This window comes from Triticum aestivum, chromosome 6D, assembly GCF_018294505.1.
Source record: "Triticum aestivum cultivar Chinese Spring chromosome 6D, IWGSC CS RefSeq v2.1, whole genome shotgun sequence".
Lineage (NCBI taxonomy): Eukaryota > Viridiplantae > Streptophyta > Magnoliopsida > Poales > Poaceae > Triticum > Triticum aestivum.
The window spans coordinates 51473110-51545198 of record NC_057811.1 but is presented as its reverse complement, the minus strand read 5'-3'; the positions used below and the strand labels follow the sequence as shown (position 1 = coordinate 51545198).

General features: G+C 47.6%; 2 protein-coding genes across 2 annotated transcripts; both read left to right on the top strand.

The window, feature by feature from the left end:
* The first annotated feature begins 31149 nt into the window (after positions 1 to 31149).
* On the top strand, positions 31150 to 34215 carry LOC123142416 (zinc finger MYM-type protein 1-like). The gene is made up of 3 exons (XM_044561341.1): positions 31150 to 31431; positions 31634 to 32616; positions 32766 to 34215. Exons 2-3 carry the CDS (start codon positions 31643 to 31645, stop codon positions 34024 to 34026), a joined length of 2235 nt encoding a protein of 744 aa, XP_044417276.1. The 5' UTR covers positions 31150 to 31431; positions 31634 to 31642; the 3' UTR covers positions 34027 to 34215.
* Positions 34216 to 35085: 870 nt separating this feature from the next.
* On the top strand, positions 35086 to 35941 carry LOC123142415 (uncharacterized). The gene is made up of 3 exons (XM_044561340.1): positions 35086 to 35503; positions 35559 to 35682; positions 35921 to 35941. The coding sequence occupies exons 1-3, from the start codon at positions 35136 to 35138 to the stop codon at positions 35939 to 35941; spliced, it is 513 nt and encodes a 170-aa protein (XP_044417275.1). The 5' UTR covers positions 35086 to 35135.
* Positions 35942 to 72089: the final 36148 nt, after the last annotated feature.

The window sequence follows — 72089 nt, the reverse complement described above, 5'->3', positions numbered from 1 at the left end:
CTCAACAATTCATGGTGGTTCTCATCATCATTCTCAACATTTGAAGACCGAAGAAGAATTTCTCCTAAATCTTAGTCGTTCTCTTGAAGATTCATAGTTCCAGCTTATGCCATCCTCTCATAATTATTTTTTGATTGTGAAAATTCTTTTCATACCCATCCGGAGCATTTCATGAGTTGTTTTAGTTTCTTGATCATCCAAAGGCCATCATTTCAGAAGATTTCTTCCTTCTAAGTTTTCAGCCTCGTTCTCCCATTATTCTAAATTGATGTCTCTTCGTTCATCTCCATATTCTTCCGGTGCATCGTTCAAGTATTCTCTAATCAGCTCGTGATCTCTTCGTTCACGAGTATCTAAATTCTCTCAAGTTTCTTCGTTCATTTTCTAATTCTACCTGGTGTTTCTTTATCTTCTCATCGTTCATTTTCAATTCTTACGGTGGTTCGTTCAAGAGTTCTCTTCCTTCGTTATCATATAGATTCATTCGTTCTTTCCAATCCTACCAGTGGTTCATTGAAGACCTTCCCAAGTTTGCGCCATATCTATCTTAATCCTTTCTACGAGAATAAGTAGTATGCCAAATCCATTGCTTGTCATCAATTTAATTGGTGAAGGATGAGCATAATGTAATTCTTATTCTTGTTTCATCAAGTAAGTTCAATTCCTTATTCCGGAGGTTCATCAAAATTCTTGATTTCATTTATTCGTTTTTCTTTCCGGAGTTCCAAGTTTTCTCCTATCGTCTTGGGGAAAGAAGTTTTTCATCGCCTTGGTGCTCTCACTCAAATCAATGGCTTCCTTTAGTGGCCGTTTGTCACCTCATAATGTTGAAATGTTTCCATAAGTCCACTACAAGCTTATTCTTTTCGTTGTTGGTTTTCCAACAACTCCATTCAATCCTTCTTTTTAAGGAGGCTCTTTCAAATTCAGTTGTGATAGAAGTTGTTGTTCTCTTCTCTGTTCTCTTGATTCCACTCTTTCATTTGTCCCGAAGGCATTGTGATGTTTTCTTCGACCCATCGTCTCATTTTGGAGATCATGTTCTTTTCCTTGCTTATCCATTTAACCGGAGTGTCGTGTTTTCATTCGAGCTCTCTCATCTTATCAAGTTTTGCTTCCTTCCTCAACCAGAGTGCGGTCTGAAATCTTGTGCCATTTTTTCAATAGTTCTGGAGGCAGTGTGTTGTTGATTTCATCAAGTATCATCCCATCTTCCCAAGTTCATGTTAATTCCTTCCATTTTCAGTCGGAGTGCTGTCCAAATTATATCGTTTTTAATCCTACTCTATCTTGTTTTAACCGGAGTGGCTTCAAAATCTATCTTGTCCCCTAAGCTCTTGGTTCTCATCAGTATCTTTGTTCTTCTTTGCTAACGCAGTGTTTGCAATCTCGTTCACCTCCATTGTATTTGTTCTTTCGATTTCTTCAACCTCTCAAGGTTCGTGGTTTCATTCGTTTGTCAAAGAAGCAACTTTGTTTTACCTCTTCCTCTTCCGTTGCTCTCTGGTGCCATCCCTAGATCTCGGGACGAGATCCTCTTGTAGTGGTGGAGTGTTGTAACGCCCGGAGACCGACGCTCCAGACGCCTTCCATATATTTTCGTGTTCGCCGTGTGTTTTATTTTATTTGTTGCATTCATCATTGCATCATCCGCATTGCATCCGCATGTTTTCTTAAAACTCCTAGTTCGTTCGTAGTTGCCGCGTCTCTCTGTTGTCCGTTCCGAGACCAACCGGGTTTTTCGAGTCCCTCTTGTTTGGCCACTTAATCTCTTTGCTCAGTGCTCAAACACCTCGCGTGCACGTCCAAAACTTCTCCAAACCCGACCCGAGCTGTCGTTACCGATGGGTCCGGATCATCCCCCAACATCCCTAAAATATCTCCATTTTGTTATTTGGACTCCCTACCTATTTATTCTCGATCATCCGATTGCGATCGGAGGGACGAGGTAGCCCCTAACCTAATCCATGATGTATATATTTGTCCACCCCTAGTCCATTTTGGCAAACCCTAAAAATCCTCTCCCTTGTCCCGTCGCGCCGCCGCCACTAGCTCCACTCAGTCGCCTCCCTCCTCGGGATCCTCCCGATTCAACCGCAGCCAACCAGCGCCAGCCACTTCTCGCCAGCATCCACCTTGCTTCTGTCGCCAACCAACCAGCGCCCGAGCCTCCACCTCCCGATCCATCCTTCCACCAACCCTCGCGCAGCCAGCCAGAGTTCGATCCTCGATGGATCGAGGTACTGCCTCCTCCCGCACCCCCTGCTCGCTCGCCCCCGAGCAGCTCACCCCGCAGCCGCGCCTCCACCTTCGCCCACAGCCGGTGAGCAGAGCCGCCGGAGTACGACCAGGACCAGCCTCGTCCCGCTCCTCTCCTCCCCTGTCTCTCTCCTTCCTTCGGTCCCCTCATCTCATCTCTCTCTGATTTGTGTTGCAACGCAGCCGTTTCTGCAGAGCCACTGCCGCCACGGAGCTCCAACTCCGGCCACCTCGTCTCCGCGGTGATTTGACGCCTCAGGTTCTGTCCGACCGCCGGCGTCCCGTCCTCGCCTCTGCTTCGAACACATGGGCGCGCCTGCCTCCCTCGTCTTGCAAGCCTCATCGCGGGTCAACCGCGCCCGCCGCCATGGGCTTCCTCATGGAGCACCACCACGGCACCTCCTCGGATCCGTCGGGTCCCGACCATCCCCGTCGCCGGGAGCTCGGGCCAAGTCCGCCGCCGTCTTCTGCTTCGCCCGCACGATCCCGCTGCTGCCTGCTTTGCTCCATCGAGCAGTGCCACCGCCGGAGTTCCTCGTCGCCGGGAACCGCCTCCCCGACCCTCGGACTGCCCGGATCCGCCGCGCCCGCGGTCCCCTGCCTCTGCATCGCGCCTCTACCCGTCTTCTGCAACGCCATGTTCTGCTGCTGCTTCTGTTGGTAACGAGCAGCGCCAGCTCGCCCGTTCGCCCGCGCCTTGCGTTGACCGCGACCACCTCCACGCGCCTGGGCCATCTCCGCTTCGCCCGTTGACCGGTCCACCTCTCCACCGACAGGGCCTTGGCCCATGGTGAGCAGACCCCCAACGCCGCCTCCTCTGTTCCTACTTGGGCTTGGCCCGATTCTGCTACTGCTGATGTCCTGCGCCAGTAGTTTCGGCCCGTGTCATGTTTTTTCCAGTTCTGCGAATATAGCATTATCCCAGGTTTTACTGTTTTACAGAAAAACCCTCATGATCATGCATTTAATAACACCACAACCGTGCATCGGATTAAAATGAATTATATATGTGAAATGCTTACAATTTTATCTAGTTTCATAATATGCTGCTTGCATCCACGTTTAAAATGTTTAAAATGCTGTTTGCATTTAATTTGCTAAATGCCATGTTAAAATGTTTTATTTCATAACTAATTAACCGTAGCTTCGAATTTAACAAACTTTATATGTAAATGGGGTGGAAAAATGCATAGATTAACATGGTAGCACTACTTTGCATGTTTAACAACTGTAAGATATGCTTTAGGACAGAACAGTACCAAATCTAAAATATGGACATGAGGATTTTCCGGAATTATTGTTTGTTGTTCCGGCCTCATTTAAACTTGCCTAAATAGTTAGTTTACTTATGCTTCACCCCTTGCCATGTTTAATAACAGTTAATATTGTTGGGTACATAACCGAGAGAGAACTAAATAATTGATGTGGTGTCTCGTCAATACGCAACTCGTTGCATATTGAGCTTCACTTAATTTGTAGTATTGTTTGTGCACTTTGCCATGCCATGCCTCATTAAATCGGACATGCATCATACTTGATTGTGCATCATGCCATGTTTATGTGATGGTTGTTTACTATGTTGTTTGCTTCTTTTCGGTTTGCTTCTCTCGTTAGCTTCGGTTTCGTTCCGGAGTTGTGAGGATTCGTTCGACTACGTCCGTTTGTCTTCTTCATGGACTCGTTCTTCTTCCTTGCGGGATCTCAGGCAAGATGACCATACCCTCGAAATCACTTCTATCTTTACTTGCTAGTTGTTCGCTCTATTGCTATGCCGCGCTACCTACCACTTGCTATATCATGCCTCCCATATTGCCATGTCAAGCCTCTAACCCACCTTTCCTAGCAAACCGTTGTTTGGCTAAGTTACCGCTTTTGCTCGGCCCTTCTTATAGCGTTGCTAGTTGCAGGTGAAGTTGAAGTTGGTTCCATGTTGGAACATGGATATTTTGGCATATCACAATATCTCTTACTTAATTAGTGCATATATATATACTTGGTAAAGGGTGGAAGGCTCGGCCTTATGCCTGGTGTTTTGTTCCACTCTTGCCGCCCTAGTTTCCGTCATACCGGTGTTATATTCCTTGATTTTGTGTTCCTTACACGGTTGGGTGATTTATGGGACCCCCTTGACAGTTCGCTTTGAATAAAACTCCTCCAGCAAGGCCCAACCTTGGTTTTACATTTACCTACCTAAGCCTTTTCCCTTGGGTTTTCGCGAGCCCGAGGGTCATCTTATTTTTACCCCCCGGGCCAGTGCTCCTCCGAGTGTTGGTCCAAACTAGAGCACCGTGCGGGACCATCCCTTGGCAGCTTGGGTTATGTTGGTACCTGTACGCTTAGCTTATCCGGTGTGCCCTGAGAACGAGATATGTGCAGCTCCTATCGGGATTTGTCAGCACAGCGGGTGGTCTTGCTGGTCTTGTTTTACCATTGTCGAAATGTCTTGTTAACCGGGATTCCGAGACTGATCGGGTCTTCCCGGGAGAAGGAATATCCTTCGTTGACCATGAGAGCTTGTGATGGGCTAAGTTGGGACACCCCTGCAGGGTATTATCTTTCGAAAGCCGTGTCCGCGGTTATGTGGCAGATGGGAATTTGTTAATGTCCGGTTGTAGAGAACTTGACACCTGACTTAATTAAAATGCATCAACCGCGAGTGTAGCCATGATGGTCTCTTTTCGGCGGAGCCCGGGAAGTGAACACGGTTTGGGTTATGTATGAACGTAAGCAGTTTCAGGATCACTTCTTGATCACTTCTAGCTTTGCGACCGTTGCGTTGCTCCTCTTCTCGCTCTTATTTGCGTATGTTAGCACCATATATGCTTAGTGCTTGCTGCAGCTCCACCTCATTACCTCATCCTTCCTATAAGCTTAAATAGTCTTGATCTCGCGGGTGTGAGATTGCTGAGTCCTCGTGACTCACGGATTCTACCAAAACAGTTGCAGGTGCCGACGATCCCAGTGCAGGTGACGCAACCGAGCTCAAGTGGGAGTTTGACGAGGAACTTGGTCGTTACTATGTTTCATTTCCTGATGATCAGTAGTGGAGCCCAGTTGGGACGATCGGGGATCTAGCATTTGGGGTTGTCTTCTTTCATTTTGGTTCCGTAGTCGGACCTTGATTGTACTCTGAATGATGTATGTTTAATTTATGTATTGTGTGAAGTGGCGACTGTAAGCCAACTCTTTATCCCATTCTTGTTCATTACATGGGATGGTGTGAAGATGACCCTACTTGCGACAAAACCACCATGCGGTTATGCCTCCAAGTCGTGCCTCGACACGTGGGAGATATAGCCGCATCGTGGGCGTTACACCTTTCCCCCGGCGGACGGGATGCGGCCGGATCAGTGACCAATGGTGAGAGAGAGAGAGGCCACCGCAGCCTTGTGTGAGATACTCTGAAGAGCGACAAACCAGGAAGGCAGGCTCCATTGTATATAGTGAGCGGACTACCTTTTTCTCCATAAAAATCGTTTTATATTCTGTGTACGTGCCATTGAGCGCAATAACTTTATTTAAGAAAATAACGCGGCAACGCGTGAAGTCGAACTTTATTTCGTGCACGCGTGGTACACAACCTCCCTAGGTAAACAACCGCTACAGGCGTTCAAATTAGCACGTGGGCTGCCATTTCGTAAAGAAATGAGCTCCACCGTGTACCCGCGCGGGTGTGGCTGGGCACGAAGCGTGAGTACGTGCACGGTGCACCTATTCTCTTCTTGTATACGTACACCACCTACGTGGGGTTGTGTGAGAGAGATACAAACCTAGAGAGATATAGTGTGTGGGTTCTTGAGAGTTTTTTTTGGGGGGGGGGTCAATCAAAAATGTAACATATGCAATGTGTGTGAAATAGAGTCCTGGATATAACATAATATAGAGGGGGTGATCCACGAGAAGAGAGTGGAGGTATCATTGGCTTGAGGTGTCCATAGAATCGAAGAGAGGGATGATGTGTGTGTGTGCGCGCGTGCGATCAATAAAGAGTGCCATCGAATTTGTGTGTGCCCACGTCAAAGATATAGAGTGGCTGGCCTACTGGAACGTGAGATGGGACATGTGCAGTTTGTCTCTGTGGCATGGATACCTACCTGCAGCGCTCGACTATCACTGTGTGGTGGGGGAAGAGGGAGGCCCAATTAACTATAGAGGTACAATGGCTGGTATATGTGTGGAGGAGGAGAGAGGCCTACCTCATGTATTAAGGAGATCGATCTGCCTCATGTATTAAGGGAGATCGATCGGCATCCATGCATATGTGCAGGAGAGGAATAAGGTTGGGAGAGAGACAGAGCTAGAGTGTTGGAGGGGGTGGTAGTGGAGTTGCTTCTAACAAATGGTGGGATAGGCTTGCTAGACAAACGGAGGGCACGCCCGCAATATAAATAAGAGAGGAGATGGCTGCTTGTTGTCTGTGCACGTGCGTGTGAGAGACGGGTCAGGAGGCATGCACGAATGATGAGGGGGGACGATGTGGCTGTGGTAAGCAGACATAACTACATAGGAAGATCAATCGCCCTTTGTTAGAGAAAGGAGTGACATAACTTGTGAGGTACGTCGATCGATGGGGGGGTAGTTAAAGTCGATCTAGGTATATGTTGGGAGATCGATCGGTATACATGCATGTGTGTGTTAGAAGCAAATGAGGCACGAGGAGAAGGATAGAGAGAGAGGGATGCATGTAGGAGGTGGTACGAGAGGCATACTATATCGAGGAGGGAGGAGTGTGCGAGTACGAGAACGATGAAAAGAGTGGTGGGAGTGAGGCATGGACGGTGACAAGAGAAGAGGGGAAGCTTGTGTTTGTGCTAGGCACACCTGGCTAGAGAGGCATATCGATCGATGTGTGCCGTAAAGAAGGAGTTGGGGGGCCTACACACACCGTGGGTGAACGACCTAAAGTGAAAAGACGAATTTGCGCGATGGAGCTAGAGAATGCTCAGGGAGGGTGAGAGGGATGCGGGCGTGTGCATGCACAAGAGAAAGTTAGCGCTAGCTACAAAGATAAGAGGGTTGTGTGGGTGTAAAAGACGAATAGAGATCATATATACTTCATTATAAAAAGCGAATTCGGATATTTGAAGAATTTATCATAGTGTTTCAAACCGACGCATGTGTGAATATATATAACGGTGATACACATGGTGTGGTTATGAACATGTTATACTACATTTAATATATTTTATCTCTACTCTTATAAAAAAACGGAGTTGTTAATGATGGTGTGCCTGTTGGGTTATGGGTAGCAGAATTTTAAAATTTTCTACGCATCACCAAGATCCATCTATGGAGTCTACTAGCAACGAGGGAAAGGAGTGCATCTACATACCCTTGTAGATCGCGAGCGGAAGCGTTCAAGTGAACGGAGTTGATGGAGTCGTACTCGTCGTGATCCAAATCACCGATGACCGAGTGCCGAACGGACGGCACCTCCGCGTTAAACACACGTACGGAGCAGCGATGTCTCCTCCTTCTTGATCCAACAAGGGGGAAGGAGAGGTTGATGGAGCTCCAGCAGCACGACGGCGTGGTGGTGGATGTAGCGGGATCCCGACAGGGCTTCGCCAAGCACAAGCGGGAGGGACAGGTGTTGCAGAGGGAGAGGGAGGCGCCAGGGGCTGTCATGCTGCTGCCCTCCCTCCCCCCCCCCCACTATATATAGGCCCCCTGGGAGGGGGGCGCCGGCCCTGGATCCCATCTACAAGGGGGGGCAGCGGCCAAGGGGGAAGCTTGCCCCCCAAGGCAAGTGGGGCGCCCCCCACCCCTTAGGGTTTCCAACCCTAGGCGCAGAGGGAGGCCCAAGGGGGGGCGCCCCAGCCCACTAAGGGCTGGTTCCCTTACCACTTAAGCCCATGGGGCCCTCCGGGATAGGTGGCCCCACCCGGTGGACCCCCGGGACCCTTCCGGTGGTCCCGGTACAATACCGATAACCCCCGAAACTTTCCCAGTGGCCGAAACTGGACTTCCTATATATAATTCTTCACCTCCGGACCATTCCGGAACTCCTCGTGACGTCCGGGATCTCATCCGGGACTCCGAAAAACTTTCGGGTTTCCGCATACTCATATCTCTACAACCCTAGCGTCACCGAACCTTAAGTGTGTAGACCCTACGGGTTCGGGAGACATGCAGACATGACCGAGACGCCTCTCCGGTCAATAACCAACAGCGGGATCTGGATACCCATGTTGGCTCCCATATGTTCCACGATGATCTCATCGGATGAACCACGATGTCGAGGATTCAATCAATCCCGTATACAATTCCCTTTGTCAATCGGTACGTTACTTGCCCGAGATTCGATCGTCGGTATCCCAATACCTTGTTCAATCTCGTTACCGGCAAGTCACTTTACTTGTACTGTAATGCATGATCCCGTGGCTAACTCCTTAGTCACATTGAGCTCATTATGATGATGCATTACCGAGTGGGCCCAGAGATACCTCTCCGTCATACGGAGTGACAAATCCGAGTCTCGATCCATGTCAACCCAACAGACACTTTCAGAGATACCTGTAGTGTACCTTTATAGTCACCCAGTTACGTTGTGACGTTTGGCACACCCAAAGCACTCCTATGGCATTCGGGAGTTACACGATCTCATGGTCTAAGGAAAAGATACTTGACATTGGAAAAGCTCTAGCAAACGAACTACACGATCTTTGAGCTATGCTTAGGATTGGGTCTTGTCCATCACATCATTCTCCTAATGATGTGATCTCGTTATCAATGACATCCAATGTCCATAGTTAGGAAACCATGACTATCTGTTGATCAACGAGCTAGTCAACTAGAGGCTTACTAGGGACACGTTGTGGTCTATGTATTCACACATGTATTACGATTTCCGGATAACACAATTATAGCATGAACAATAGACAATTATCATGAACAAAGAAATATAATAATAACCATTTTATTATTGCCTCTAGGGCATATTTCCAACAATCTTCCACTTGCACTAGAGTCAATAATCTAGTTACATTGTGATGAATCGAACACCCATAGAGTTCTGGTGTTGATCATGTTTTGCCCTAGGGAGAGGTTTAGTCAACGGATCTGCTACATTCAGGTCCGTATGTACTTTACAAATATCTATTTCTCCATTCTGAACACTTTCACGAATGGAGTTGAAGCGACGCTTGATATGCCTGGTCTTCCTGTGAAACCTGGGCTTTGGCAAGGGCAATAGCTCCTGTGTTGTCACAGAAGAGAGTCATCGGGCCCGACGCATTGGGAATCACCCCTAGGTCGGTAATGAACTCCTTCATCCAGATTGCTTCTTGCGCTGCCTCTGAGGCTGCCATGTACTCCGCTTCACATGTAGATCCCGCCACGACGCTTTGCTTGCAACTGCACTAGCTTACTGCCCCTCCATTCAAAATATACACGTATCCAGTTTGTGACTTCGAGTCATCCAGATCTGTGTCGAAGCTAGCGTCGACGTAACCCTTTACGACGAGCTCTTCGTCACCTCCATAAACGAGAAACATATCCTTAGTCCTCTTCAGGTACTTCAGGATATTCTTGACCGCTGTCCAGTGTTCCATGCCGGGATTACTTTGGTACCTTCCTACCAAACTCACGGCAAGGTTTATATCAGGTCTGGTACACAGCATGGCATACATAATAGACCCTATGGCCGAGGCATAGGGGATGACACTCATCTTTTCTCTATCTTCTGCCGTGGTCGGGCATTGAGCCGTGCTCAATTGCACACCTTGCAATACAGGCAAGAACCCCTTCTTGGACTGATCCATATTGAACTTCTTCAATATCTTGTCAAGGTACGTACTCTGTGAAAGACCAATGAGGCGTCTTGATCTATCTCTATAGATCTTGATGCCTAATATATAAGCAGCTTCTCCAAGGTCCTTCATTGAAAAACACTTATTCAAGTAGGCCTTTATACTTTCCAAGAATTCTATATCATTTCCCATCAATAGTATGTCATCCACATATAATAAGAGAAATGCTACAGAGCTCCCACTCACTTTCTTGTAAACACAGGCTTCTCCATAAGTCTGTGTAAACCCAAACGCTTTGATCATCTCATCAAAACGAATGTTCCAACTCCGAGATGCTTGCACCAGCCCATAGATGGAGCGCTGGAGCTTGCATACCTTGTTAGCATTCTTAGGATCGACAAAACCTTCCGGCTGCATCATATACAATTCTTCCTTAAGAAAGCCGTTAAGGAATGCCGTTTTGACGTCCATTTGCCATATCTCATAATCATAGAATGCGGCAATTGCTAACATGATTCGGACTGACTTCAGCTTCGCTACGGGTGAGAAAGTCTCATCGTAGTCAACCCCTTGAACTTGTCGATAACCCTTAGCGACAAGTCGAGCCTTATAGATGGTCACATTACCATCCGCGTCTATCTTCTTCTTAAAGATCCATTTATTTTCTATGGCTCGCCGATCATCGGGCAAGTCAGTCAAAGTCCATACTTCGTTTTCATACATGGATCCTATCTCGGATTTCATGGCTTCTAGCCATTTGTCGGAATCCGGGACCGCCATCGCTTCTTCATAGTTCGAAGGTTCACCGTTGTCTAACAACAAGATTTCCAGGACAGGGTTGCCGTACCACTCTGGTGCGGAACGTGTCCTTGTGGACCTTCGAAGTTCAGCAGTAACTTGATCCGAAGCTTCATGATCATCATCATTAACTTCCTCCCCAGTCGTTGTAGGCACCACAGGAACATCTTCCCGCGCTGCGCTACTTTCCGGTTCGGAAGGGGCGACTATCACCTCATCAAGTTCCACTTTCCTCCCACTTAATTCTTTCGAGAGAAACTCTTTCTCCAGAAAGGACCCGTTCTTGGCAACAAAGATCTTGCCTTCGGATCTGAGGTAGAAGGTATACCCAATGGTTTCCTTAGGGTATCCTATGAAGACGCATTTTTCCGACTTGGGTTCGAGCTTTTCAGGTTGAAGTTTCTTGACATAAGCATCGCATCCCCAAACTTTTAGAAATGACAGCTTAGGTTTCTTCCCAAACCATAATTCATACGGTGTCGTCTCAACGAATTTCGACGGAGCCCTATTTAAAGTGAATGCGGCAGTCTCTAAAGCATAGCCCCAAAATGAGAGCGGTAGATCGGTAAGAGACATCATAGATCGCACCATATCCAATAGAGTGCGATTACGATGTTCGGACACACCATTTCGCTGTGGTGTTCCAGGCGCCGTGAGTTGTGAAACGATTCCACATTTCCTTAAGTGTGTGCCAAATTCATGACTTAAATATTCCCCTCCATGATCTGATCGCAGGAACTTTATTTTCCTGTCATGTTGATTCTCAACCTCACTCTGAAATTCCTTGAACCTTTCAAAGGTTTCAGACTTGTGTTTCATTAGGTAGACATACCCATATCTACTTAAATCATCACTGAGAGTGAGAACAAAACGATAGCCACCGCGAGCCTCAACACTCATTGGACCGCACACATCAGTATGTATGATTTCCAGTAAGTTGGTTGCTCGCTCTATTGTTTCGGAGAACGGAGTCTTGGTCATCTTACCCATGAGGCATGCTTCGCACGTGTCAAATGATTCGTAATCAAGAGACTCCAAACATCCATCTGCATGGAGCTTCTTCATGCGTTTGACACCAATGTGACCATGGCGGCAGTGCCACAAGTATGTGGGACTATTGTTATCAACTTTACATCTTTTGGTATTCACACTATGAGTGTGTGTAACATCACGTTCGAGATTCATCAAGAATAAACCATTGACCAGCGGGGCATGACCATAAAACATATCTCTCATATAAATAGAACAACCATTATTCTCGGATTTAAATGAGTAGCCATCTTGAATTAAACGAGATCCAGATACAATGTTCATGCTCAAAGCTGGCACTAAATAACAATTATTGAGGTTTAAAACTAATCCCGTAGGTAAATGCAGAGGTAGCGTGCCGACGGCGATCACATCGACCTTGGAACCATTCCCGACGCACATCGTCACCTCGTCCTTCGCCAGTCTCCGCTTATTCCGCAGCTCCTGTTTTGAGTTACAAATATGAGCAACCACACCAGTATCAAATACCCAGGAGCTACTACGAGTACTGGTAAGGTACATATCAATTACATGTATATCACATATACCTTTGGTGTTGTCGGCCTTCTTGTCTGCTAAGTATTTGGGGCAGTTCCGCTTCCAGTGACCACTTTCCTTACAATAAAAGTACTCAGTCTCAGGCTTGGGTCCATTCTTTGACTTCTTCCCGGCAACTGGCTTACCGGGCGCGGCAACTCCCTTGCTGTCCTTCTTGAAGTTCTTCTTACCCTTTCCTTTCTTGAACTTAGTTGTTTTATTCACCATCAACACTTAATGTTCCTTTTTGATCTCTACCTCCGCTGATTTCAGCATTGAACATACCTCGGGGATGGTCTTTTCCATCCCCTGCATATTGAAGTTCATCACAAGGCTCTTGTAGCTTGGTGGAAGCGACTGAAGGATTCTGTCAATGACCGCGTCATCCGGGAGATTAACTCCCAGCTGAGACAAGCGGTTGTGTAACCCAGACATTCTGAGTATGTGCTCACTAACAGAACTATTTTCCTCCATTTTACAACTGAAGAACTTGTCGGAGACTTCATATCTCTCGACCCGGGCATGAGCTTGAAAAACCATTTTCAGCTCTTCGAACATCTCATATGCTCCATGTTTCTCAAAACGCTTTTGGAGCCCCGGTTCTAAGCTGTAAAGCATGCCGCACTGAACGAGGGAGTAATCATCAGCACGTGATTGCCAAGCGTTCATAACGTCTTGGTTCTCTGGGATGGGTGCATCACCTAGCGGTGCTTCTAGGACATAATCTTTCTTGGCAGCTATGAGGATGATCCTCAGGTTCCGGACCCAGTCCGTATAGTTGCTGCCATCATCTTTTAGCTTGGTTTTCTCTAGGAACGCGTTGAAGTTGAGGACAACGTGGGCCATTTGATCTACAAGACATATTGTAAAGATTTTAGACTAAGTTCATGATAATTAAGTTCATCTAATCAAATTATTCAATGAACTCCCACTCAGATAGGCATCCCTCTAGTCATCTAAGTGAAACATGATCCGAGTTAACTAGGCCGTGTCCGATCATCACGTGAGACGGACTAGTCAAGATCGGTGAACATCTCTATGTTGATCGCATCTTCTATACGACTCATGCTCGACCTTTCGGTCTTCCGTGTTCCGAGGCCATGTCTGTACATGCTAGGCTCGTCAAGTCAACCTAAGTGTATTGCGTGTGTTCCGAGGGCATGTCTGTACATGCTAGGCTCGTCAACACCCGTTGTATGCGAACGTTAGAATCTATCACACCCAATCATCACGTGGTGCTTCGAAACAACGAACCTTCGCAACGGTGCACAGTTAGGGGGGACACTTTCTTGAAATTATTATAAGGGATCATCTTACTTACTACCGTCGTTCTAAGCAAATAAGATGCAAAACATGATAAACATCACCTGTAATCAAATAGTGACATGATATGGCCAATATCATTTTGCTCCTTTGATCTCCATCTTCGGGGCGCCATGATCATCTTCGTCACCGGCATGACACCATGATCTCCATCATCATGATCTCCATCATCGTGTCTCCATGAATTTGTCACACCAACGATTACTTCTACTTCTATGGCTAACGCGTTTAGCAATAAAGTAAAGTAATTTACATGGCGTTATTCAATGACACGCAGGTCATACAAAAAATAAAGACAACTCCTATGGCTCCTGCCGGTTGTCATACTCATCGACATGCAAGTCGTGATTCCTATTACAAGAATATGATCAATCTCATACATCACATATATCATTCATCACATCTTCTGGCCATATCACATCACAAGGCACATGCTGCAAAAACAAGTTAGACGTCCTCTAATTGTTGTTGCAAGTTTTTACGTGGCTTCTATAGGTTTCTAGCAAGAACGTTTCTTACCTACGTAAAACCACAACGTGATATGCCAATTACTATTTACCCTTCATAAGGACCCTTTTCATCGAATCCGATCCGACTAAAGTGGGAGAGACAGACACCCGCTAGCCACCTTATGCAACTAGTGCATGTCAGTCGGTGGAACCTGTCTCACGTAAGCGTACGTGTAAGGTCGGTCCGGGCCGCTTCATCCCACAATGCCGCCGAATGTGTTCTACTCGTGCATAGTAACTACGCATAGGCCTGGCTCATGATGCCACTGTTGGGTTATGGGTAGCAGAATTTTAAAATTTTCTACGCATCACCAAGATCCATCTATGGAGTCTACTAGCAACGAGGGAAAGGAGTGCATCTACATACCCTTGTAGATCGCGAGCGGAAGCGTTCAAGTGAACGGAGTTGATGGAGTCGTACTCGTCGTGATCCAAATCACCGATGACCGAGTGCCGAACGGACGGCACCTCCGCGTTCAACACACGTACGGAGCAGCGACGTCTCCTCCTTCTTGATCCAACAAGGGGGAAGGAGAGGTTGATGGAGATCCAGCAGCACAACGGCGTGGTGGTGGATGTAGCGGGATCCCGGCAGGGCTTCGCCAAGCACAAGCGGGAGGGAGAGGTGTTGCAGGAGGAGAGGGAGGTGCCAGGGGCTGTCATGCTGCTGCCCTCCCTCCCCCCACTATATATAGGCCCCCTGGGAGGGGGGGCGCCGGCCCTGGATCCCATCTACAAGGGGGGCGGCCAGGGGGGAAGCTTGCCCCCCAAGGCAAGTGGGGCGCCCCCCACCCCTTAGGGTTTCCAACCCTAGGCGCAGGGGGAGGCCCAAGGGGGGCGCCCCAGCCCACTAAGGGCTGGTTCCCTTCCCACTTCAGCCCATGGGGCCCTCCGGGATAGGTGGCCCCATCCGGTGGACCCCCGGGACCCTTCCGGTGGTCCCGGTACAATACCGATAACCCCCAAAACTTTCCCGGTGGCCGAAACTGGACTTCCTATATATAATTCTTCACCTCCGGACCATTCCGGAACTCCTCGTGACGTCCGGGATCTCATCCGGGACTCCGAACAACTTTCGGGTTTCCGCATACTCATATCTCTACAACCCTAGCGTCATCGAACCTTAAGTGTGTAGACCCTACGGGTTCGGGAGACATGCAGACATGACCGAGACGCCCCTCCGGTCAATAACCAACAGCGGGATCTGGATACCCATGTTGGCTCCCATATGTTCCACGATGATCTCATCGGATGAACCACGATGTCGAGTATTCAATCAATCCCGTATACAATTCCCTTTGTCAATCGGTACGTTACTTGCCCGAGATTCGATCGTCGGTATCCCAATACCTTGTTCAATCTCGTTACCGGCAAGTCACTTTACTCGTACTGTAATGCATGATCCCGTGGCTAACTCCTTAGTCACATTGAGCTCATTATGATGATGCATTACCGAGTGGGCCCAGAGATACCTCTCCGTCATACGGAGTGACAAATCGCGGTCTCGATCCGTGTCAACCCAACAGACACTTTCAAAGATACCTGTAGTGTACCTTTATAGTCACCCAGTTACGTTGTGACGTTTGGCACACCCAAAGCACTCATACGGCATCCGGGAGTTACACGATCTCATGGTCTAAGGAAAAGATACTTGACATTGGAAAAGCTCTAGCAAACGAACTACACGATCTTTGAGCTATGCTTAGAATTGGGTCTTGTCCATCACATCATTCTCCTAATGATGTGATCCCGTTATCAATGACATCCAATGTCCATAGTCAGGAAACCATGACTATCTGTTGATCAACGAGCTAGTCAACTAGAGGCTTACTAGGGACACGTTGTGGTCTATGTATTCACACATGTATTACGATTTCCGGATAACACAATTATAGCATGAACAATACACAATTATCATGAACAAAGAAATATAATAATAACCATTTTATTATTGCCTCTAGGGCATATTTCCAACAGTGCCTGCCATCCTGCATTTTAGGCCGTCCAATTTATATCTGGCGGATAGCAAGGAAACTATGATGGTTGAAGTTGGCAACAATCATGATTGTAGATTCTTATTGAAATAGAGAAACGAATTCAAATTTAGTTCGAATTGCAGCGGTAGTATAGACATTTGGAATGCACTAAAATGCTGGTATGAGTAGGTCACATGCATTATACAGCAAGCAAAAAAATTTAATCGGACATAACATGGATTCATACTCCCTCCTTCCATCTATATAGGGCGTAATGAGATTTTTAAGACCGCCTTTGACTATTGACAAGATTAATAGTACATGACATGCACAATGTGAAAATTATATCATTGAAAGAACCTTTCACAGACGAATTTAACGGTGTGCTTTGTGTAAGTTGCATGTCATATGTCATTGCTCTAATATTTGGTTAAAGTTAGCATCAAAAACGTATTAGGCCCTATATAGATGGAAGGAGGGAGTAGCTTTGAATAGCATTTTTATAGTAAAACGGGGCAAGACTCTCTCTTTGTGTGGTGTGAATAGTTTTATTTTTTTCGTTTTCTTTTTGGTTGAGGGAAGTACGAATTGATTTGGTACGTACAAGTACAATATTACTACACGTTAGGCTTGTCCCTAAAATTCAACCCGCGTCTTGTTATATCCCGAAAATTCAGATATCGTGCTCCCAAAACTGGCGCCTTCACAACCCGCGCCTTGCTATCCCGAAATTACAACGCGCGCGAAAACTCCCTCCAGCTGCCAAATCCCGACACGCCACCGCCGCGCTCTGTTCGAAGTTGTTCACTACTACTCCCTCCGTTCACGACGAGTAATTTGGAACGGATGGAGTACCTTGATGCCGTTGCCTCCACCCACCCGCGCGCTGCTAGAAGTTGTTTAAGTGTCAAACTGTCAATACGGCGCTACTACATGCAGCTCTACCCTGTCGTTGGGCACCACTTCTTAACTGCCTGTTCCGAAGCTCTCCAGTCTCGTAACTCCACTCTGTGCGAGGAGCTGGGTTCAGGCCGCTCCCTGCAATTGTGCTAGTGCTCCCTTCGCTCCGGGAGCTGCAGTTGGGGAGCAGAGAGGATCCGAATAGGGCATAAGTCTTAACACCCGCCGTCGCCCCATGTTCGACGTCGTTCTGCACTGCCCCATCCATGCTGAGGTGCTCTGCTGCGGCACACACTTCGTCGACACCCGCCGCACTTGTTGTCGTGACGCCGCACACAGACGCACGCGCAGGCGCACGCGACTCTTGCCGCTCGCTATGCCGTGGCATGCTGTCACACGCCGCTCGTCCGCACCCGCCGACCTGCCAAGCGGCTGTGCCGGCCGGGCACAGTTGGTTAACTAAATTAACTGTGGCAAAAAGTATGCAGTGTGTACTCGTTCATTCACATGTAACTGTGGCTGAAAATGTTCCCTTTTTTTCGCTGCAGAGCCAATCCACCACGGGATGAAACCATTCTGCTGCCACCAGCGTAGCCCCAAGTTCTGGACTGGAATACGCCTTTGAGATTCAGACGCTTGTGAAGTTGTGGGGTTAATATGGAGCTCAAATACTGCTGAGTCGTCTTCATCTTGTATAAATTAAGTTTACCATGAAAGCAAGATTTGCTTAATTGTTGATTTATCCTTGTCTCTGCCGGTTCAAATGCGTAACGTAGTGGTTATGTAACCGCCAAGAAAGTAAAAGAATTGTGCGGTCCAGAAACTGAGTGTGTGATCACTGCATCGTTATTAACATGCTATTTGCTTTGCTCGCTGCAGATTTGCTTAATTAATCTGCTGTATTTGGATTTTGGAGACGTATGCCCTTATTGCGAGCTTCTGGAGTTGTGGTTGTTGTGACCGGAGCCGATGACGGCAACGCATGCGGGGGGCGCTAACCTCCTTGGAGGTGCCGTCCTTCAAGAGCCTATGCCCTCTTCTCTCGGATTGTTTCCCTCGCTCAAATTCCTCGAACAAACAATGGCGGAGATCTTATATTCTGGTTTTTTTTTTTAAAGGAGGATGATCTCCGGCCTCTGCATCTGGGCGATGCATACGGCCACTTTATTAATTATTCTTACAAGCCCTTACAAAGTCATATAACAGTAAGACTAAAGCCGCCGTCTAAGCAACAAAATGTCGCTACACCTATCCCGTTGATGAAGGGGCGCAGATTGCCTGGGCCTAATACCAAACAGACATCGCAGCCAAGCCTAACATCTAAGACCTAAGACCCCAACCTAGCCACTTGCCGGGTTTGGGGCACACACTGGTCCGGCGTGCTCTCAGAGGCCGCCGCCGCCAACTGCCACCGCTCCATCTTCAGAACTGTACTGATGCATCAACCTTGCTCGGTCTAGCTATCGTCGACGCCACCACGGCGCCCAACGCCACCACGGCAAACAGCTGAGCACGTCACGGTCGCCACTGATACACCTCAGCGCCATGCTGCCAAGTACCATCAGCCGACACAGCTTGAAGTCCTTGGAAGATCTGTCGTGCGTAGCACCTGCCGACCAGGCATGACAAAGCGTAACACCTGTCGGTCAGGCATGACTTGACATCTCCACCGAAGCTCCGTGCAAGACGAAGCCGCTCCACCTCCTGCGTCTGACTTCCAGCGCTGCTCCACAAACGATGCTCCCAAGAGAGAAACGACACCGCAGTGCCGCCATCGTCCGATCTGGAACACCAGATCCTAGGGTTTCCCCCGGAGCAGCACGAGTGCGACAGTAGTTACACGACGATGCCTCCATCAAGGTAACGGCGAGAACGCCGCCATCGCCTGTCGTCGGCTCGGTTTTCACCGGCAACCATGTCTCCCCTACTCGCAGCTGGGACTAGATGATGGATCTCGAGATCTGATCACCAAGCCTCTGGCCGGCCATCTCTGGAAGAAGATGACCACCACGTCCACCAGCGTCACCATGCCGGGCACGCGTCGCCGCCGGCACCCCCATGGTGCCTAGCGGCCGACAAGCCCCGACGAACACCACGCCTCGCCAGCCGCCATGGCCCAGGCCCAAGCACCACCAGATCCAGATCGGATCGGGGTCAAGGGCCCCAACCCGCAGCCGCCGCGGAGGCAGCACCACTGGACGGTGCCCTGCCCTCCATCCCGCCGTAGGACCGAGTCATCGCCGGAGCTCCACCGCGCCACGCCGCCAAGCCGCCGCCGGAAGAACTCGCGCCGCCGCCAGGGGAGAGAGAGAGACGCGCCAGGGAGAGGCCCCGTCGCCGCCGGCACTGCCTGGGCTTTGCCCGGCTGTGTCCCTCGGCGGCGGCGAGGGGAGAGGGAGGGTGGAGGAGGGCCGGCGATGGAGGGAGCTAGGGTTCCCCCGAGTCGCCTCAGAGACGGACGCGGGGGACGGGGGGATATAACTTAATGTCATTCTGGTCCTTTCTAAATGCATCGTCTTGGTGTTTGCCTTGCGAGTTCGATTGCTGGTTGTTGTGGGGATGCCAGGGCGGCGGCCATGGGATTGTTGGCGTGGTCTCTTGTTTGGCAACGATACTGGCTTTTGGTGGAGCTGGGTTGTAACTTGGGTTTGGTAGTCGGTATCTTCGGGTGTGTTTGAGTAGCCCTTGCGCCTCACCGTGTCCCTGAGGAGTTGGATCTGCGAAGGAGGTGCCTCGACAGTGAGGACGGCAGGTGATGGGTGTTCGTTTGCAGGGGCTTGTTCGGCGTAGACTCAATACCTTTTTCCTGCAAGATTCGTTGTTAGACTCATAGTTGTCTGGTCACCAGTGCCAGCGGTCGATTGTTTGGCTTCAGTCGACATACGGTCTGACATCGGTTGTGGCGAGGGCCTCGTTGACGGGTGTAATGGTGAAGATAGAGTCGCTGGCTCACGAAGGAGTGATAACAATGAGGCTTGATGACAACCTCGACAATGCTTTCATCTTGAGGGTGTGTGTCTTCGGGTGCGTAGCCAGATTGGCCGTTGTTGCCCATATTGGAAATTATCAAAGCCTAAAATATTTAGGGAGAAAGAGTTAGAGTACAATGCAATACATTGCTTATACCAATCTTAGTTCTAGTTGTATTTATCTATAATAACTTGTTCTAACATTCTCCCTCAAATCTAGTGGGAGCAAAAGCGGATGATTGCGATTGAAATTTGAAGTCTTAAACGGGTGTCGACTTTTTTTCTTTTCCATCATCAACTGCGTCTCTAATGGCTTATGGGTTGGCACCTAGGGCGGTGATGGTGTCCCCTTCTGACGCCTTCCCTATCTCTCCTCTATTCACTCCCGATGTCATAGTGAAACTGTCGTGAACATCAGTAACAAGGTGAACCATATTGAGTGGAGTTGCTGTATAGTAGCATTTGATGTCGATGTCGAGGTAGCTATGTCGATGTCGAGCTGATCATGATGATGTAGTTGTGGTTGAGATAGTCGTTGGTGTAATTGTCGTAAATAATGAAGCCGCACATAACCGAAGGTGCAGAAAAATGTGCTATGTTGTAGATGATAGAGTTGCAACCATGCACGATGCAAGTTGCTAATGTCAGAGGGTGTCGTCGGTGATGAGACCAACGGTTTTGTTAGGACCAGAGGAACCCACTGAGCACACATCAATTTTGCAAGAACCGTATGGCCGTGTTGGGGTCATGACTAATGTGATATTGTGTCGACGCAGTCCAGCAGTCGTAGATGATGCGGTCAATGATGTCGCCGTGACATGGTCTTTATTGTTGTTGATGACGCATCTTGCAAATGACGTTGGAGGTGTCGATGTCGCAGTGATGATGTGTTGACGAAAATGTCGGTGAAGACCACGTTAATGAAGACCTTTGATGATCAAGTGCCAGGGCGTTGCACAACATGTAGACGATGATGTGTCGTTATATAGCGATGAAGTATCTATGCGGTGTCATGCTGAAAAAGTCGATGAAGAATTGCATCTCGTTCCACACCTACTAATCGTGTGGATGCTACTATTGATGTCATTTCTCATAGGCACGCTCCATGATGATTATGTAACTGTACAACTCAATGTGAATGTACATGCTCGGTTCGATGGATGAGACGATCGTCCTGTTTATTTTCGAAAACACTAACGCCCACACGTGTGAGCGTTACCCAACTCGCCCACACGCCTGGATCGTCGTTCACTGTCTTTTGCACGAATCTTGACACGAAAAGGTGGATTTGGTGTGCCACGTAGGACGGGGCTGGTGTGTGGACGTTGGAGAGTTTGCCCACACGCCCGCACCATGTTGTTTGCCAGCTGCGTTGTGTGGCGAACTGCTTTTCGCCCACACGACACTCCTACCTTGTTGATGGCAACTGCAGTTACGCGAACGTGGCAACTCGGTACACACACATGGCAACTATGATTCTTTGCTACACGGCAACTGCAGTTACGCGAACGTGGCAACTCGGTACACACACATGGCAACTGTGATTCTTTGCTACACGGCAACTGCAGTTACGCGTACGTGGCAACCAGATAAACACACATGGACACTGTGATTAACAATACATGGCAACTATGGTTGGACCACACGTGGCAACTAGGTAAACACACATGGCAACTACTGTTTTGACCATATGTGGCAAGTAGTTAATCACACACGGCAACTACGGTTTGATTACACGCGGCAACTACCATAAATTAGACATGGCAACTATAGTTAACCAAAACAGATAGAGTTGTCATGCTTTTACAACTACACTTGCCAACCCAGATAACTACATCTGCCAACCAGAATGGCAACTAAATCGTCATCCCGCGGGGTACCTAACGTAGCTGCGTCAGGACGTGTGGGCATTTTTGCTTCGTGCCATACGCACGGGGTGGAGATGAGTAGTACTTGTTGAGCATGTGGCACGAAGTAGCCGCGCCCACACGTGTGGGCAATTCTAATATCCGCCCACACACAGCCCGTGTGGGCTGCCTCCTGCTCACACCACACACGGTGTGTGGGTGCATGTCATATATGCCACACGTGTGGCAGTTATCGGCGTCCTTTATTTTTCTTCGTCTCAAAACAAGTAAATTAATTTGATTAAACACCGTACGGGAAGGTGTGGTCAAATATAAAATTTTTAGATGGGGAGGGGGGCGAGGTGTGTATATGGTATATGACATGTAACTGAGCGGTGTAATTCCACGTTATCGTAAAAATTAAATTAATTAAGGTGAAGTTGATGTAGTTCTGCAAAAGGTAAATAAATTAATATGATTGGGTGGTGTACTTTGGGAATAAAACTGGTTGGACGAAAAAAGATTTGCGGAGGGACACGGTGGGAGAGGTCGTACTGATTGATGAAGAGATTTGCCTGGCAGAAAAAAGGGAGCCTACTTATTTTCAACTAATAGAGACAGTGATAATAAATGTGTAGGGTGCCATATAATTGTTGTAGTTTGATAATGTTAAGCACCTATGGCTTAGATAGGTAAATAAACAAATATTTTTATGTTAGAAAACTAAGCATTTATTATTTTTCTGTTGTGTTACCAATTTCACCGGTTTTCTGTGAGCCGATGAGCTCTGGAGGATTCGGCATCGGCCACGCAGTCGCGCTTCCGGATGGAACAAGTACCTGTTACGATTTCGCTTCGCTTTGTACATAGAAATAGTTAAACCTATCTATGCTTTGAGTATCAAGCAAGTGAGCTGCCTTTTCAGGAAGATCGCTTTGCCCTTTAGTGCTTCTGTGCGATTCTGATGTTGGGAATTGTCAGAGGGACATGTAATTCCTATTGGGATTTTGGAGCATGGATAGACTAGATGAATAAATAGCAAAGCTCTACACTAACTCAAAGTAGTTCATTTTAATTGACACGCTTTCCAGGGCAAGAGGCTCTTCTGTGATTGAGTACCTTTTAGCTTACTTTGAACGCTCAAACTCATTACTTTCTTGCAATGTGCACTTTTTGTGAATCCTGTACTGGCCCTATTCTGTGATCATGGTGTTTTCTGCCAAGTTGGATTTGTTGACATTGCAGCAACCAAGGAGCATATCGTGGGCTAGCTGCAGGATGACTGGAACTGAACATTTTGATATATGGATACTCCGGTGCGTAGCCTTTCAAAGCGAGACTAGCCATGTGCTCTCCATAGCACTCAGTACCTAGTGAGTTGTAACCATCAGCAATCAAATTCTGAGCACCAAAAGATCTGATCAGCGACCAACATTGTCTCAACACTGGCTGCGGTAGAGACTGCGGTTTAACGATTTTGTATTGAGCACAGCCTCAACAACTTTTTATATATGAAAAGTGACTCCGCTTATTTTATTTTATTTTTGAAAAGGAGGAATACCCCCGGCCTCTGCATCTGGTCAATGCATACGGCCAATTTATTAAATATTAGCACAAAACCTTACAAAGTCGTACAACAGTAAGACCAAAGCCACCATCTTCGCAACCTCTGTCGCTACTCCTATCTACCTGATGAAGGGGCGCTGACGGTCTGGGCCTAATACCAAACAGACCTCGCAGCCAAACCTAACATCTAAGACCTGAGGTCCCAACCTGGACGCCTGCCGGGTATGGGCACCCACCAGTCCGGCGTACTCCTCAACCAGGCCGCCTGCCGAGTATGAGGCCGCCACAACCACCTACCACATATCCATCTTCAGAGTTGTACTGCTGCAACGGCCTTGCCCGGTCTCGCTGCCACCGACGCCACCACGACGCCAGACAGCGTCGACCTCCTGCGCGTGTCCGTCACCACATATCTGACGCCAAGCCTCCGCTGCTCCATGCCGCCAAGAGCCGCCGCCAAGAATATGTATAAAGAAACACCGCTCCACCGAAAGGGAGGCAGCACACCCCCACCCCTCACCTACAGACCCTTCCATCCTATCCCAATGTCCTTGGCGTCGCCTCCAGGAAGGTAACGGTGCACAGAGCGCCGCCGACGCCCGATCCGCAACGGATCTTGGGCTTTCACCCGGACATGGTTCGGAGAGGAGAGATGGTGCCCTCAGCAGCGCCCCCAAGGAGGAAAACGGCGCCAAAAATCGGCGTCGCCGCTGCCGGCCAGCCAACGCGGCCAAGGTTTCCCCCGGACACCGATATGCTCCACCAGAACACACCGGAGGTGGATCCGGAAGATCCAAACCGAACCGGGGACTGGGAAGGGATGCATGGAAGGGAAGGGGGCAATACCTCCAGATCTGGCAGGCCTGCGGCTCGCCGTCCACGCCGCACGCCCCGCCAGCAGGGGCCGCCGCCGCTAGATCCGAAGGCCTCCGCGAAGACTGGCCCGCCCCATGCCGTCGCGAGGCCCCGCCCCAACCCAGCCTGCCCTGCGGCGAGAGACGAACAGCACGGGCCGCCTGACGCTGGACCGCCGCGATCTCTGCCCAAGTCGAAGAAATCGCCCCGCCGCCACCTTCCCAGGGCACGCCCAGCTTCGCCGGCGCCCCCTCCAGTGGCGGCGCAGCGGGGGAGGAGGGCGGGATCCCCCTGGCGGCGCGGCTAGGGTTTCCCCCCGTGTCGTCAGAGGAGGGCGACGCGGGGTTCCTTGACGACCCTATTCTTAACCTCCCTCCACGAGTCATTAATAGCAGACGAAGCTAGCTAGGGCCTATGAGCAGGCCACCGTGCACATCCAGGCCTCTGTATTGACTACATTTGCAACCTCTGTATAGGCCTTTGTATTAGATGTCTCTCCAAAGAAAACTATTTATATTAGATTTCGTACTGTCATAGCTGCATCATAGCATAATCTCACAAAGTTTCCTGAAGTGCCCAACGAGGTCTTAATTTCGTCTCTCTCCTCCAACTATTGTGGATGGCGATGCCAGATCCATGATTAACGTGGAAGATGGTCTAAACAACCTGATCAGAGCACGAGCAGAGGTTGTGGTCGCCAGAGCCAGAGTGGCCGCGGTTGGAGTAGCCTGCTGCGTGGAGCGGCTAGGGAAAGCTGCTAGGGACACTGCTTAGTTGATACTCTCTTCGTCCCGAATTATTTGTCTAAATACGGGTGTATCTAAACTAATTTGAAACGCATGGGCGTTTCAGATCTGGTCCCCGGCGGGTGCTTGGTGGCGCGCATGGTGCACGTTGCTGCGCTTGATGCAGGGCTGCGGCCTGGATCCGTGGTGGCTCCTGGCCTCGGGCAGCGCTCCTCTACCCCTTGCCGGCATGGTGCTTGGTAGGGCATGGCGGCTCACGTTGCGTCCGGTGGTCCATCCGGTCGACAGTTGATGGATTTGGCGCCTCACGCCAGAGTTTGGCCGCCGGTAGTCTCCGCGTGGTGCGGCTGGCTGCAGTGGTTCTTGGTGCTTCTTCGTCCATGGGTAGGTTCATTGGTGGTGGTGGTGATGGGTGGGCTTGTCGGCGTTAGTGTGGATTGATGTGCGGTCGAGGGTGTGCTGGGAGCTTGGGTGAAAACCCTGTCTCGGCCTTGTGCCGTGACTAGTGATGGCGATGGCAGCGGCTGTCGTTGACCTTCTTGGAGGCATCGCTGCTTTGCTGCCGCACCCCTCTTGCATGGATCTAGTCGACGGTGCAGCTCCGGGGGAAACCCTTGATCCTGGGTGATCGGACGATGGCGGCGCCTTGGTGTCGTTTTCCCTCTAGGGGCTTCGTCTTTGGAGCTGGACATCGGCATGCGGGACTTGTGGATGGCGTCGGTTCGCGTTGAGGCTTCTGTGGCGACAATGATGGGGGTGAGCGAGGTCGGAGACCTGGCGCTGGTTGAGGTAGTCGGCTCTTCTCCGACGTGTTCGTGGGATTGCCTCGGCTGTTTGTCGCGGTGAAGTCGAAGCTGTTGTGGCGGGGCCCAGTGGTATACGATGACGTGTGATGGGTGGTCCGTTCGGTGATCCTCCATGGCGCCAACCTTGCCTAGTTCTCCTTCGTAGTTCTCCATCAGAGTTGGAGTTGCGCTGTCTTGCTGCAGGTGGCTGAGTTCTGGCATGGGTCTTCATGTGGCTCCTCATGCCCTCTTCGGTATGGGTTGGGTCGATGATCGCCTACGGCAAAGTAGGAGTCGTTTGCTCGGTGTTTAAGGGTTGGCGATGAGGCCACTAGGGGAGAAGTGATGACGATGACGCCTGTGTGCTGTCTCGATGATGCCCTTGTTGGAGTATGTGTGGGGGGTATCCAGTGTGTGCCGCTCAGGGTTTGTGATGGTTTTCGTTCGGTTTTTCAGTAATTAACCGGGCAACTCTCTTCCGCTTAATTAATGGATGAGGCAAATCTTTTACCTCTGTTTCAAAAAAACTAATTTAGGAAGAGGTGATATATTCGTTGAAGTTTCACTGTAACATAGTTAAATAACTGACCCGTAGAAAAACATAGTTAAATAAATGTGTAGTGTGGCATACTGATTGTTATAGTTTGATAATGTTAGGTGTCGACGGCTTAGATATATAAATACAAATATTTTTAACAAAACTAAGCATTTAATTATTCTTCTGTTGTGTTGTCAATTTCACCGGTTTTATGTAAGCTGGTCGATGAGTTCTGAAGGATTCCGCATCGGCCATGCAGCAGGGAACAAGTACCTGGTAGGCTGGTACGATTTCTCTTGGCTTTGTTCGTAGAAATATTACATCTATCCTTAGCCCCCGCGTCGTCCTCCGCCTAGGGCGACTCGGGCGGCCAGAAACCTAGCCGCCGCCGCCGCAAACTCCCTCCTCCTCTTCCTCCGCCGCCGCTGGAAGACGCCGCCGGGCTAAGCCCGGGGGCCGACGGCGGTGGCGGGGGATCTCCTCTCTCGCGCGTCTTCGGGGTGGGGCGGACTCCAAGGCGTGTGGTGGCGCGCTCGATCTGGGATCTGCGGCGCGGCGGATGGCTGCAGGCGGCGGGAGGCCGGCCCGTCCTTGGACGGCGACGGCTTGGCACGCCGGAGGCCAGGGCTGCGGGCGCTGCGGATGGCCCTTCGGGCAGCGGCTGCGGTCGGCGGCGGCCGGCTTGGCCGCGGTGGTGTGCATGCTGCCTTCAGATCGGCGACGGCGGCGTGGAGGCCTGGTGGTCTCGTCGGCGGCACCTCCGATCAGATCTGTTCTGACCGGTGCAGCCGGCGGTGGTGGTCATCTCTTCCGTCAGAGGTGGTCAGCCCGAGACTGGGTGTTCGGATCTCGGGATCCGTCATCTGGCACCGGCTGTGAGTCCGGGAGACGTAGTTGCCGGTGAAAACCGAGCCGACGGCGGGCGATGGCGGCGTTCCACGTCGTTACCTTGATGAAGGCATCGTCATGTGACTACCGTCGACCCACTCGTATTGCTCCGGGGGAAACCCTAGGATCTGGTGTTCCAGACCGGATGATGGCGGCACTGCGGTGTCGTTTCTCTCTTGGGAGCATCGTTTTGTGGAGTAGCGCTAGAAGTCAGAGGCAGGAGGTGGAGCAGCTTCGTCTTGCACGGAGCTTCGGTGGAGATGTCAAGTCATGCCTGACCGATAGGTGCTACGCTTGGTCATGCCTGGTCGGCAGGTGCTATGCACGACAGATCTTCCAGGGGCTTCAAGCTGTGTCGGCTGGTGGTACTTGGCAGCATGGCGCTGAGGTGTATCAGTGGCGTCCGCCACGTGTTCAGTTGTTTGCGCGCAGGGAGGAGGTGCCGTTGGGCGCCGTGGTGGCGTCGACGTTAGCTGGACCGAGCAAGGTTGATGCATCAGTACAGTTCTGAAGATGGAGCGGTGGCAGTTGGCGGCGGCGGCCTCTGAGAGCACGCCGGACCAGTGTGTGCCCCAGACCCGGCAAGTGGCTAGGTTGGAGTCTCAGGTCTTAGATGTTAGGCTTGGCTGCGATGTCTGTTTGGTATTAGGCCTAGGCTATCTGCGCCCCTTCATCAACTGGATAGATGTAGCGACAATTTGTTGCTTAGACGGCGGTTTTAGTCTTACTGTTGTATGACTTTGTAAGGTCTTGTGAAAATAATTAATAAAATGGCCGTATACATTGTCCAGATGCAGAGGCCGGGGGTCATCCTCCTTTTCTAAAAAAAAATCTCTGCTTTGGGTAATGAGCACCAAGCAAGTGAGATGCCCTTTCATGAAATCGGTTCCCCCCTACTTTGAGTAATGAGTATCAAGCAAGTGAGATACCTTTTCATGATTGCCCGTTAGTGCTTCTGTAAGATTCTGCTGTTGGGAATTGGCAGAGATATCTAATTCGTGCTGGTATTGCAGTATGGATAGACTAGATAAAAAGAAAATATCAAAGCACTTCACTAAGTCAAAAGTAGTTCATTTTGATTGACAAGCTTTCCAGGACAAGAAGCTCTTTTGTGGGTGAGTACCTTTTAACTTACTTTGAAAGTTCAAACTCATTACTTTCTGGTAAGAGTCAATTACACCATCGGTGATTAAACTTGATGAGAAAAATCACTTCAGCGCTAAAACTTGCAGCATACATGTGTCAGAATTATATTAAAGGTTGCACGCATTTTTATTTCTCTATTTATTTTCATTAAACAATTTTTTTCTTTATAAACACACAAAAAAGGTTGCCTGGTGGTCGCCGCTGACAAAAGATCTGCTGTTCTTGTTTGAGTTACTGATCAGTTCATCTCCGCTTCGTCCACGCTCACTGGATGAAATTACGAAAGAATAAGACTATTAATCAAATTACAGCAGCAGCAACAGCATGAGAATATACTGGAGCACTATCAAACTCTCAGGTGGGGAGAGTGTAGAGAAAGTGGACGGGCCTCGTGCTTGGTCAAAGATCATGTGGCCCCGTCGCCTTTCGCTTAGATTGTGTGGACGCTAGACCATGTGATATAAAGCGAACGGAACCCCACCGCCGCGGGCCATGGCCGTGTTCTTTAAGGCCCTTATTTACCCGGCAGCCACGAGAGGTGGATTGAGCTGCTGCTTCGAATGGGCAATCTAGCATGCAAACAAAACCTAAGACAGCAACGTGATGTATGTGGTGACCAAGCCAATAGAGTAGAAAGCTATCAGCTTTGCATTCAGTGCAGTCTTCGGCGCTATAAAATGCCGTGAAATGCCAAACCGGAGAACTAAAAGTTATCGTTTTATCATGCTTGGTTCTACCTATTGAGGAACCAGGAAGATTTTGCTAGGCTGTGCCACAAATCGGACACACTATCCATCTATGGACGCGTCCGCAGACATTGGTACGGGAGCCGGCTATCCAACACTGATATGGAAGCTTCGTCCCCATGCATTACTGGTTGAAGTTGATTGCGCAATTTGGGTAGCAACTATCCATTCCAATTCCGTCAAGACCACCCGCATCAGCAATAAGGACAAAGCGAGTGATTAACCGATCCAACAAAAGAGCTGCCCAAGAAATTTAGAAGGGGGTTTCGAGAAAAGAAGTGGGAGCACGAGAAGGAGAAGCGAGAAGGGGTGGCGACCAAGATGAAGGAGAGGTTCGATGACATCTTGACGAAGAAGTAGGATGGATGTGTTGTGCGCTATGACATGAAGGAGGAAAAAAGATGAAGAGGTTTAACATCTTGATGATCACAATTAAGAAGAAGATCAAGCTCAAAGACAAGCCGGTGTTGTGTTCCGATAAAGACGGGGCAGGAGAGTATAGTATCGCAGCACGGGGTGCTCTGTGAGCTGGCCACATCGGTGTCCACCGGATATTCCGTGTGTAGTACCGACACAAGAAAAAAAGGAAAAAAAAATAGAAGAAGAGAGATGTATGATCATGGTTTATATTCTCTTCATGGGAGTGCCTGTTTTCGGGACGCTTCTGAGTGAATACCTTTTTACCGAAAAAGGGTTTCCCCCGCTTTGTTACAAAGCAACCAACCGAACCATACATGGATAGGTGCTGGGGCGAAAGCAGCACAGTCACGCCCAAAAGAAACGACAGAGAAAAGCAAAAGAAAAAATGCCAACAACGGCGGATCAACAAAAACGAAGAAGCCTCGTGATCGCAGCACCCATCAGGATCTTCCACTAGACTCCAGGACTCCGAAGCGCCGGCACCTATCAACACCTCCAAGAAGGATCGCGACGATGACGACGCTACTGCCAAGGATTTCCCCCGGTACACGACGAGGCGAGAGGAAGGGTAGCCCCGGCGCCCTCCCGGAAGGTCAGGTGGCACCCACAGGCGCCACCGCGCCGGTGTTGGCCATGCCGACAGGGGTTTCCCCCGATCCCCACCCGCACCTCGGGCGCCCCAGAGCCTGCCACCAAACCAACCACCACCATGCCCCAACGCGGTCATGAGGCCCCCACGGTGTCTCACCACGGCACCGCGAAGTGAGGGCAGCACGGCGAAGAATCAGAGCCGGGACTAGGGCATCAGCACCGTCAGCACGCGGGAGGGCCCCACCTCCATCGTCCGCGACGGTAGCCGTCCGGACGCAATAGCAGGAGCACACCAGGCCCATGGGCCCATAGGCCCGGCCGAGCCCTCGTGGACCCATAAAGCTCCCACCTTCGCGCTGCAGCCGGCACGCCGTCGGTGCCACCGCCCCAAATCCGATCCGCTCCTCCTCCTCACCGCGTCGCAGGCAACGAGGCCATGCCCGGGGGGCGGCCCGCTAGGACCCAGATGGGGCCCTAAGGGCCCAGATCTGGGCCGGGAACGCGCTGCCGGCCAACCAGCGCTTCCAGGCCGCCTCGCCGCCAAAGGACGGCGCCATCACCGCGACGGGCCGCCGGGCCGCCGCCAGCCCTGACCCTGGGTCAGGAGGTGCGCGCGCGGGGTAAGGAAGGACCCGCCGCCGCCAACCCGCCCGGCCAGATCCGGGGGCTCTGCCGGCGGCGGCAGGGGGAGGAGAGGTGAGCGGGAGGAGCCGCCCCCCCCCCCCCCCCCGGGAGGCGGCGCGAGCGCGGGGTCGGGGGAGGGAGGCAGGGGCGGAGCTGGGCCCCGGGCACCCAGGGCCCAGGCCTGGGGCGTGGAATTTTTACTAGCCTAGTATATATGTATGATTTTCTGCAGGCCCGGGGTGCAGAGCCCAGTAAAACGAAGGCCCAGAGCGGCATTAGCTGTCTCACCTCGTGAAACAGACGCACGAGCACGAGGAGACTTCTCTCGGAAAAAAAAGAGCACGAGGAGACCTCCAACTCGCGCACGCACGCAACAGGAAAATAGGAAACTGACGGACGCACGCACATCACGAATCTTCAGGAGACGCCAGCGATCGCGAGGCCGCCGCCGATCTAACGCGCACACGACGCACGCAAGATCAATCTGCAGAAGTGCAGAGTCTAGACTCCAGCGCTCACGCCGGCCGCCGGCGCCGCCGTTCGCCGCTGACTCGGCTACCGCTGGACAGCTCTCCTGTGCGCAGTGTGCTGTTCGCCCAATCTACTGCTTCTTTACTGCCGTAACTTGGTATATTTTTATGCTTTCCCGGTTTCCCTTGATAGCTGATGCTTCTGCAGTTCTGCTCGTATCATGTTCTACAACGTCGGTGTGTATCAGTGTATATAAACTGCTCTTAATTTGAATGATGTGTGTATGTGTATCAAGTCATATATCTAGTGTATTGTTGAACTCAAATTGATGTAATTGCCAATTTCGTTTCATATTGTAGAAAAACAAGATGAAGAGATTTTTTTCACCGTTGTCTCCAACGAGCGTGTCCACACCTATCATTTTAGATGGAGGGAATCAAGTGACAGAGGAGGCTGAATCAACACCTGAAACTGAAACTACCATTGAAATGGGACCACCGCCTTCGACTTCAAGCGACCCACCTGCAATGTCAACTCCAGAGAGTAACAATCTTGGTAATCCCGCTGATGCCCGTGATCAATTCTGTAAAAGTGATATTGAAGCTGATCCTGGTCTTAGGAAACCAATTGAAAGCTTAGATCCGAACATTAGAGATGCTGCTAGAAGGATTTATATAAATATGGGTCCATGCCAACCAACTGATCATAAATATAAAAAAACACCCCAAGGAAATTCTTCAACGAAAAGAAGCTTTCATGCTAATTGGTTCAAGAACCATGGCGACTGGTTGGAATATAGTGTTGGTAAAGAAGCAGCCTTTTGTTTCTATTGCTTTCTTTTTAAGCAACCAAGAGCGGAAAATTATGGTATTGAGGCATTCACAAGGGTAGGATTTAGAAATTGGAAGGATGGACCTAGTGTTCTTGATACACATGTTGGTAAACATGATAGTGCTCACAATAAAGCTAGACAACAATACGAGGCTTTCAAAAATCAAAGGCAATGTGTGGCGCATGTGATGGATCGTGGTAGCAAAAAGAATGAACAAGACTATAAAGCGCGTCTTATCATTATTTTGGGTATTATTAGATTTCTTCTATTACAAGGTCATGCTTTTCGTGGTCATGATGAGAGTTCAAGCTCAAACAATAGGGGCAACTTTTTGGAGTTGATGAGTTGGTATAAGAAGAAGGATCCAATTGCTAGGAATCTTCTTGATAGTGCAGGCGGTAACCATTTGATGACTTCACATGAGATACAATTTCAGTTGTGCCAAGCTTGTGCAGAAGAGACCACCAAATCCATTATTGCTGATATTGGAGATAGAAATTTTCTTTACTTGTTGATGAGTCCAGAGATGCATCTATAAAAGAGCAAATGATTATGTTTTTAAGGTTAGTAACTTATTATTTTTTATTTTAATTGTTGTTTTGTTGATTACTAATAGTAAACCTAGTTGTTGATTGCTTGTGCCTCTTGATCTCATGTAGGTATGTCAACAGTTATGGGTACACGATCGAGAGGTTTATTCAGATTAAGCATGTTGGTGACACAAGAGCAGCTTCTCTAAAGGCAGCTTTGGATGGTATGTTTCTTGAACATGGTTTATCTATGTCTAAATTGAGAGGACAAGGGTATGATGGAGCTTCTAACATGAGAGGGCAATTTCGTGGGTTGCAAAAGTTGATACAAGATGAAAACCCTTATGCATTTTATATCCATTGCTTTGCCCATCAGTTGCAGTTAGTGGTTGTTGCTGTTGCCAAGTGTTGTTCCTCTGTAACGGATTTCTTTAACCACATAACTTTGATTGTCAACACCGTCAATGCTTCTTGTAAGAGACATGATGAACTAGCTCAACAACAACATGACAATATTGTAAGCCAATTGGAATCTGGGGAAAAAATTTCAGGAAGAGGGAAAAACCAAGCAACCAACCTTGTACGACCTGGGGATACACGATGGGGCACACATCATAAAACTTTGTGTCGCTTTCTAACTATGTGGAAATCTGTTTTGCAAGTGTTAGAGAACATTCATGATGATGCAGAAAATTTAACACAAAGAAGCACAGCAGGTGGCTTAATTTCTCAGATGGAAAGCTTCAAATTTGTTTTCATGTTGCATCTAATGATCAAACTATTGGGCAAGACTAATGAGTTGTCACAATGTTTGCAAAGGAAAGATCAAAACATTGTTCTTGCAGTGAGTTTGATCGGGGTCACATTGCAGAAACTTCAAGATATAAGAGAAAATGGTTGGGATCAGCTCTTGGAAGAGACAAATGAATTTTGTGTTAAACATAGCATTCTATTGCCAAACATGGATGATACAATACCAGCTCGAGGTCGTTCAAGGGGGCGTGGTGGTCAAATGGTAACTTATTATCATCGCTTCATATATGAATTGTTCAATGTTGTGCATGACCAAGTTATTACTGAGTTAAATAACCGCTTTGCTGAGATATCTACTCAATTGTTAAGATGCATTGCTTGTCTTGATCCAAGGAACTCATTTGCTAATTTTGATGAAGACAAACTTGTTGAACTTGCTAAGATGTACGCTGATGACTTCTCCACATATGAGATTTTGTTTGTCCTTAGAAAGCAGCTTGAAACATTCATTGCGGATGTGATAGCTAATCCAATTTTTTTGAGTTGTAATGACCTCGGTAATCTTGCTGTGAAGATGGTTCAGACTGGTAGACACATTGTTTTCCCTTTGGTATATCGCCTCATTGAGTTACATTGATTTTGCCTGTTGCAACCGCATCGGTGGAAAGAGCTTTCTCAGCTATGAGTATTATCAAGACAGAGTTGAGGAATAGGATGAGTGATGACTGGCTTAATTATAGGATGGTTTGCTATATTGAGCGAGATATATTTGCAACTACTGACGATGATGATATTGTATATCGATTTCAATCATATAGGTCTCGCAAAGGGCTTTTACCTCGTCGAAGTGGTAAGTTTTAGATTTGTATCAATGATAATTCTTTCACTTGATATCTATGCCTTCTCTTATGAAAATTTTCTTTTCATGTCTTGAAGGTGTTGGCTCTTCTTCCACCGATGATGAGGTTATGTGACGCACTGATGAAGGATTGATCTGGTACTTTTTTTATCACATATTGTTCTTTGTAGTTCTTGGCATGTTTTTATCTATTTTGTTGTACCATTAAGCATTGAGCTTAAATTCTAAATTTTTCGTGCAATTGAGACATATTTTGTATGGGGTTTCTTTTATGGTAGCTAGAAGCCTTATGGATGTTAAATTTTTTTCCTTGGGGCAAAAAAAAAATTTAGGCCGAGGGCTTGCTCCAATCCTGGCTCCGCCACTGGAGGGAGGGGAGGGTCAGAATCTTGGTTACCATGGGGAGTGAATACCTTTTTCGAGATGTATGGTTCCATGGCTGCGCATACGAGTAGGAATGATCGTGCTCTCGCCGGTCAGTGCGTTGCATACGTGTACGACGATCGTTGGCAAAGAAACCGTCCAGCCTCCGAGGCTGGCTCGCACGAAGGAGGGGTGGCGGAAAAGGCGAGGCGAAAGGTGGGGCGAGGCCTGTTGAGAGACGTGGACGGGTGTGGGTCGCATGCAGTTTCATGGCTGCTGCTTTCCATTAATAAATGCGCTAATACACTTCTAGAAAAAAAGGAAATGCAAATTCATGATGGCCCAGCGTTTACCTTTTTGCGACTATATGAGCCCACAGACCCCTTCTCCTCGATCCTCATCTCAAACCAACACCACTCTAACTCAAGCTTATCGTTCGCATCTAGCCTCTGTTTGTAGTCACTCCATCGGGTGCATCTAGCCTCTGGTGGTAGTACATTCAAATTGAGGAAGCAAAGATAGATATGCTGCTGTCAGGCGGCTTCTCCTGGGTGTACCTTGCTCTGCTGTTGGCCTTGCTCACCTTCAACTCCGTCATGGCGGTGTACCACTCCAAGGGCGACACGGCCACTGTCGCCTTCGTCGCCACCTCCTACCTCGACCTGGTGCTGCTCTTCTGCTGCCTCTGGCTCTACAACACAACGGCAGCGGGGTCGGCGTGGAGGAACCGGCTCAAGGCGTCAGTGTGGACTCTCACCACGCTGCTCACCTTCTCCTTCGCCTACATGGTCATGGGCACGGCTGGCCTCACCCTCCACGTCGCGTTGCTCGTGTGGTTCATCGCCGCGGCGACGGGGATTGGTGCCTTCTCCGCCTTCTTCGAGCAGGGCAGGTATGCCATGGCGTCTTTACTTGTCTTCCATGCACCATGCATGTCGATGGAATAGTACTGCATCGCCGCCGTATCCGCCCGCGCTCGGCGTCAAACATTCGACGTGCCCGGCCATGCGGCGCAGCGTGTCCACTTCGATCGACCGCACGGTGCCGCTCGGCGTCCTCGTCCATGCCGCTGTGCCCCGCCGTCGTACGCCCCATGTCCGCCACCCCACGACGCTCTCTTGTGCTCCTCCAAGCCACCATGCACCACGTGCCACTCGTCCCCACTCACGGACGGTGACATGGCCTCCATAGGCAGTCACTTTTGTAGCCATGAAAAGAGTAGCATGCATGTCTTCATTTCCCATATGCATATAGTACTGTATATGTTTGTGTACTGCAAATAAATTGCATTTCCTCTTTTTGTCTGCAGAATCAACCCAGCTCCGGGTGAACCCATGCTGCCGCCACCGGTGTAGCCCAGGCTCTGAATCACTACGGGGATATGCTTTTGTGATGCATTCAGACGCATGGAGTTTGCCAGGTTGTGAGCTTACGATGGAGTTCAAATACTGTTGGGTCGCCCTCGTCTTGTAAATATATTTACCTTGAAAGCATGCAAGAGTCCTTGTAGAATCGTTGTCCTTGTCCCTTCTAGGGGTGCACGCTTAGGTGTGTATGTGTGTAGTGTGCAATGTAACCGGCAACGAAATAATGAATTGCGTGGTTCAGTAACAAGCGTGTGATCTCCTATGTCTCTGCAGTCCTTTACTATTTTGAATCACACGCAAGGCGCCAAATTTCCTTGGCGCCAAATTTAGTATTCCATGCGGATTCGCCTTTATTCTGCGATAATCTATTTGGAAACGTTAGCGCCTGGCGCGCTACCTTGGGGTTGTCCCTAACTTTTTCTTCGCCTCTCTGCAGGCACACATGCATAAGTGATAAAGTGCCGACCTCTAGTTCGCACATGCATGCACCAACCTACGATTTTCAGAACTTTCCGGTGTGCACGTTCCGGTAGAAATTAATCGGTTTCACTGCATTCCGAGACGATGAATAGGAGATATCAATTTCACACCTAAGTTTCACGTGATGAAAAGGCACGTGAATGGGTGGCCAGCAGTGGTGATAGGTGCTGAGATACGCTATATGATCGGCTGATAAGGCGACCTAGCTATCCCCAGTGCTGCTGACGCCTGCAGTGCAGTGGAAAGACGTGACGAGGATCGGGTCCCACTCTAATGTGATTCTCGGCGGCCGTTTCGTGCCTCCACGGAGGGTTGAATCGTGCGTGCCGGTCAGCTTGTGTGCCTTTGGATTCTCTAGTCGTATACGGAGATTGGTCGGTCCCCTGATGAGTGGACACGGCGCGTGGTGACACCGCGCTGCTTTCCTTGGCGCCAAATTAATCCACACACCATCATTATTTTACGGGAATACCTAGAACTCATCTAGATGAGACATAATTTGGTCTTATTTACCTGGAAAACAAAAATGGATATAACCACGTCAGCACACACGCATCTTATAGCATCACATCCAGTGGCTATAAAAGATGAATGAGACCAAATTAAATCTCATCTAGATGAGTTCTAGCAAAACTGTTATTTTACGCTGACACACCAAATTAATCCAAAGTAGACCTAGAGCGCTCTAGAGCACCGCTAGTACTATTAACCTTTTTCTCTACGGAGAAGATAACTTGGGTTCGTTCTAGCTACTCCTACTACTTAATTAGAGAGCCCATCTTCTGGCATCCACTTCCCATGGCCCTTATCATTCCGTCTGAGATTTTTCTTTTTGCCGACGTCTCCCATTTCCATTACCACCGTCCGTAACACGTTCGCTCATTTAGCCACCTTGATGCATCACTTTTCCAAGTTGCTTCACAAAATGCAAACAAACAACAAGCTTTGCTCTCCCGTAGCTTGCCTCCTAGCTAGCTAGAGAAGATCCGACCCACCTGGTGGCCTGGCGGGAAGGAGCGTGACAAGGCTACTGCCTATGGCGTGCGTGAAGAGAAAAGGTGGCCGCTTGGAGCTTCAGCCGGCAATACAGAAATGCCCACACTATAGTAAAACCCTGAAAAGCACAGACCAAAGCGTGTTTTTTGCAAGGTCGACAGAGCAAAATGTAGCCAACCAACATACGAAAGTGCAAAGAACGAACGCTTCGCTAGGATCTTGGATCTTCAGCTGGCAATAAAACAGGCATCACTAGTAGAAAAGGGGGGCTTTAGTCCCGGACTAATGCCTCCCCCCTTTAGTCCCGGTTCTTACACGAACCAGGACTATCAATTTATCCTCTAATCTCTAATCACTCCTCATCATTTCAAATCATCTAACTTCCCGGACGGTCACCCATCCTCTCACTACTCCAGCCTGAGCACGCTTAACTTCCGGGTTCTATTCTCTCTCGTTTCCAAGTCTGCACTTGTTGTTTTCTTGACAATAGTAAGATGTCAATTCTATTAACCCTCAGGAATTTAGCTTGAGCATGAAGTGACACATTTCACTGTTTGAGTTTGAAACTATTGTTTTAAAAAACAATAATTATTTAGTAACACTAATATTTCTGGAATAATTAGTTTGACCACTGTTTGACCAGATTTGACCAAAATTCAAAAAAACTGAAGTAATTATTTAGTAACACTAATATTCTAGAATAATTAGTTTGACCATTGTTTGACCACAGTTTGAAATTTTTTGAATTTTTTTGCCTCTTCAGATCTTAAAAGCCCCGTATCTTTTTTTCTGTTAGGTTTTTGAGGATTTTGAAAATGTTTAACGGGGTTCCCCCAGTTAAATTCGGATGTAACTTTTTGAGTAAATGATTTTTCATATAATTTTTTTTTCATCCGAGTTCGTATGCAAAAGTTATGCCCATTTTAAGAAATTCCAGAGAGATTTTGCAAATAAAGTCGAAATTCATATTTGTTAATTTTCCCAACAACTAGACCACATATCACATGGGAAACTTATTTTATTTTATTTTTTTGACATTTCCATCATTTTCTTTTTTTTCTAAAACTGGAAAGGCGGTCCACGGCGGGGCGGGGGGGGGGGGGGGTAGAGTTGGATGGGCCCTTTAGTACCGGTTCGTGCCATGAACCGGTACTAATGCCTCAAAGCCCATTAGTACCGGTTGGTGCCACCAACCGGTACTAATGGGCATCGCACCCTTTAGTCCCGGTTCGTGGCACCAACCGGGACTAAAGGGCCCAGGTGAACCGGAACTAATGCCTTAGCCGCACGAACCGGGACCAATGCTCACATTAGTCCTGGTTCGTGACTGAACCGGGACTAATGTGAATATTGCCCTGTGACGAAAGCCCTGTTTGTACTAGTGCATGGTCATTTTTCAGCTAGAAAAATGAGTACTTACATCTCAACACCTCACCCATTGCCCGTCGCTCATCCTTGCTTGATATAATAAGGCCCTGTTCGGTAATGGTCCACTCCGGAAATCTGCGGAGCGGGTAAATGACAACTCCACCATTTTGATCTACAGCTCCGTCAACTCCGCTCCGGGAGCTGTGGAGTGGAGCGATGCCGAACAGCCCCTAAATCAAACAAAAGCACGTCCGTTGGAATCTCGTCGCAGTGGAGTTTGGCTAACGAGTTTTCTCCACAATATAATTTTTGAAATCAATTATCAATATTTGTAATACACAATGAATATTCTAAAAATATGCTATAGAAATTTTTATATAAACAAGTGTGCACATTACCACTTGGAATGAGTGGGTAGCTATCTCAAAGACAATCAATAACTCAAAAAAAAGTGTGCACATTTATTATTCGCCTAATATATATTTCTTGAAAAATAATTAACACATTTGATATAATATGTATAATAAAATATTTCCGTAAGAAATAAAAATAAACAGCTTGAAACTGCTTAGGCCAGCGCAGCTAGTGGGCAGTACGACTACGGCAGGTAGTTGTACATGTGAAAACTGATAGAGTAGTGCAAAACCAATCTGAAAGTACTAAATGGACCGACCCACCACCATTAAATTGATGTCCACAATGTTGTGATTCAAATTTATTCTTTGTCTAAAGTTAAATTTGAAAGTTTGAATTTATGGATTTGAGATGTTATTGAGTTATGCAGCACTAACACATGACAATTTGGAAATATATTATAGAAAATACAATAGTTTTAGAGAGTCTGAGTTTATACATTTATTTCTTTATCCTTGGTCGTTTGCCTCAGGCCGAGCACACCCAAGGAAGAGCAGAAAGATTAAAGCTCAGCCTCAGCACTTAAATCACGCATTGGCTGGCCCAACAAAGCAGACTTGCTCGATCGCTCTAGTTAGTTTTCTTATCACTCCCCTTTTTTTCTAGTGCTGCTCTGCTGTTCAAGAATAAAATAATTTACTGGTTTTCTAAAAAAATGTTCAAAGAATTAAACATTTCATAAATTTGAAAAAGTCCATGGGTTTAAAAAAAATCATGGATTATGCAAATGTTCACCTATCTGAAAAATGTTCATGAATTCGAAAATTCTATAATTTTTTTTCAAATATCATAAAATTTTAAAAGTTTACAAAATTGAAAAGTTTAGGGATTCAAAATATATGCATTGATTTTAAGTTCTTTTACGAATTAAAAAAATCATGAATTTGGAAAATGTTCACGAGTCTGGAAAAAAAGTTCATGGAATCAAATTGTTTAAAACATGGAAAAGAACAAAAAAGTGAAACCCCAGATTAAAACCGAGTATGACTAGAGGATACTCCGCGCATTGCTGTGGGAATTGCTTGATTAAAGTTTGGGCGGATAACATGATAACCCAAATTAAAAATACATGTGACTTATCATATTTGATTATGTATAGTTGTAACAGTATTTATTGAATGTAAGTAAAATAATAAAATAAAAAACATTTCCCCTTGCATAGTTGAATGTTCTGGGTCTTTTCCCATCCATGATTCAATGTTGAGGCGGGCCTTATCCCATTCGTAATTGTTGGTGAGGTGGCATGCTTGCATATCGCGATAAACTAGTAATTTCCCCACACGTTGCACAAGGAATTCAATGATAAATTTAAATGAATTATATATAAAGGAAGTGATGTAAATAAAATGCTACTGTCTTTAAACCTAGAAGTGTTACGTACTTGCATTGTGTGTGAACAAAAGGCATGCATGTACCGTTGACCATATTAGTTTCAACAATTAAACTAATGCCCACCAGTAGCCTATAGAAAGAAAACAAATTAAATAATATCCAATGTATTACATATGTCCATTACCAATAAAATAGAAATGTTGATGTGGTTTTTACATGTATGAAAACTGTAGTTAGTGGATACTTACATGATACATTTGATGAGTTGGATTGCTTGCGTGTCGGGAAAAAATAGAGTTATTGGTGATAATTAAAGACATTATGTGGTCTGCATGGCTGAAAATATTATTAATCGATCCTGACATGGCACACTTACTGAGGTGTGGATGGCTTGCATTTTAAGATAAGTAGAGGTAGTGGGAATATACTATTAAGTATACTAGAGGATATCCCGCGTGTTGCAGCGGGAAATGGTTGATGAAATGTGGGTTGATAACATGAGAACTAAAATTAAAAATTCATATGACTTATAATATTTGATTTTATATTGTTGCAGCAGTATTTATTGAATAACTAGAACAATTAGACGGAAACCATTTTGCAACGCATGATTGAATGTGGTGGTGGGTCTTTTTCCATGCATGATTACATATTGAGGTGGGCCTTATCCCATTCATAGTTGTATGGTGAGGTGGCATACTTTCATTTTGAGATAAATAAGTTAGTGGGGATGACTCTCTTATGTATATAGGATGTGATATAATAAGTTAGTGGGGATAACTCTCTTAGATATATAGAATACCTGGAATAAAAATAGGAATATCAAATACAGAAAAATGAAATAGTAAAACCCGGTCGGAAGCTTCTAGAAGCTTCACAAAACTGGTCGGAAGCTTCTTGAAGCTTGAAAAAAAAATGGTTTGGTAGCTTTTTTGTGGAAAATAGTAAATGCGATATACCTGAGATGTGCCGGGCCATTAGAAAGGACAGGTGTTCGATGGAGTGTGCGCTATGTACGAAAACAACTAAATCCGGCGCCTTAAGCGCCAAATAGTGTTTTGGATATCAATATATTAATGTGTGTATTTTAATGTGCTACTCCCTCTGTTCACTTTTATAAGATCTTGAAGACATTTCAGACAATGTGCAAAACAGTCCATTTTGAATTGTCTGAAATGACTTACAAAAGTGAATGGAGGGAGTACATAACTTTTTCACTTCTAAATATGTTTTGATACTTCCATTCTGTTTCTAAAACATTATTTGGCCCGTTGCACTAAAAATACACACCAGTACACTTTAAATTTTAATGTGGAAATGATATGTTTGGTTACTTTATAAGTTTTTATTATTTTTTGCATTTTTCTTTTTATCAACGCTTAAACCTTTGTGATTTTTAATGTGTTAATGACTTCTTGTGTAATTAATTGTTTTTGCGTTTCTTGCCTCTGGTGTGTAAAAAGGAAAACCCAGTCAAACTAGAATGTAAACATGTTCTAGCTAGTCGGCTTGTGAGCAGTCCGACCGGCGCAGAACTAGAAGATCGCCGTGGAAGTGTATGTGCCAACCGCCGCCATGTTAATTTGGACTAAATCATCAGCAAAAAGTGTCAGACCTAGAGTTCTGGTATCTTTTTTTTTTTGAAAGGAGGCAAAAGACTTGCCTTATTCATTAATTAAGAGGGGGAAAAGGAGTTTAAAATTTGTGTTACAACACCCATCGTGTTACAACACCACTACAAAAGGCCTACTCTCGCGGCATGACAGATCCCAATTTCTTTGCACCCGCGGTGACCCAAGTTTGAGCCTCAATCTTGATGTAGCTAGTAGAACCGTCGGTGGGGCACTCTTGAGTTGGAAGATGCGAGCGTTCCTTTCATTCCAGATTGTCCAAGAGGTGAGCATAGAGAGGGTAGCCATGGCCTTTCTATTCGGTATGGTAGAGTCGGAGAGCCCGATCCACCTAGGACTGAGGCGGGAATGGAACGAGCCTAAAGCTAGTGTCAAAAAGAAACCCTGGGTTCAGGGTTTTTAGGTCAAAGAAACTCCGGTGTATCTGCTGACGGTGCGATGGATGGGTAGAAGCCTAGAGGCGGCGAAGGAGACGGTCAAAGGTGCACGAAGTGCAACAATTCACCAGGAGAAGCAAAAGGAGAGCGCATGAAATTGCTCATACGGTCTCTGCTTGTGAAAAGTTGACAAGTGGTGCTGTTTTTTTTTTGGAAGGTAATAACGAATCAAGAGCATCTGGAGAAGCAAAATGCAAAACACTAGAAGACACGATACTTGCTTTGCTTTACGTGCTATGCTTAATTATGTTCTGGATCATGGCTAATCAAATACTCCCTGTGTCGCTAGCTAGTTGTTCCTCTTAGTTACGTCCTCTCTTGGGATTTGCTTTGCGACATAGTATGTTAAGTACTCACTCTATAAAGAAATATAAGAGCGTTTGAATCACTAAGTAGTGATCCAGACGCTCTTATATTTCTTTACGGAGGGAATACAACTGAAGTTCATACAGGCTCAAGCAATATGCTGTACTACACACCATTTTATAGTAAATACTCATTCCTGGGGATAGAACTCTAATTCTGGACAGTACTTTGCGCTGGTCGAGTTTGGTGGGTTGCACTAGTTCCCCACCAGGACATTCATCCGAGCCATGGCTATAATCTCACCGTTCTAAAATAAATAAAGTTCTAATTATTTCTACGAAATTTTATAAAATTTCTATCATTTGAAATTCCTATAAATTTCCTGTAAACCAAGGGAGACCTTAGTTTGTGGTTGCTGCATGGGAAGTAAGGGAAGCCCCACTGGCCACTGGTGCACGATAGTCGTGCTTTTTTCAGGCAGCTAGGGCCCAGTGAGAGAGTTTTGTCCCTCGATCGGTGTCGAGCAGGAAGCTTCTTCATTGTTTCCTCTCACGTCTCAAACACTGACACTATAGCATGTGGACGCCGTTTTGCAACTGAACAGACGACTTTGTACCGGTGATGGAACGAGCTCCATGCAAATTGGCGAACTTTGTCGTCTTCAGTTTGTCGGTACATTACGATCCAAGATGGGATGGAACCTGGAATAGCGAGGTTCGAAGACCAGAAGTGAACCGGCTAGCTAGTTTTGTTACACCTACTCACCTAGACTGCCAAGGCTAACTCCAACGCGCAACCCCAAACTGACGTCCGTTTCGTTCGTTTGGGGCAGAAAAACGTACATGGCTGTCCGCTTGCGGTCGTGCGTCATTGGTGCGCCCAACGGACACGCCTCGATTCAAAACGTCCGAATTTATGGACTTCGATTTTTTGCTCATAAAAACAAAATAAATTTGTAAATAATACAAAAAACATAAATATAAACATGAACGTCCACACATCCATAGTATCCAAGTTCAACACAGGTCTTAATTAAACTAAAATTAATAAAAGACAAAACAAACTTGATAAAGGCCCGTCGCCGGTGGCCGTCGTCGTCTTCAGGAGCTGTCGTCGTCGCTGGTGAGGTCGACGTAGGGAGGTGGCTGCCAAAGGTGGGCCGGCGGCCCATGCCAGACCGAAGGCACCGGAGGCGCGTGCACCACCTCCTCTCGTGGCTCGTGCTCCTGCTCTGGTGAGCGCGACGGCGTGTCTGACCATGGGCCGACACCCACCGAGCCGGCGATCTATCTCCGGCGCCGTGCACGACCAGCTCCACCGCTAGCCCACCAGACGAGGGTTCCACGCGGCGACGGGCGGCTCCTCCAGCACCTCCTCATGCACCTCCTCCTTGACGTCCAAGTACAGCTCCGGGATGGCCACTTCGTCGGCCGCAGAGAGGGCCAGCGCGGTCTCCAGGCCATCCCATTGCCGCTCGCATGGGTGGCCATGGAGTCCTCCATAATCCGCCTCTTGAGGCGGACCTCCTCCTCGGTCATGGGCGACGGCGGTGGCGTGGACGGGGATGGAGAAGGCATCGGCGTGACGCCGCGCACACGCCTACGACCCCACGTTTGGGGAGGGCTGTCAGCACGAGGAGGACGCGGGCGGCGTGGGCTCAAAAGATGACCGGCAAAGAAAATATGCCGCCGCAGGTCGTGCTCGTCGCGGAGCCATGTATGCCACAACGGCGAATCCATGGCGTACCTGGGGTCGCTGAGCAGATCCGGTGGAAGGGAGGGCGTGGCGTCGGTCGATCTCGTCGCGGCGGGGCGCGGCCGCTCACGGGTGCTGGTGGGATGGGCACGCGGTCACCGGAGAGATGCCAGATGTTCGGCAGGTGGACATCACCCCACGGCAGTGGCGTCCCCGTATCCCAGTAGCGCCGACACACGTCGACGTGTACGTACGGCCTGTTCCGGTGCCCGGCCGCCGCCGGCGCAATCTCGAACGCTGGCGGAGAAGGTTGTGTGGGAGGAGAAGGTGGTGCGGGCGGCGTGGATCTACTGGAGCGACGTCAGCCTCGTGGTCGAGCTTCCCCTTAAGTGGGGTGCGATGGCGGAGGCTAGGGTTTGCTAGCTCATGTCGGGGCTCGAGGAGGTAGGCGGGCTTGGAAGTGGAAGTTGTTGACTGGCCGGTCCACGGCTTCCACATTAAGAAGGACGACGACTGGGAGATGACAACCAGGGCCCGCCGCGCGTGCGCAATTATTTTGGGTGGCGGAGGTAGGTGGACGGCTGCCACGCATCCCCGAGGCGAATGACGAGCCCATCCGTTCGACGTCCGTGTGGACGCAAACCAGGCGTAGGTTCGCGTCGAAAATGGGGCTGGTCGGAGGCCAAAACGGACAAAATTTGAGGATGCGCCCGCCCGTTGGCCGTGTCGTCTGTCTGTTTCGACCCAAACGGACACATGCGGACAGAATGAGGTCGCGCGTTGGGGTTCACCTAAACAAACATCAGTGGTTCTGTGGTTGGTTCCAGACATCCAATGAACAGGATCTCCAGGAGCATTATATATTTAGTACTTGAACGGGCTGATCATGGTGTGAGTGTTCTTTCCATTAGTTTAACTTTCAAATTAACGTTGTTTCGTTACACTCCTGTCCTTTTCAGGGTTCCATATAGGGTGTACATATCTTTATACTCGATGACTGCATGAAACCCACGCAGGCAGCCACCTCATATTTCTCCAGCGCATGTGCACGCGCACTAGTCATGTCACGTATATTCCCTTCCACCAGGCCACCAGGGTCCAAGGGCAGACCTTCTCTAGGCTGGGTATGTAGCTAGGCCATGGCTTCAATCTCCAACGTTTGTGAATTCCATCTGTGTCGATGTGCGAGCATGACACCGGGAGTGAGAGGCATCCTTTTTTTGGCCAGGGGCTAAACACTCAAGTTCTCCTGATCCTAACGCATGATGGTAGAATGACACTGAGTTTTTACTCAAGTTCAGGCCACCCAGAGGTGCAAACCCTATGTCATGCTGCTTATTTCATTACGCGGTGGATGATTACAATGTTGGGTAGGAATCGGCAAGCAGATACAATCACTAGGCCATTGCCATTCAACTAGTTTATCAGAGCTAGTGTTCTTCTTGCCGATTAGCTCAAGGAGGAAGAAGCACTGATAGTTCTAGCGGTGTTGTTGCTCTCCTAGCACTAGCTATCTAGGGTTTGTATTATACTAGTCGTTCAACCTTTTTTTCGGTGGCTTTGGTCCTCCTTTTATATGACACAAGGAGATATCACACTAGCCGATTTAGAACTAGCAACACTGCATTAAATGTAGGGACAAGTGTTTGCCTATCCTTCGCCGGGTAGGTATGATGACCCTTGTCTTGTCGGAGTAGGATGCTGACGCGCTCTTCTTTTACCTTCCATGGATGGAGTGTCGCTCTTCTGGTAAAAGAGGGGCGGCAGATCACCTCGCTCTCCACCTAAGTGCCTCGTGGCGGCTCCACCTTACGACAAGCTATTTTGCGCCGTTGTAGGCCGCATCAGGCGTCGTTGTCCCGTGACACCGTAGGTGGTGGCAGGAGTAGATGTCACGCACTGCTGTACTAGTAGCCCCTAGAAGGGTTGCCGGGGCGATTACGTGGAAAAGGTCATTGCCAGGACAATGCTAGCAGGGCAATAGTTGTCGAGGAGATACGCGCGGTCATGGCCCACACGCCACGTGCGAATGTGTAAGTCGGTTGTCAGGAAGGGCTCCCGGCAACCAATAGATAGCCGCTCCCGTGAATGTAGATTTCTTACTCTGTAATCTTGGCCTTGACGTTGTCAATGGTGTCAGACTCCTCCTCCTCAAGGGTCATGGTCTTTCAGTGAGTGTCTTCACAAAGATCTGTAACTTGAGGAGATGTCTTGACGAATATCTACATGCCACCATGTTGACGGAGGACAAGGTGAAGGGTAGATTCCTTTTGGATGTTGTAGTCAGCCAAGGTGTGACCATCCTCACATCCTCAAGCTACTTGCCAATCAAGATGAAATGCTTCTGGTCCATAGGGAGGCCCTCTTTGCCTTGGGTTACCGGGAGGCAACTAAAGCCAGGGGTCTAAGCAACACTGTCATGGCCCATGTTGGACGGGTCCGTCAGGCCCTAGTTCTCACTGGGCTGACAATCTGTTAATCAGGAGTAAGCAAAGTTCTATAGGGTAGGTAAACAAGGGTGCATATCAAACACTCGCCGGCATGCACCACCTTCTTTTATGAGGAATCATTGGGAGCACTATGAAAATGAATGCTTATGTACAGAGGTGCCAATTTTTTTAGGGAAACTTGCGAAACCCACAAGGGGACCGAAAATAAGACGCAACTTAGCCAATACCTACGGCAACCTGAGCCCATAAGTCAAGTCCCTCCACTTGATGTCTTCAAAGGTGAGTGCAGCCACCTCGAAATAGGTTAGGCGGGTCCCATAAAATATGACAGTTTTGTTCCTTCCAAGTATTTCATATTGTGTAGAGGAAGCACCCACTACGGCGGCTTCTGCGTCCTTAGGTAAAGGAGTGATGAACGTGTTCCGCCAGTCCGAGGCCCTATGTGGGGGGGGGGGGGGGGGGGGGGGGGTAACATGGGTTTGACTAGCAAAGCCTCTCCATGGTCTAGAATTGCACGCGGGGCCACACTGCGATAAAGAAGGACATTCCTTGTTGAGGTGGTTCATGGTTTCCGATGCCCCGCGGCACATCGGGCAGTGAGGGTAATGTGTCTGCACTTACTAGCGAGCATGTCAGCGGTAAGGATCTCCCGTGGAGCACCAGCCAGAAGAACTTGTGCTTTGGCTCCACATGCGCATCCCAAATCTTTCTCGAGGAGAACTTGGGAAATAAGCCATCGAACTATGTTGCGTATGCCAAAGCAGAATAGTAGATGCCATTGGGGTGGTCCATTTTTGTGATCCTATCCTCCTGATCGGGACTATTGGTAAGTTTCATGAAAATGTTTTGTGTCTTGTTTGAACCCATCATGCTTTCCTCTTCCTCCTTTAGCCAGCTGTTGACCGACCAATTTTCTCCCTCCTCCAGCCGCTCACCTCCTTGCCTCTCCTTGAGAGATGCTACATCCACGTAAATAGTTACTCCCTCCTTCCACCTATATAGAGCCTAATACATTTTTCAAGACCGCCTTTGACTATTGACAAGATTAATAGTACATGAGATGTATAATGTGAAAATTATATCATCGGAAGCTCCTTTCACATACGAATATGACAGTATGCTTTGTGTAAGTTGCATGTCATATATCATTGCTCTAACATTTGGTCAAAGTTAGCCTCGAAAAACGCATTAGGCCCTATATAGATGGAAGAAGGGAGTATGTAGGTTTATAGGCTGATGTGCCTTGGCCATGTTTAATCTATACCAATATAAAAAGACTCAAAGGAGCGGATCCAATTAATCTCGGCCATCAAATCATGTCAATCCAAGGACATAGACTGCTTCGATGTCGAGCGCTCAACACGTTTAGCGTGCAGTTAATTTCATGCCAAAAATAGTGTTAATCACATAATAACACGTAAATAATATCCTACTTAATATCCGCATGCACTTAATATACTTCCAAATTAACGTGCATTGCACGTACACATTGACTAGTTGGATTAAGAGAGAGGATGAGGCCCACCCCTCTGAAATTCATGGGGGATTAGTAGTAGATTAGGGAAAAGGAGAGTTAGCACGTAAGACTTTGTAAGATATATTCGTAAGTGTAGCATTTATTCGTAAATGTAGCATCTCGCTTTCCTTCGGTACTACTCCAGTAGTTTGCAACTCTGCATGCACTGCTTTCTTTGGTAGTTTGCATGCATGTGCTGATTGTTCGAGGGTGTGAGCGCTAAAAGGCCGTGTTTTCTTCCCGAAACTGACAATCATGGCTTGCAAGCAGAATGATTAGTCCGTCCGTACGTTCTCTTCCCGCACCGCACTGCTGGATCTGAACTGCGGAAAGGACCAAATTATTAGGCAGGAGATGTGATAATCAAACCGATGAGCCGAACGACAGTGCATGTGCATTCATGCTACAGGAGTACTGAGCTTTAGTTTTGACGGGCCTTTGCCTCGTGTAGGAAGCTTCCTGGCTTGTTTCCGCAGAAGAGAACCGGAAGTTTGAACACCTGCAGGGTGTACCCCGGGTGTGCAACAATGGCTCAGCCGCTAAGGTAGTGTGTGCAACTTCGACATGACGTGGATAACTTACTAGATGACGTACAAGATATGACGTAATTTCTCCATCATTTTCCTCTTTCGTTTTGAAAGGATCCTTTTCTATCTCTCTCTTGAAAGCGAAATAATCTAAAAGTTCTTCATTGATTGGCCTGTGTGCGTTTGCTTAGGACAGGACCCACGCATAGCCATAGAACGATTAGGCCTCCATGTACTAAGGATGAAGAGAGAATGATCGGACCTCCGTCCAAAGTAGCACACTAGCAAACTAGCCATAGCGGATGCTGAAGTTTTAAATAGATTCATCGAATGATTAGGGCTGCATGCAATAACAGAACTTACCGTACCCCAAATGTTGACCAGCCAAAGTGCCAAATAGCAGAGTTCTAGGTACATAGGAATCTCACAGGGCAAGTGTCTCTTTTTCTTTTTTTGCGGTTACATGACGACTGTTCTATAGATAGTTACATACAGGCCAAAGGGCCGATCCTTCGGAGACCAATCATCTATCGACGTACCGACACACGGACTGACTCGTGTTTCAAGGTAAATTAATTTACATCAGGAGGTAATAACCGACTTCTGAAGACGTCGTCAACTCAACTTTGGAGTCCTGACTCCAGAATGAAATTTCTTTGTCGGGATTAATCAACAAGACGAATGACTGTACGGTAGTGGCTCCATGCATGCATTGGAATCGCAAACCCATATCTAGCCAAGCAATGATCGTGATCTTGTTAGCTATGCCGGTGGCAGCACCTCCCGTGGGTTGCTCGCCCTGTTCAAAGAAAAGGGCAGCAGAAAAGAAAAAAAGTCCCGCCTTAGTAATACTCCCTCTATTTCAAATTACTAAATCAGCTATACTTAATATGGAACAACGGGAGTAATTAGTAAGAACGTGGATAGATATAGGAATTGGCGATGCATTTGTGAATAAAGAGTGCATATATACTTTACTTCATGTATTTTAGTTTGCTGTTCTAATCACAGGAAATATGGGTTAATAAGTACACAATAGCTAGCTTCGTCCAGAAGGAACAGGCCGCACGGTGGTGTTTGGACGCCGAGCTCGGTCGGCTACGGCGGCGAGCAGTGCAGTGTTTCGAAGTGATCAATGCATGCATTTATGGAGAACTAACGGCAGCAACGACTAGCTAGTTACCTTCCCTGCTCGAAGAAGGTGGAGAAGGCAGCAATCCCGGTGGCGGCGGCGATGACCCAGACGAGCAGCGCGACGTGGAGCGTGAGGTGGGCCGTGCCCATGGCGATGTAGGTAAAGGAGAATAGCGTGGTGAGCGTCCACACTGTTGGAGTTGTGTCGAATATAGTACACAAGATAGGTTACCGTTGGACTTGTAGTTGTATTGTGTTTAGATAGGATATGAAGTCGTGTCCTAGTAGGACACTTGTATCCTAGGCCTCTCATATATAGCGGGGGTAGACACACGATGTAACCTATGCCAACATAATAGCACCGGAACGCTGGGGAAGCCGGCGGCATGTGCCGGTGTCCAGGGCGACCGGGTGCGGTATTGTAGCGGTGTCATGGGGAGGAGCGCCCATAGTCAGGCCCCAGGAATGTAGCCATATCGGTGAACCTCGTTAACAAATCTCGGTGTCGTGCTCGTGTGATTGCTTGGTCCTCGGATGATCAACGGTATGCCTCAGATTTATTCTAACAAGTGGTATCATGAGCTAGGTTCGAAGAGGTTGCGTGTTGGCCCAGACCGTGCACGTCGGGTACTTTCCGACGACACGCAAACGACCGACGACGAAGAACTTGCCCACAATCTTGGTTTCTGCCCCAAGCTGGCTCGATCCGTCCGGATCGATCGAAACTAGCACAGCTAGCTACGTAGCCCGGTGAGTTGCACTTGTACACGAACTCCTACGCCGAACACACACGTAAACAGCAACCGGCTGATTGATCCGGCCGGCCTGCACTACACACACGTACGCACACGAGGAGGCTGGCCAAGTATTGCCAAAGGCTCGTATCGAGCCTTGTGTTTTATTTCAACTCACGGTACAGATTACAGGGGCTATACACACGTATATATAGTAGTAGGACTACGAAGCTAACCTACTCGGCTAACTATTCTAATCCTATTCGGTGACTGCTACTAGTCCGTCCCGGACAGGGACACCACGTCGTGGTTAATTCCAACAATCACCCCCCTAAACACGACGTCGTCATGTCACAGCTCCGACGCCGATCCTTCTTCGCATATCCAAGAGCTTCTCTCGATCCAAAGCCTTGGTTAGGATGTCTGCCATCTGATCATCGGTGCAAACGTAGTTGACCTTCATCTTAGCTTCTTCCACGCAGTCCTTTATGTAGTGATACACCGTATCAGTGTGCTTGCTTCAATCATGCCGCACCGGATCTTCGCGTATAAAACTTTCAGACTTGCTATCAACATTAAGCACCACTTGTTCCGGATCTCGATCCATGAGATCACCGTGTAGCCGCCCTAGCCACACACCTTCACACGCCGCAGTGGCAGCTGCAATATACTCTATTGCATCAACTGCGGGTGCTTTACTCTTCTTGCTCAGTTCAAGACGAGGTTTCATTGAAGCTTCAATTAGATTGCAATATTTCATGCCACGACTTTCAAGTACCTTCCTTGCGTATGCCTCCCGGCATAGTGTGATCCCCACCGTCTTTTGATGTACCTCTATCCCGGAGTAGTAGCTCAAAAGACCAAGATCATCCATCTTGAAAAGCTCTTCCATCTGTAGCTTGAACTTTGCAATCAACTCTTCATCTGCTCCGGTAATTAATAGGTCGTCGACATAGATGCCAACTAGTAGACGATCCCTTCCTTCACCTTGCTTGTACATTGCATGCTCTAGTGGGGCTTTCTCAAATCCAAGAGAAATCAATGTCCGACCAAGTTTGATGTTCCACTCCCGAGGTCCTTGCCATAGCCCATACAAGATTTTGTGTGACTTCAGTACCTTGTGCTCTTCTCCCTCTTTGATGAAATCTGATGGTTGATTCACATACGCATCTCCTTCTATCTCGCCATTCAAAACCGCGGAGTTTACATCCATGTGATGTACCTTCCATGAGTCCTGAGCCGCGAGAGTGATGAGTAATCTCACCGACTCCATCTTTCCAATGGGAATGAACACTTCTTCAAAGTCCACACCTTCCTCTTGCACATACTCTTTGGTTAGTAGCCTCGCTTTGTGCTTCATGCACCCTTCAACATCTTTCTTGACCTTGAATTCCCACTTGAGCTCCATAGCCTTTTCATTGTTGGGAAGATCCACAAGCTCCCATGAATTATTGTCATGGATCGACCCCAACTCTTCTTTCATAGCATGACGCCAACACTCCTTCGTATTTGTGTCCACAAATTCCGCCGGTTCCTCGGCGCTTGCTAGACACCGTCGCCCACTCCCGTTCACCATTACCGGGTTAATCATCCGAAGAAATTTCTCCGGATATGGGTGTAACTCCGGCTGTAGATGTTCGGGTGTAGGTGGTGTCCTTTCCTCCACATGCGCTGTCGATGTCCCTCCTAGACTGGTCGGCAGCACCGCAGTTGTAGCTGAGCTCACGTCCACACATAGGCCACCAGACCAAACCCCATGCAGGCCACCAGGCAATGTGCCTTGCCCATTACCACCCGCGGATTGGCCTGTCTCCTGGTCCGGCTCCTCTTCTGATGCGTCACATGTGCCTATATCTTTTGCTTTGCATGCTGAGACGTTGCTGCTGCTGCCTTGTGCACTACTTGGTAGGCTTCTAGTATGAGAGCACTCCTGCTTGCTTGCTAGTAGGCTCCTGCTATAGCGGTCAGCGCGTTGCATGCTGCTCCTTGGCTCGCGTGACGCAGCAGACTGGACCGCCGGTCGCACGTAGGTTCTCCGACGAAAGCCTGGACCATCCACAATGACAGCGGGACCTTTTTGCCCCACTTTGCCATCCTCTGACGTGACGCCTGTGCTTTTTATGGCGCTGTTTGCCGTCGTGTACATGCCTGGTGCGCCTCCAGCACCAGGGCACTCCTTGCTTGCATGTGCAGCTGGCACTACACCTCCGGGCCGATCGCACGCAGCGCCCGCTGCACCCGCGCGGGGTACACAGCTTGCCAGCGCATTTGGTCTACATCGCGACACGACGCTGGTGCTTCTCTTCTCGTGGACTTCCAACATCACAGACGTCTTTGTTCTTTTAGGATGCAGCACACAAAGGCTGCTTCTCCATGGCCGAGCGCACGCGACAATCGCTGCTTCCGCTCCAGCAAAGTTGGCACTTACGTTCATAGCACTGACATAAGTTTCAAAATCACTCCCCGCATCTGTAGCTTCGACACAGGTTTCCGAACCACGATCATGATGGCAAACTTTTTCTTCTGAAAGTTCGACAATTTCTTTAGTCAACGCTTGAGAGTCTGGATCCTCCTCGTCCACCAGTTTACATATCAACATCATGTCACCATCATCTTCTTGCTGGACAATGAGCGCCTTCTGCTTCGGTGCTTCCTCGCAGTCAGCCTTGAAGTGGCCGAGGAGACCACAGTTATAACACCTCACTTTCCTGATGTCAAACTTTCTCCTCGGTGGTGGTGCAGCCTCATCGTCTGAGTCGTCGTCTGAGTCGTTGTCGGAGTTGGCGAAGTTCTTTCTCACCGAACGCTGCTTCCCCTTCTTCTTGCTGCTGCTCATGGACCCGCCTCTCTTTTCTAGGGCGATCCACTGTGCCTTCGTGAGCATCACAAGCTCGTCGTTCCTTCCGTCCCCAAGACTGTACCGCATACGCTCATCGTGAGCCTTATACCGTCCGACGAGATCGTCGATGGAGAGAGTCGCGAGATCGATGCACTGCTCGATCGCCGTGACAATTTGCAGGTACCGGGAAGGGGCCGCGCGTAAGAACCGCCGGACAACCGAGGCCTCCGTGAGGTTCTCTCCAAGCGCGCGAATCCGATTGACGAGAGTAGCCACCCGTGAAGCGAACGCATCCACAGACTCATCATCGCCCATGACCAAAGTCTCGTAGTTCCTTAGGAGAGTTTGGAGATTGGCTTGCTTGACACGGGTGTGTCCCTCGAACATGAGCTTCAAGGTATCCCACACCTCCTTCGCCGTTGCTTTGGCGATGAGGTGCTGGAGGACATCCATTGGCATCACCGAGTAAATCGCCGACGCCGCCTGTCGATCCTTCCGGTGCTCGGCTCCCTCCTTCTTGAACGCGTCGCCACCGGGATCCACCGCGTCCCATAGCTCGTTGGCGCAGAGACCACACTCCATGAGGGCCTTCCAGACCCCGAAGTTCTCGCGATCAAACCGTGGATACGACGAACTCGCCGGAGCAGCAATTACTTTAGCCGCACCGGAGTACTCCGCCAGCTGCTTGGTCTTCTCGTCGTTCGCCATGATCCTCCGTTACTAGAAGATCAACCTTGCTCTGATACCAATTGTTGGCCCAGACCGTGCACGTCGAGTACTTTCCGACGACACGCAAACGACCGACGACGAACGACGACGAAGAACTTGCCCACAGTCTTGGTTTCTGCCCCAAGCTGGCTCGATCCGTCCGGATCGATCGAAACTAGCACAGCTAGCTACGTAGCCCGGTGAGTTGCACTCGTACACGAACTCCTACGCCGAACACACACGTAAACAGCAATCGGCTGATTGATCCGGCCGGCCTGCACTACACACGTACGCACACAAGGAGGCTGGCCAAGTATTGCCAAAGGCTCGTATCGAGCCTTGTGTTTTATTTCAACTCACGGTACAGATTACAGGGGCTATACACACGTATATATAGTAGTAGGACTACGAAGCTAACCTACTCGGCTAACTATTCTAATCCTACTCGGTGACTGCTACTAGTCCGTCCCGGACAGGAACACCACGTCGTGGTTAATCCCAACATTGTGATTCTTCTGATCTAGAGGAAGGAGTGCCGATGTTTTGATCAACGGTGTTTGCATGAGAAGTCGCCGACGCGGTGTATGCAAACGAGAGGTGATCGGGATACATCTGAGCTCGGTAGATGCAATCGGAATCGAGTAGATGGCGTGCAAGCGGCGGCAGTGCTACGTGCGCGTGGCAGCTTCAGGCGAGACGGCACGGCAATCCGGCGGCGCGGGCGTACAAGCGTACGTGGAGGCGTTGGCGATAGGCACCCGGCAGCGATCGAGCGAGCCGCGCGTGGCAGTCGGCTCGGCATAAGGCCCAGGCGGGGCCAGCAGTGCTGGGGCCGGGTGGCCTAGGCCAGAGGCCGATGCAGGCCAGACGGGAGCTGCGGCTCGAGAAGTTGCGGACAACGTAGTACATGGCTGCGTTGCTGAAACGCGTGAGGATTTGTTGAGAAAGAAAAAGCTACGCACAAGAGACTTAGCTAGGTGCTATCGGTTGGAAAAAAAGCTAATGGCCAAGAGCCTACAGGAGCATGTGGTGGAGTTTGGAGATTTTTTCCATTGATCTTCATGGTGAGGTGCACACGGGAAGGCTTATATGGTGGAGTTTGGCTTTATTTCTTTGTACATGGTTGTGTACGAGGATGGTAGCGTGAGGGTCTGTGGTGTGCGTTGCGAGGATGGCGACGTGCGTATAGGGCTTGGAGAAGTCTGGAGCGCGTCGTGGCAGAATCATGCATACACAGGGCGTCCAAGATATGCACAGATGTGCGAGCAGTCATGGTGCAAGGTGGAGCATGGTTGTAGCCGGACAAGTTCGGCTGGGTCGGACTGGACAGTCTGACGGATCGACGTGAGTCGGTTGATACAGAAGACGGTGGTGGGATCGGCGGCAGCGACATAGGAGCGTGATGCTGATGGTGACCGACTTCTGGGTCGTGGAAACACGTGGCGCAGGCCCGAGGGCTTGTGTGGCTTCGACAAGACTATGGCGCAGGGTTGATTCAAGGTGGTGTATACACGGAGTTTGAAGTCGATGAGGCGCAGGGGTGGACTGATCATCTACCACGGAGTCATGTTGAAGGTGGAGCTGGATTGAGGGGCTACGGTGTAAGGATCCAGAGAATCGAAGCCTATTCAGCGGGAAAAAAGCGAGAGACACGTAATTCGGACTGGAGCCCAGTGGTCTGATGGAAGCGTGAAACTCGTCATCGGTCGGTGATGATCGATGGTACTCTGCAGTGGGGGTTGAGTGGTGTGGGTTTGCGACCCTTGAGACTCGACCGGGACAGCAGAGGCTCGACGCGGTAATAGCGGCGAGGCGTGCGATATGCACGGGAGCATGGAGACGGGCCAGGGCTCTGGTGGTCATACATGTGGCGAGACAACTGCGAATTTGACTCGGAATGACTACAAGCAATGGTGAAATTTCTTCAAGTTTCAGAAAGACGGTCAAGAAAGGAGCGGTGATGTTGAGTTCAGGTAACTCTTATGTGTGACACCCAATATGTGAGTTGTTCACTTTCACGCAGCTCATTGATCAGTGTGTGATGGCGTTGGACTGATACTATGAAAGTTGGGAGCACAAACTAGAGTAACAAGGAACTTAATTATGCTCGAGTGTTGACTGTGGTCAAGAAAAGAAGGGACTACAAGTTGCAGGTGGAGTCATATGGAGTCTTTGGAGTAGCAGCGATAATCATGGGATAAGCTCAAGTCCAATGTACATGGAAGTTTGACGCATGGACAAATCCAGGGTGGTGGAGAATATTCGTCAAGGTGGAGTTTGTTGGAGTTGTGTCGAATATAGTGTACAAGATAGGTTACAGTTGGACTTGTAGTTGTATTGTGTTTAGATAGGATATGGAGTCGTGTCCTAGTAGGACACTTGTATCCTAGGCCTCTCATATATAGCGGGGGTAGACACACGATGTAACCTATGCCAACATAATAGCACCGGAACGCAGGGGAAGCCGGCGGCATGTGCCGGTGTCCAGGGCGACCGGGTGCGGTATTGGTATCAGAGCGACCGAGTGCGGTATTGTAGCGGTGTCATGGGGAGGAGCGCCCATAGTCAGGCCCCGGGGATGTAGCCATATTGGTGAACCTCGTTAACAAATCTCGGTGTCGTGCTCGTGTGATTGCTTGGTCCTCGGATGATCAACGGTATGCCTCGGATTTATTCTAACACACCGATGCTTTCAGCTGGTTCCTCCACCTCCACGTCGACCCGGCGGCCGTTCTCTTGTACAGCCAGAGACAGCCGAACAGAACAATGAGGTGGACGTAGGAGGTGGCGATGAAGGCCACCATCGCCGGGTCGCCCTTAGACTGGTACAGCGCAACGCCGGAGTTGAAGGAGAGGAAGCCGAACAACGCTGCAGCAAACGCCCATGGAAAACCGCGGCCGCCTGCCTCGGTCCTCTCCACATCAACGCCTAACTAGGATCTCCTCATATCTGCGCGTTCTATGAATTTTCTCTAGGGTTCCGCTACGCCGCCCCCTCGACCAGCTCGAGTCCGGCTGTTTGCGTGTGGTAGTAGTGAAGGACTCGGCGTCCAGTAGATATATAGGCGACGCTGGAGGGGAGTGTCAGCATCTAGTAGCAAGGTGGGTAGCCTATGCGCCTGTGCCCCTATGCGACAGCACCAGCCTTTGGGTCCATGACATGTGGGCCAGCACTCTGTTGGGCCCACATGTCCGCTCAGTGTTCGGTTCATTCTGGATTTAAAAAATGTGCGACATAGAAGAACAATGCAGAGGCCACGTGTAGTTCTGGTCGCGAATTGTACTCACGTAGCTCTCACCATCATCATATGCAACGGCACTAAATAGATATCCATGGATATCTAGTTGCACATCCAACGGGCTTGGACACTCAGTAAAAAGAGATTCTACTTTCTTTCAGGTCTAAAGGTGAATGTGCTTTCGTTTCGTTCACGATCGATGACCGACAACGGGTTAGGCAGGTGAAGACGACGACGCGTATTCCCTTCTTTAGGTGTGTGCAAGACATTTAATCAGAATCAGATAATTCGATTTGTTACTGGACGTATGCGGATTAGTCATGCTCTATCTGAAGTAAATCTCATGCATGAACGTATCGTGCATGATGGTCGCTTCTGTTCGAGCAGCTAGGGCGCACGGTGACTGCTTTGTCCCCCATTTGTGTCGCATTAGGGAGACAATTGCATGTGGACGCCGTTTTATAACTGAATAAACAGACTTTGCACTGGTAAAACCAATTGCAATACGGGATATGAAAGTACAAGTTTTACAACGTAGAAGATCCTTCTCTTTGGAAAAAATGACCATGCGCCCATGCACTTGTCCACCAGCGCGCTGACCACACCCAAGAGAAGGTTCCGTTTTGAGGTGTTCTGGACGAAGTTGGAAGGCTTTGAGCAGGCAGTCCGGGAGGCTTGGGTTTGTGATGAGGCTATAGTGGATCCGTTCAAACGGCTAAACCAGCTATACAGGAATGCAAGTAGATACTTGCAAGCTTGGGGCCAAAGAAAGGTCGGGAACATCAAGGTGCTTATGGCCGTGGCCAACTAGGATATTTTCAGGCTAGACCAAGTTCAGGAGTGGAGGTTGCTCACCAACCTCGAGCTGTGGCTTCGGAGATCCCTCAAGCTCTCCCTCCTCGGGCTAGCTTCGCTTGAAAGGACCATTGATAGGTAAAGATCAAGGATCAGATGGCTGAGAGAAGGTGACGCCAACACTAAGCTATTTCAGGCTATTGCCAATGGCAGGAAGACTAAGAATTTCATCCCTAGCATCAAGTATGGAAACGAAATAGCAACGGACCAGCAGAGGAAGGAGGAAATCTTTGCGGAGGCCTACGATGGCCTGTTGGGCACGGCGACGCAGAGAGAGTTCACTCTGGACACCCAAGCTCTTGCTTTGGAACAAATAGATCTCGCTGATCTGGACATGATATTCACGGAGGATGAAGTTTGGAACGCTATCAAAGAAATTCCCCCAGATCGCGCACCGGGACCGGACGGCTTTATTGGTATCTTCTACCATAAAGCATGGCCCATAATCAAAGGAGATATCATGGCGGCCATGTTGAAATTATATGTTGGAGACTCGAGGGGCTTTGGAAAGCTCAACAAGGCACACATTGTGCTAATCCCCAAGAGGGCTGATGCCATGGAGGTGGGAGACTATAGACCGATCAGTATTCCACACAGTTTCTCCAAAATTTTCTCGAAGGTCTTGGCCAACCAGGCACATGGGAGAATGCATGAAATGGTAGCCACTAACCAATCAGCCTTCATCAGAGGAAGAAGCATACACGACAACTTTCTCCTAGTGAGGCAGGTGGCCCGGAAGATACATGCACAGATAGAAAATGTGCTTTTCCTAAAGCTGGATATTTCACGCGCCTTCGACTTGCTCTCCTGGGCCTTCCTGTTTGAGATCCTTAGACCGAAAGGTTTTGGCCCAGCTTGGCTATCCTGGGTGGCGGCCCTTCTGTCCACGGCCTCGACGAAGATCATCGTCAATGGAGTACTGGGCCGCACCATCCACCACGCGAAGGGGTTGAGGCAGGGGGGTCCTTCTTCCCTTCTGCTATTTGTCATCGGCATGGACGCACTCACAAGTCTGGTTTGCAAGGCATCGGGGGCTGGTGTCATCAGCTCGTTTAGAGTTATATCGCCGACTCAACGGTTGTCGATCTACGCCGATGATGTCGCGTGGTTCATAAGGCCGTCAACGCCCGAGTTGATTACGGTACGAGAAGTGCTTGCAGCCGTCAACGCCTTTGGAGAAGCTTCTGGCCTACATATCAACTATGGTAAATCCGAGGCCATCCTCATCCGTGGAGATGAGCAAAGACAAACAAAGAGTTGTTGATCGTCTGCTGCAATGCGCCATGGGAAGCTTTTCATGCCGCTATCTTGGAATCTCACTGGCAATCAAGAAGATGAAGCGCGTGGATTGGTTCCCCTTGTTGGATCAAGTCAGGAAGATCATCCCGGCGTGGCAGCGCGGTCTCATCCAGCGCTCGGGAAGGTTGATACTAGCGAAATCAGTGATCTCCGCTCGGCCAATCCATCACCTTCTGGTGCTCAGCGCCCCGGGATGGGTTTTGGAGGAGATAGACAAATGCATTAGGGCATTCTTTTGGGCTGGCAAGAGAAGGTGAATGGCGGAGAATGTTTGGTAACTTGGGATACGATCTGTAGGCCGACTTGCTACGGAGGTTTGGGTGTCAAAAACCTGCATCTGCAGGCACTTGCGCTCCGAGTCAGATGGGAATGGTTGCGGCAGACTGATTTGGCGAGGCTGTGGCAGGGCATTAGGGTGTCAATAGACAAAGATGCCGAGATGGTCTTCGACAGCCTTGTCAAGATAACAGTGGGGAATGGAGCGAATGTTCTCTTCTGGAAGGATCGATGGGTACACGGCTTCAAAGTGGACGAGATTGAACCACTGATAGCGTCCATGGTGAGCACCCGTGCGAGGAACACTAGGACAGTTGAGCAGGCCACCGTTGACAATGCATGGGCACTGGACATTGAAGGTGGTCTGTCCTTCACGGCTCACATGCAGGTGGCCAACCTTTGCTTCACAATCGCGACAGTTCCCCGAGACGAGCAAGTGCATGATGAGTTCCTTTGGCTGGCTGATCCCTCCAGCAGTTACACGGCGAGGTCGGTTTACAAGAGGTTGTGTATGGGTCTTGAGCGATCTCCCACATACGGGTGCATTTGGAGGAGTTGGGCACCATTGAAGTGCAAGATCCTTGCGTGGCTGACAACCTAATAACGCCTATGGACATCCGACCGACGTGCGAGACACGGGCTGCAGGACGACCCGTCACCCTTCTACCTTTGCCTACAGGAGGATCACATCTTCGGGCAATGTGTCTATGCGAGGGAAGTTTGGCATGGGTGTGCTGACAGGCTGCAAATCAATATCATCATCCCCTCCACCACGGACACGTTCCACGATTGGTGGTTTCGGCAAAGACTACACTTCTCTGGAAAAGCATGAAGAGGGTTCGACTCTTTCGTCATCGGTATCTCTTGGTTGATATGGAAGCAGCGGAATGCGAGGGTTTTCAACAGACAACAACAGCAAAGGACGGCGCGGCAATTGGTAGACATGGCCTTGGACGAGGTGAAAGAGTGGAGGGACGCAGGATTTGGAGTAGGTGGTTTAGATCCTTTTGTGAGAGAGTGACATTTGTTTCTCTTTGGTGTAAGGTGTTGGTGTGCCTACACTAGTGCAGAACCGGCCTTTATCACCGGTTCGTAAGGGCCTTTAGTGCCGGTTCTGCAACCGGCACTATGGAGTGGAGACTAAAGCCCCCCCCCCTTTAGTACCGGTTTTGCACGAACCGGCACTAACGTGCCACCATGTGGCACGAGCCAGGCCCGGGTGCGTGTAGGACATTAGTACCGGTTGGTAACACCAACCGGTACTAAATGTTTGGGTGTGTTTTGGTTTTAATTTTTATTTTTCCTTTAGTTTTGTGTTTTCAATTTAATTTAGTGATTGTTTTACATTATAATGAGTTGTTAAATCATTAGGTGAAAGTACCGCAGATTAGTTTCGACCGGATGCATGTGGATCCTACCTAAGTGATCAAGTATATGCCATATCCATATTACTTGATCACTTAGTGATCTAAGTAATATGGATATGGCATATACTTGATCACTTAGTGATCTAAGTAATATGGATATGGCATATACTTGATCACTTAGCTAGGATCCATCCAGTTGAAACTAATATGCGGTTTCTTTCATAAATGATATAATAACTCATCATCATCATCATCATCATCATCATCATCATCATATTATAAGCGTTCATAACACCACAAAAGCAAATCACTCTTTGAGATTAAGTTCAGGACGAAGAACACGGACACGCATGAGAGGACAACAAGTACTAAGAGCATGATAACTAGAAATCACTCCTGCTGCTCTCTCTCAGGTAAAATAGCATAGAACATGTATAGCTCTCCTGATTCATCATATTGGAGCATGCAGATGAACCTGTCTCCTAATCGTGGGCTGCGCTTCTGATTGCTGCCCCCTAGTACTTTTCTGCGATCATTAACAATTTTGCTCCAATCTTTCACTATTAAGCGTTCATCGCTTTCAGAAATCCTGAATGCACTCATGTGCACTGTAGGATATCTTGGCCGTAAGCTAACAATTGACATGCGACCTTTAGTCTCGATCCACTGAGGCACAACTGTCATCGGGAGTCCCTGTTGAAGAACATCGTATAGTAATTAATATACTTAGCAATGAAAGTTTAGCTTGAAAAATAATGTATGCAAAAGATGCACTGAGGACTAATAGTAAAAATCTTACCATCTTTCCTAAATACATGTGACCGTAGTTCAATACGATCACTATTGGTCGCACGTTTTGAGTACTAAGATTTTCAAATTCAGGAAAATGATTTCTCTTAACAGCATCAAGATCCTCAAGCCATAAAACATAATGACTTATCTCCTCGCAGTTTAGTTCGGCTCCAGGACAGTAGTAGGTCCTGTCTACCAAGCGCCGGACATGTTTGCTTGAATGGAAATAAGCTGTCAATAGAAATTAGTTGTGAACTATTTTTGAATAAACAATATCAAAGACATAAATATGGTTGAGAAACTCACATAATGGTAGAACTGGAGGCGTCTGCACATCGACCCAGATGCCTCTATTACCTTCAATATCATCTTCCGGACGAATATCAAAGGTGATAACCATATCAGGCTCAAATGCATAAGCCTTGCATAGTGCTTGCCAAGTTTTGCATTCAAAATAGGTGTACGTGTCTGCATTGTATAATTTGACGTTGAAAGTATAACCAGCATGCTCGGTCTTCAGGTAAAATCTCTTTACCTCCATAGTTTCCATAACACTGAAACCTATCTTTTCCAAGACAAAAATTCTTGCATGGCAGGGGATGCGCTAGTAGAATAGTGAAAATTTAAAATTATAAGTTGAAGCAAATGAAGCATATATAAGTCATGCTTAATTACAAAAAAAGACTTGTCGTTGTGACTTACTGTATCCACTTCGAAGGTCTCATCCAGCTTGATGCTGAAGCGCCTATCATCAACAAGGAAATTTCTGTCGCACAGGCCGCGCTGGTCTTCACAGAATTCACACTTAATAAAATCTTTTTCGTCGTCAGACGACATTTCCTATGTTCATATAGGTGAAACATTAAACACTTACTAGTTCTATTAATTCAACTAATTCAACTACTTCTATTAGTTCAACTAATTCTATTAATTCAACTAATTTAACTAAGCATTTAATAAAAATAAACGTGTTCAATTAATTTTCTTACTAAAATAAAGTAGCTAGTTCCATATAGTAATATTTTAATTAGATCATCAAATCTCAGATATCTAAATTTTCTTACTAAAAATAAACTAGTTCTATTAATTCAACTAAGAATTTACTAAAAATAAACTAGTTTTATTAATTTTCTTACTAAAATATATAAAGTAGCTATATATAGTAATATTTTAATTAGATCATCAAATCTCATATACCTAAATTTTCTTACTAAAAATAAACTAGTTCTACTAATTCAACTAGTTCAACTAAGCATTTACTAAAAATAAACTAGTTATATTAATTCAACTAGTTTAAATAATCTCATATACCTAAATTTTCTTACTAAAAATAAACTTGTTCTATTAATTTTCATACTAAAAATAAACTAGTTATATTAATTCAACTAGTTCAAATCTCATATATATACCTAATTAATATCTAGCTAATTCATCTAAAATTGACATTAATATTTAACATCTTTTCCATATAATTCATCTAACATTAACATTCTAACATTCTTATCTACGTAATTTATCTAACATTAATCTAAACAACAGAAAACAGAAAATAAGTAAAAACAACATGTGTGTGTGTGTGTGTCTCTCTGTGTGTGTGTGTGTGTGTGTACGAGCGGGGGGCGGCGGCATATGGGCGGCGGCACGAGACGGCGATGCGACGGGGACGGCGCAACGACGAGCGGCAGGCCGGGGGTGACGGCGCGATCGAGACGGCGACGTGGTACGGGGCGGCGGCGGTGACGACGACGACGGGCGGTGAGGGCGACGGCGGTGACGGCGATGACAGGCGGTGAGGGCGACGGCGGTGACGGCGACGACGGGCGGCGGGGCCGACGGCGCGCGGCGGGGGCGGCGAGGGCGGTGGCGGTGGCGCGCGAAGTAGTTGGAGAAGAAGTGGTGGTCGATGAAACTGAATTTTTCATAAGTGCCATATATAGGAGGGGCCTTTAGTACCGGTTGCACTACTAGGAAAAGGCCTACTAGTGGCGCACCAGTTTTGCCTACTAATGGCGCACTACTGGTGCGCCACTAGTACCACGCCACTAGTATTTTTTACTAATGGCGCACGGTGCGCCATTAGTATTTTTGAATTTTGAAGGCGGGAAAATAGTAGTGGCGCACCGTCTAACCCCCACCGTGCGCCATTGCTATTTTGGAATTTTGAATTTGGATCTGGATCGCGATTTTTTTGCCCATTTTTTGCTTATTTTTTTTTTCAAATTTTGTTCTCGTTTTTGCATCTTGTAGGCCACGCTATTTTGCCGTGTTCTTTTGCCGGAGAGGAGGGCCGAGGTCACCGGAGAGGCGCTCGCCTACATCGCCGGAGAGGAGGAGGAGGTCGCCGGAGAGGAGTTCACCGGAGCATCGGAGAGGAGGAAGGAGAAACCATGAGGGGAGGGGAGGAGAGGAGGGAGGAGGAGCTCACCGGAGAGGAGGGAGGGAGGAGCTCACCGGAGAGGAGGGAGGATGAGCTCACCGGAGAGGAGGGAGGAGAAACCGTGAGGGGAGGGGAGGAGAGGAGGGAGGAGGAGGTCGCCGGAGAGGAGGAGGAGGAGGAGGAGGTCGTCGGAGAGGAGGTCGCCGGAGAGGAGGAGGGTAGTATGGTGGAGGAGAGAAGGGGAGATGGAGTGGAGGAGAGGAGGAGATGGAGTGGAGGAGAGGTGGAGTGGAGGAGAAGAATGAAGAGGTAAGGAGGAGAGGACCACGGCCAGCCATATATACGGCATAGTAATGGCGCACCGTGGGCAGGTGCGCCATTACTAACTTTTTTTATTTTTTTGATTTATTTTGAATTTTGAAGGCGGGAAGATAGTAATGGCGCACCATGGGCAGGTGCGCCATTAGTAAGTTTGAATTTTTTTAAATTTTTTTGCCTCTCCACATCTTAAAAGCCCCGTATCTTTTTTTCTGTTAGGTTTTTGAGGATTTTGAAAATGTTTAACTAGTAATGGCGCACTATCCCTTGGTGCGCCATTACTAGTTTTGAAGAAATAAAAAAATAATTTTTTTACTAATGGCGCACCGTGCATGTGGTGCGCCATTAGTATTTACACACTAATGGCGCACCAACACATGATGCGCCATTACTATTTAGTAATGGCGCACCACATGCACAGTGCGCCATAGTGTCCATATTGGCTATAACTGTTTTTTAGTAGTGTTGGAGCCACCAACCGGTACTAAAGGCCAATTTTCGCCAGGCCAAGGGGCGGGAAACTGCCCCTTTAGTACCGGTTCGTGGCTCCAACCGGTACTAAAGGCCCCCTTTAGTACCGGTTGGAGCCACGACCCGGTACTAAAGGTGTGCGCTGGCGCAGGAGCAGTGCGGGCAAGTTTAGTCCCACCTCGCTAGCCGAGGGGCGCCCGCACCGGTTTAAAAGCCCCGGCGCGGCTGCTGTCTCGAACTCCTCTCTATAGCAGGCTTCTGGGCCTAACTCTGGCGTGCTGCCCGTTGAGCCTGCTGGCCCTTCTGGGCCTGTATTTGCAAACCCTAGGATTGGCAGGCCCAGCGAGCAGCGCCCCAACAAATTTTTATATAATTTTCTTCTATTTATTTTTGAGTAATTTTTTATGTAATTTTTTGCCGTATTTAGTTTCTTTGTGAATATAAAAAAAATTATATAGTTTTTTCTTTTCTGCATTATTTATTTTCTGCTATTCATTTTGTACTGATTTTCAATTTCACCGTCATTTAGCTCTCTAAACAAATCGGTAAATGACTGAAAAACAACAAATGATGTCAGAACGTGTTGAAAATTGACGACGTCGCTTTAAATGATGCATACTGAACGCAAAAATATGCTGGAGTTCAAATAAGTTTAAAAAACATTGAAGTGTCCGTGTAACAGATGAGTTCTCGTCCGAAACCCTGATACTCCGAAAGAGATTGTCCAGTTTGTACACGAGGTGCGTCCAGTTTTTGCCGTGACCCTCTCTACTCTTTTGCACATGCTATGCGGGCGAAATGATGATACCATGCCAAGTTCCAACATTTTCAGAGTTCATTTTGTAGTGATTTTCAATTTCACCGTCATTTAGCTCTCTAAACAAATCGGTAAATGACTGAAAAACAGCAAATGATGTCAGAATGTGTTGGAAATTGATGTCGTCGCTTTGAATGATGCATACTGAATGCAAAAATAGTCTGGAGTTCAAATGACTGAAAAACAACAAATGATGTCAGAACGTGTTGGAAATTGATGACGTCCCTTTGAATAGTGTGTACGGAACGCAAAAAAGTCTGGAGTTGTAATAAGTTTAAGAAAATGAAGTGCCCATGTAACAGATGAGTTCTCGTCAGAAACCCTAATACTTCGAAGAGATTGTCCAGTTTGTACACGAAGTGCGTCCAGTTTTTGCCGTAACACAAGAAGTCCGGAGTTGTAATAAGTTATTAAAGATAAAAAAGAGGCACAATGCTCGTTAATTAGCTTCAAGCTTTTCGGAATAGTGCAAACTGCACTGCACATAGCTCCGTGCAGTCTACACTATTCCTCAAGGCTTAAAGCTAAGCAACATGCAGATGAGCATTGCGCCTCTCCTTCATCGTCTCTGCACTCAGGGCTTATAAACCGCTCCTAGTGCCTCTCTCTTGGCGAGGTGGGACTAAAAACAGCTTACTATAAAACTATAGTACCGGTTCATGGCACGAACCGGTACTAAAGGTGCCCGTGGGGCCCCAGCCTGACCACAGCCTGACGCGGCCTCATTAGTACCGGTTCGTGACACGAACCGGTACTAAAGGTTGCTCACGAATCGGTACTAATGATCTCCGCCCGCCTAGCCGTTGGAACCGGCACTAATGGACATATTAGTGCCGGCTCAAAATCAAACCGGCACTAATGTGCTTCACATTTGACCCTTTTTCTACTAGTGCTATATAGGTGTTCGCACCCACACTAGGCTCTTATAATTATACTTTCTTTTTTCTATAAAATTAAGGTACGTTATTGACGTACTCTAAAAAAAAGGCTCAGCAGCTGAATCACACAAAAATAAGCCATACTTAAAGCTTGGAGCCACTTGCACTAGCTGAAGCAGACACTACCTAGCACATGAAAAAGACTAACCGACGACGACGACAGCGGCGCAGTACCGTCCAAAGCACCACATCGACTAATGTGAGTTGACGAAGCGAATCTGAAGGGAACAGTGCATATTGTTTCTTATTGTCGGATTTATTGTTCATATTTGACCCAAACACATGTTGAGAGAAGACAGGATGACAGGGCCGGAGCCAGGAAATTTGGTCAATGGGTTCGGTCATTAGCTAGTTATGAGGACTTTATATAATCTAATTGAGTGTAAAGTCCGTTTTTATGGTGTCTTATCACAGGAGCACATCAACCACAAAGGGAAACAAGTAGAAACATGATATCGATGTATCAAATATAATGGTTACATCGAAAAATGGAGAGTGTAAGACATACCTGCTAGATGAAATTGCAAAATTGTGTGCTTACATATTATAAATAGAGTCATGCAAAAATAACTTCATAGCTTCAGATGCCAATTCTCATCTTGCTGGTACCATTGAAAATGAATGACAAGTTAGTTTGACAAGTACCATAAAAGCGAAAGAGGCATGTAAAGTCACTTCCATTCAGAGTGTCCCCTTTTGACCTTTCGTCATCTGAATAGAAGGCCTTGGGAGATTACTTGCAGAGAACATAATTACATGCACTTTGTTGACATCTAACTGGCCGATGGTCCTGAAGTGACATTTGAAGCATCGTTATTTGAATCTGGTGATCGACTCCTCTTTGAGAAATATCGCTCCATAAAAAAGGTAACACCATACGTGCACAGGGATGATTTGATCTTATTACCTTCAATTTGTACTTCAATTACCGGATGTTCTTGAGGACTTGTTGCCTTGCCGGTGGGCGGTGGCAATCGGGCGCCGTCATGGGTGAAGAGAGAGACGAGAGACTGAATTGGAGAAACAAACTTGGGAAATCGGAGTCGTCGGTGTGGCGTACATGACGTGCAGCATGACATGGAATCGACGGTCGCAGTCTAGCCTGCTGCGTAGATGGCATCGCATTTATTTGTGGGCTCCTATTATTTTTGCAAAATAGTTGTAGCCTTTTTGTAAGGCTACTGATTATATAAAATTTTAATAGGCTGAAATGCTTGCGGCTCGTGCGTGCTAACTTCGATTGGTTCAAACGTGAATTCTATTGGGTTCATGCAAGTGACTATGCGTATATACGTACGTACGGTGAGAAAATCATTGGGTTCACTTGAACCCAATGCCTACACATTGGCTCCGCCACTGCACGGTGAGAAAACTTAGATAGCACCTTCGTTTTTATTTACTCCGCATATTAGGTTTTACTGAAATGAAATTATATAAACTTTAACCAAGCTTGTAGGAAGCAATATAACATTTACAATAACAAATATATATGATGTCTAATAATAAATAAAGGTTGTATGCATCGCTCGATGCAGATGTCCAGGCTTCGTTCCCATTTAAAGAAAAATCTATATGATGTGAAAATATATTCAATGATGAATCCGATGGTATTGATTTGGTAGTGTATATGTTCATATATTTTTCTACGAACTTTTGAAAAATTTCTAAAGTTTGACTTTAGACAAACCTAATGTGCGGAGTAAATAAAATGGAGGGAGTACACGGCTCAGAGCAAATAGCACAGTCACGAATAAAGATTGGATCGAGCACTCTGAGTAACTAACGAGATGGCGAGCTTAATCAAATTAAGCATCTCTAACAAGCTACTATATATATGGACAGGTGAAGCATTAGATAATGGCCTTGTTTGTACTAGTTGACGGAGGGAGCATCGAAGCGGCATGCACAAATGAACGACAACGGTGGGTGAAGTACATTTGCTACATTCAGCGTCAAAAGTGTTTCTTCCTTTCTCTTTTGATGAGGATTTCAGCAGCGAGTTAGTTAAGTACGTCAAAAAGACAAGAGACCCAAGCGCATAAATCTACTCTCCAAGTATTATATTACTCGGCAATTTTATCCCCTCCATGAGACTCTTTTCGCAGTTATCACAGACAGCGTGGTCAACGTATTCCGTAAGGACTAATTTTCCAAAGATACTACTACGAGCAATGACTAGCGATGCAAGGGAATCACAAGCTGCTAGGACTGATGCAAAGAATATAGCGGCTCTTCCTCCCATAGAGTGTGTGAAGGAGAATCTGAATGTGCAGTGGATACACTCTATTATTCCTTCTGATTCAAAACATTAGGAAATGATCCACACTCACGGAGCTATCCAGTGGGAATCAGGGAGGAAGACTAACGCAAGCTAGCAGCACATTGTCATGAGTTTCTCGGGATGCATGGTCGACCTGCGGTGATGGGAAACATACCTTAAGCACAGCCAAAACGTTCAAAGAGAGAGCAAATAACACGCACAGTATAGTAATGCTGCCAAAAAAGAAACATGTATTGGTGTTCTAATAAACACAAGTACGCTTTCTGCAGAGACATCAAATTAAGAGTACTCGGATTTACTCTGCTCTGAACGAGCGTGTCTTCTATTACCTTTTTTTAACACAATTTCTTTTATTACTTTGGCGGTTACATAACCATTACCTGGAGTACAGCCTACGGGAAATACCCAATGGTTCCTGGGTACATATGTACCTTATATGGAGATTTTTTTTTATTAAACAAAAGGTCAAAATAGTTAAGAAACTATTTTTAGAATAAACTTGACTTACTTGCGCACTAGTATATAAATTTTCACAAAAAAAGAAACTACGTTGACTTCACAGTGAAAAAGACAAAATTTATTTGCTATTATAGGTCACTATTCATGCTATTTTGACTGAAAATTTGTCTTTTTTGAAAAGAAGTCAAAGAGGAATTTTATTTTTTTGGAACTTTTCTTACTAGTACAATGGAAGGTCATGTTTTTTTCCAAAAAGAATTTCAGAATTTTTTTACTTTTTATTGAATTACTAAAAAAAAATTCCATATAGGATACATATGTACCCAGGAACCAAACATTCGCCTCCTACAGCCTACTTCCTCTTTTCTGGTCTATAATGCCGACGCCTATTTTAGATTACGGTTTGACCAACAAAACACGTGTTATATGCTGAAGTAATATGCCATTGAGTTCGTATACTCCCTCCCGTCTTAAAATAAGTGTCTCAAGCTTAATTGACTTTATACTAGAGTTAGTATAAAATTGAGACACTTATTTTGGGACGGAGGGAGTACAAAAGAAGTGTTTAATGGTATACAATTCATGACATATAACTCGTTGGTCATATTGACGATCTACAAATACAAGCGGGCCTTATAAACTGAAAATGTTGGAATGTATCTTGTGTACTGGCTTGTGCTTGAAGGTAAGTTTAGTAAAATGACCGATGTACATGTGAACTCGTAACACAATAGGCATGCTTGATTTGATGTTAAAAATTAGTTGCCAATCAGATGGGAGCCACCGGCCGTGCCGTCCCAAAGTCCCCACATGTGTCCAAAACTAGGAACTACAAGTTAGAAAATAGGGTTTAGGGTTTTTCGTGGGGCAAAGCCTCTCCATGTCTTTCTATATATATAACAATCAGCATACAATTACATACGTACAGGGTACGTGTACGTGACACGCTAGACCTATTTTAACACTCCCCCTCAATCTGAACTTCTATTCTGTACAAGGTTTAGATTGGTACTAAAACGGTCTAGCATCTGTCTGGTGGCTGGTTTAGTAAACACATCAGCCAGTTGATCGTTAGAAGAAATGATTCTAACCTCAAGAGCTCCAGAAGCAACACGCTCACGCACAAAGTGAAAATCAATCTCGATGTGCTTGGTACGTGCATGGAAAACTGGGTTGGCAGTCAGATATGTGGCCCCTAAGTTATAACACACTTGTAGAAAACTGGGCTTTGGTCACAGGGCAATATTCACATTAGTCCCGGTTCAGTCACGAACCGGGACTAATGTGAGCATTGGTCCCGGTTCGTCCGGACCCTTTGGTCCCGGTTGGTGGGACAAACCGGGTCCAATGGGCCACGCTCCTGGCCCACAGCCCTTTAGTCCCGGTTCATACCAGAAACCGGGACTAAAGGGATAGTCCTAGTTGCGGCCAGTGTTTAGTCCCACCTCGCCAACCGAAGGGCGCTCACACCAGTTTATAAGCCCGTCCCTCTCTGCCTTGTTGAGCTCCTCTCAAAATGAAAATAGATGCCCTTATACAGGGAATTTGACCTAAATTCACAGTAAATTTTTTTGAATTTCATAGAAATTTATTATGAATTTAGGTTGAATTTTCTCTATAGGCGCATCTATGTTCATTTTTTTATAGTAAATAAATAAATAAACCTTAATAAAATAAATAAAAATAAATAAACCTTAATAAAATAAAATAAAATAAACTATAGTAACTAAAATAAATAAACCTTAATAAATTAAATAAAAATAGCAGCAGTAAAATAAATAAAAATAAAATAATTAAAGTAAAATACATAAGTAAATAGAAATAAAATAAATAAGTTTTTTGTTGTAAGTAGAAACAAAACAAAACAAATAAAGCAAAAGAGAAAACAAAAAACAGAGAAAAAAATTATGCCACTTACTGGGCCACCACGGCCTGAATACGACTTGAAACCCATCCATGGGCCAGGATTCAGGCCCGCAGAAGGCCCAGTAGGCCCCACAGGCAAAGAGAACGGTTAGGCCCGAAAGCCTGCAGTTGAGAGGAGCTCGAAAGGGT

Bases quoted from the DNA above. Each gene is read 5' to 3' on its own strand.
- LOC123142416 (XM_044561341.1), top strand. From the start codon at position 31,643: ATGAAGAGATTTTTTTCACCGTTGTCTCCAACGAGCGTGTCCACACCT. The intron at 32,617-32,765 runs GTTGATGAGTCC...GATCTCATGTAG, and splicing joins GATAGAAATTTTCTTTACTT to GTATGTCAACAGTTATGGGT.
- LOC123142415 (XM_044561340.1), top strand. From the start codon at position 35,136: ATGCTGCTGTCAGGCGGCTTCTCCTGGGTGTACCTTGCTCTGCTGTTG. The intron at 35,504-35,558 runs GTATGCCATGGC...TCGATGGAATAG, and splicing joins GCCTTCTTCGAGCAGGGCAG to TACTGCATCGCCGCCGTATC. The intron at 35,683-35,920 runs GTGCCCCGCCGT...TTTTGTCTGCAG, and splicing joins GCGTCCTCGTCCATGCCGCT to AATCAACCCAGCTCCGGGTG.